Raw genomic sequence first — 72,089 nt, forward strand, 5'->3', positions numbered from 1 at the left:
TAAACCACAGCTGGTCTAGAGTAGTCTACTGATAAAACCACAGCTGGTCTAGAGTAGCCTGATAAACCACAGCTGGTCTAGAGTAGTCTACTGATAAACCACAGCTGGTCTAGAGTAGTCTACTGATAAACCACAGCTGGTCTAGAGTAGCCTGATAAACCACAGCTGGTCTAGAGTAGTCTACTGATAAACCACAGCTGGTCTAGAGTAGTCTACTGATAAACCACAGCTGGTCTAGAGTAGCCTGATAAACCACAGCTGGTCTAGAGTAGTCTACTGATAAACTACAGCTGGTCTAGAGTAGTCTACTGATAAACCACAGCTGGTCTAGAGTAGTCTACTGATAAACCACAGCTGGTCTAGAGTAGTCTACTGGTAAACCACAGCTGGTCTAGAGTAGTCTACTGATAAACCACAGCTGGTCTAGAGTAGTCTACTGATAAACCTCAGCTGGTCTAGAGTAGTCTACTGATAAACCACAGCTGGTCTAGAGTAGCCTGATAAACCACAGCTGGTCTAGAGTAGTCTACTGATAAACCACAGCTGGTCTAGAGTAGCCTGATAAACCACAGCTGGTCTAGAGTAGTCTACTGATAAACCACAGCTGGTCTAGAGTAGTCTACTGATAAACCACAGCTGGCCTAGAGTAGTCTACTGATAAACCACTGCTGGCCTAGAGTAGTCTACTGATAAACCACTGCTGGCCTAGAGTAGCCTACTGGTAAACCACAGCTGGTCTAGAGTAGTCTACTAATAAACCACAGCTGGTCTAGAGTAGTCTACTGATAAACCACAGCTGGTCTAGAGTAGTCTACTGATAAACCACAGCTGGTCTAGAGTAGTCTACTGATAAACCACAGCTGGTCTAGAGTAGTCTACTGATAAACCACAGCTGGCCTAGAGTAGTCTACTGATAAACCACAGCTGGTCTAGAGTAGTCTACTGATAAACCACAGCTGGCCTAGAGTAGTCTACTGATAAACCACAGCTGGTCTAGAGTAGTCTACTGATAAACCACAGCTGGTCTAGAGTAGTCTACTGATAAACCACAGCTGGTCTAGAGTAGCCTACTGATAAACCACAGCTGGTCTAGAGTAGTCTACTGATAATCCACTGCTGGCCTAGAGTAGTCTACTGATAAACCACAGCTGGTCTAGAGTAGTCTACTGATAAACCACAGCTGGTCTAGAGTAGTCTACTGATAAACCACAGCTGGTCTAGAGTAGCCTACTGATAAACCACAGCTGGTCTAGAGTAGTCTACTGCTAAACAACAGCTGGTCTAGAGTAGCCTACTGGTAAACCACAGCTGGTCTAGAGTAGTCTACTGATAAACCACAGCTGGTCTAGAGTAGTCTACTGATAAACCACAGCTGGTCTAGAGTAGCCTGATAAACCACAGCTGGTCTAGAGTAGTCTACTGATAAACTACAGCTGGTCTAGAGTAGTCTACTGATAAACCACAGCTGGTCTAGAGTAGTCTACTGATAAACCACAGCTGGTCTAGAGTAGTCTACTGGTAAACCACAGCTGGTCTAGAGTAGTCTACTGATAAACCACAGCTGGTCTAGAGTAGTCTACTGATAAACCTCAGCTGGTCTAGAGTAGTCTACTGATAAACCACAGCTGGTCTAGAGTAGTCTACTGATAAACCACAGCTGGTCTAGAGTAGTCTACTGATAAACCACAGCTGGTCTAGAGTAGCCTGATAAACCACAGCTGGTCTAGAGTAGTCTACTGATAAACCACAGCTGGTCTAGAGTAGTCTACTGATAAACCACAGCTGGTCTAGAGTAGTCTACTGGTAAACCACAGCTGGTCTAGAGTAGTCTACTGATAAACCACAGCTGGTCTAGAGTAGTCTACTGGTAAACCACAGCTGGTCTAGAGTAGCCTACTGGTAAACCACAGCTGGCCTAGAGTAGTCTACTGATAAACCACAGCTGCAGGTAGTCTACTGATAAACCACAGCTGGTCTAGAGTAGTCTACTGATAAACCACAGCTGGTCTAGAGTAGCCTGATAAACCACAGCTGGTCTAGAGTAGTCTACTGATAAACCACAGCTGGTCTAGAGTAGTCTACTGATAAACCACAGCTGGTCTAGAGTAGCCTGATAAACCACAGCTGGTCTAGAGTAGTCTACTGATAAACCACAGCTGGTCTAGAGTAGTCTACTGATAAACCACAGCTGGTCTAGAGTAGCCTGATAAACCACAGCTGGTCTAGAGTAGTCTACTGATAAACTACAGCTGGTCTAGAGTAGTCTACTGATAAACCACAGCTGGTCTAGAGTAGTCTACTGATAAACCACAGCTGGTCTAGAGTAGCCTGATAAACCACAGCTGGTCTAGAGTAGTCTACTGATAAACTACAGCTGGTCTAGAGTAGTCTACTGATAAACCACAGCTGGTCTAGAGTAGTCTACTGATAAACCACAGCTGGTCTAGAGTAGTCTACTGGTAAACCACAGCTGGTCTAGAGTAGTCTACTGATAAACCACAGCTGGTCTAGAGTAGTCTACTGATAAACCTCAGCTGGTCTAGAGTAGTCTACTGATAAACCACAGCTGGTCTAGAGTAGCCTGATAAACCACAGCTGGTCTAGAGTAGTCTACTGATAAACCACAGCTGGTCTAGAGTAGCCTGATAAAACCACAGCTGGTCTAGAGTAGTCTACTGATAAACCACAGCTGGTCTAGAGTAGTCTACTGATAAACCACAGCTGGTCTAGAGTAGTCTACTGATAAACCACTGCTGCAGGTAGTCTACTGATAAACCACTGCTGGTCTAGAGTAGTCTACTGATAAACCACAGCTGGCCTAGAGTAGTCTACTGATAAACCACAGCTGCAGGTAGTCTACTGATAAACCACAGCTGGTCTAGAGTAGTCTACTGATAAACCACAGCTGGTCTAGAGTAGTCTACTGATAAACCACAGCTGGCCTAGAGTAGTCTACTGATAAACCACAGCTGGTCTAGAGTAGCCTGATAAACCACAGCTGGCCTAGAGTAGTCTACTGATAAACCACAGCTGGCCTAGAGTAGTCTACTGATAAACCACAGCTGGTATAGAGTAGCCTACTGATAAACCACTGATGGTCTAGAGTAGTCTACTGATAAACCACTGCTGGTCTAGAGTAGTCTACTGATAAACCACAGCTGGCCTAGAGTAGTCTACTGATAAACCACTGCTGGCCTAGAGTAGTCTACTGATAAACCACTGCTGGCCTAGAGTAGCCTACTGGTAAACCACAGCTGGTCTAGAGTAGTCTACTGATAAACCACAGCTGGTCTAGAGTAGTCTACTGATAAACCACAGCTGGTCTAGAGTAGTCTACTGATAAACCACAGCTGGTCTAGAGTAGTCTACTGATAAACCACAGCTGGTCTAGAGTAGTCTACTGATAAACCACAGCTGGCCTAGAGTAGTCTACTGATAAACCACAGCTGGTCTAGAGTAGTCTACTGATAAACCACAGCTGGCCTAGAGTAGTCTACTGATAAACCACAGCTGGTCTAGAGTAGTCTACTGATAAACCACAGCTGGTCTAGAGTAGTCTACTGATAAACCACAGCTGGTCTAGAGTAGTCTACTGGTAAACCACAGCTGGTCTAGAGTAGTCTACTGATAAACCACAGCTGGTCTAGAGTAGTCTACTGGTAAACCACAGCTGGTCTAGAGTAGCCTACTGGTAAACCACAGCTGGCCTAGAGTAGTCTACTGATAAACCACAGCTGCAGGTAGTCTACTGATAAACCACAGCTGGTCTAGAGTAGTCTACTGATAAACCACAGCTGGTCTAGAGTAGCCTGATAAACCACAGCTGGTCTAGAGTAGTCTACTGATAAACCACAGCTGGTCTAGAGTAGTCTACTGATAAACCACAGCTGGTCTAGAGTAGCCTGATAAACCACAGCTGGTCTAGAGTAGTCTACTGATAAACCACAGCTGGTCTAGAGTAGTCTACTGATAAACCACAGCTGGTCTAGAGTAGCCTGATAAACCACAGCTGGTCTAGAGTAGTCTACTGATAAACTACAGCTGGTCTAGAGTAGTCTACTGATAAACCACAGCTGGTCTAGAGTAGTCTACTGATAAACCACAGCTGGTCTAGAGTAGCCTGATAAACCACAGCTGGTCTAGAGTAGTCTACTGATAAACTACAGCTGGTCTAGAGTAGTCTACTGATAAACCACAGCTGGTCTAGAGTAGTCTACTGATAAACCACAGCTGGTCTAGAGTAGTCTACTGGTAAAACCACAGCTGGTCTAGAGTAGTCTACTGATAAACCACAGCTGGTCTAGAGTAGTCTACTGATAAACCTCAGCTGGTCTAGAGTAGTCTACTGATAAACCACAGCTGGTCTAGAGTAGCCTGATAAACCACAGCTGGTCTAGAGTAGTCTACTGATAAACCACAGCTGGTCTAGAGTAGCCTGATAAACCACAGCTGGTCTAGAGTAGTCTACTGATAAACCACAGCTGGTCTAGAGTAGTCTACTGATAAACCACAGCTGGTCTAGAGTAGTCTACTGATAAACCACTGCTGCAGGTAGTCTACTGATAAACCACTGCTGGTCTAGAGTAGTCTACTGATAAACCACAGCTGGCCTAGAGTAGTCTACTGATAAACCACAGCTGCAGGTAGTCTACTGATAAACCACAGCTGGTCTAGAGTAGTCTACTGATAAACCACAGCTGGTCTAGAGTAGTCTACTGATAAACCACAGCTGGCCTAGAGTAGTCTACTGATAAACCACAGCTGGTCTAGAGTAGCCTGATAAACCACAGCTGGCCTAGAGTAGTCTACTGATAAACCACAGCTGGCCTAGAGTAGTCTACTGATAAACCACAGCTGGTATAGAGTAGCCTACTGATAAACCACTGATGGTCTAGAGTAGTCTACTGATAAACCACTGCTGGTCTAGAGTAGTCTACTGATAAACCACAGCTGGCCTAGAGTAGTCTACTGATAAACCACTGCTGGCCTAGAGTAGTCTACTGATAAACCACTGCTGGCCTAGAGTAGCCTACTGGTAAACCACAGCTGGTCTAGAGTAGTCTACTGATAAACCACAGCTGGTCTAGAGTAGTCTACTGATAAACCACAGCTGGTCTAGAGTAGTCTACTGATAAACCACAGCTGGTCTAGAGTAGTCTACTGATAAACCACAGCTGGTCTAGAGTAGTCTACTGATAAACCACAGCTGGCCTAGAGTAGTCTACTGATAAACCACAGCTGGTCTAGAGTAGTCTACTGATAAACCACAGCTGGCCTAGAGTAGTCTACTGATAAACCACAGCTGGTCTAGAGTAGTCTACTGATAAACCACAGCTGGTCTAGAGTAGTCTACTGATAAACCACAGCTGGTCTAGAGTAGCCTACTGATAAACCACAGCTGGTCTAGAGTAGTCTACTGATAAACCACTGCTGGCCTAGAGTAGTCTACTGATAAACCACAGCTGGTCTAGAGTAGTCTACTGATAAACCACAGCTGGTCTAGAGTAGTCTACTGATAAACCACAGCTGGTCTAGAGTAGCCACTGATAAACCACAGCTGGTCTAGAGTAGTCTACTGCTAAACAACAGCTGGTCTAGAGTAGCCTACTGGTAAACCACAGCTGGTCTAGAGTAGTCTACTGATAAACCACAGCTGGTCTAGAGTAGTCTACTGATAAACCACAGCTGCAGGTAGCCTACTGGTAAACCACAGCTGGCCTAGAGTAGTCTACTGATAAACCACAGCTGGTCTAGAGTAGTCTACTGGTAAACCACAGCTGGTCTAGTGTAGTCTACTGATAAACCACAGCTGGTCTAGAGTAGTCTACTGATAAACCACAGCTGGTCTAGAGTAGTCTACTGATAAACCACAGCTGGTCTAGAGTAGCCTGATAAACCACAGCTGGTCTAGAGTAGTCTACTGATAAACCACAGCTGGTCTAGAGTAGTCTACTGATAAACCACAGCTGGTCTAGAGTAGTCTACTGGTAAACCACAGCTGGTCTAGAGTAGTCTACTGATAAACCACAGCTGGTCTAGAGTAGTCTACTGGTAAACCACAGCTGGTCTAGAGTAGCCTACTGGTAAACCACAGCTGGCCTAGAGTAGTCTACTGATAAACCACAGCTGCAGGTAGTCTACTGATAAACCACAGCTGGTCTAGAGTAGTCTACTGATAAACCACAGCTGGTCTAGAGTAGCCTGATAAACCACAGCTGGTCTAGAGTAGTCTACTGATAAACCACAGCTGGTCTAGAGTAGTCTACTGATAAACCACAGCTGGTCTAGAGTAGCCTGATAAACCACAGCTGGTCTAGAGTAGTCTACTGATAAACCACAGCTGGTCTAGAGTAGTCTACTGATAAACCACAGCTGGTCTAGAGTAGCCTGATAAACCACAGCTGGTCTAGAGTAGTCTACTGATAAACCACAGCTGGTCTAGAGTAGTCTACTGATAAACCACAGCTGGTCTAGAGTAGTCTACTGGTAAACCACAGCTGGTCTAGAGTAGTCTACTGATAAACCAAAGCTGGTCTAGAGTAGTCTACTGATAAACCTCAGCTGGTCTAGAGTAGTCTACTGATAAACCACAGCTGGTCTAGAGTAGTCTACTGATAAACCACAGCTGGTCTAGAGTAGTCTACTGATAAACCACAGCTGGTCTAGAGTAGTCTACTGATAAACCACAGCTGGTCTAGAGTAGCCTACTGATAAACCACAGCTGGTCTAGAGTAGTCTACTGATAAACCACTGCTGGCCTAGAGTAGTCTACTGATAAACCACAGCTGGTCTAGAGTAGTCTACTGATAAACCACAGCTGGTCTAGAGTAGTCTACTGATAAACCACAGCTGGTCTAGAGTAGCCTACTGATAAACCACAGCTGGTCTAGAGTAGTCTACTGCTAAACAACAGCTGGTCTAGAGTAGCCTACTGGTAAACCACAGCTGGTCTAGAGTAGTCTACTGATAAACCACAGCTGGTCTAGAGTAGTCTACTGATAAACCACAGCTGCAGGTAGCCTACTGATAAACCACTGATGGTCTAGAGTAGTCTACTGATAAACCACTGCTGGTCTAGAGTAGTCTACTGATAAACCACAGCTGGCCTAGAGTAGTCTACTGATAAACCACTGCTGGCCTAGAGTAGTCTACTGATAAACCACTGCTGGCCTAGAGTAGCCTACTGGTAAACCACAGCTGGTCTAGAGTAGTCTACTGATAAACCACAGCTGGTCTAGAGTAGTCTACTGATAAACCACAGCTGGTCTAGAGTAGTCTACTGATAAACCACAGCTGGTCTAGAGTAGTCTACTGATAAACCACAGCTGGTCTAGAGTAGTCTACTGATAAACCACAGCTGGCCTAGAGTAGTCTACTGATAAACCACAGCTGGTCTAGAGTAGTCTACTGATAAACCACAGCTGGCCTAGAGTAGTCTACTGATAAACCACAGCTGGTCTAGAGTAGTCTACTGATAAACCACAGCTGGTCTAGAGTAGTCTACTGATAAACCACAGCTGGTCTAGAGTAGCCTACTGATAAACCACAGCTGGTCTAGAGTAGTCTACTGATAAACCACTGCTGGCCTAGAGTAGTCTACTGATAAACCACAGCTGGTCTAGAGTAGTCTACTGATAAACCACAGCTGGTCTAGAGTAGTCTACTGATAAACCACAGCTGGTCTAGAGTAGCCACTGATAAACCACAGCTGGTCTAGAGTAGTCTACTGCTAAACAACAGCTGGTCTAGAGTAGCCTACTGGTAAACCACAGCTGGTCTAGAGTAGTCTACTGATAAACCACAGCTGGTCTAGAGTAGTCTACTGATAAACCACAGCTGCAGGTAGCCTACTGGTAAACCACAGCTGGCCTAGAGTAGTCTACTGATAAACCACAGCTGGTCTAGAATAGTCTACTGGTAAACCACAGCTGGTCTAGTGTAGTCTACTGATAAACCACAGCTGGTCTAGAGTAGTCTACTGATAAACCACAGCTGGTCTAGAGTAGTCTACTGATAAACCACAGCTGGTCTAGAGTAGCCTGATAAACCACAGCTGGTCTAGAGTAGTCTACTGATAAACCACAGCTGGTCTAGAGTAGTCTACTGATAAACCACAGCTGGTCTAGAGTAGTCTACTGGTAAACCACAGCTGGTCTAGAGTAGTCTACTGATAAACCACAGCTGGTCTAGAGTAGTCTACTGGTAAACCACAGCTGGTCTAGAGTAGCCTACTGGTAAACCACAGCTGGCCTAGAGTAGTCTACTGATAAACCACAGCTGCAGGTAGTCTACTGATAAACCACAGCTGGTCTAGAGTAGTCTACTGATAAACCCAGCTGGTCTAGAGTAGCCTGATAAACCACAGCTGGTCTAGAGTAGTCTACTGATAAACCACAGCTGGTCTAGAGTAGTCTACTGATAAACCACAGCTGGTCTAGAGTAGCCTGATAAACCACAGCTGGTCTAGAGTAGTCTACTGATAAACCACAGCTGGTCTAGAGTAGTCTACTGATAAACCACAGCTGGTCTAGAGTAGCCTGATAAACCACAGCTGGTCTAGAGTAGTCTACTGATAAACCACAGCTGGTCTAGAGTAGTCTACTGATAAACCACAGCTGGTCTAGAGTAGTCTACTGATAAACAACAGCTGGTCTAGAGTAGCCTACTGGTAAACCACAGCTGGTCTAGAGTAGTCTACTGATAAACCACAGCTGGTCTAGAGTAGTCTACTGATAAACCACAGCTGCAGGTAGCCTACTGGTAAACCACAGCTGGCCTAGAGTAGTCTACTGATAAACCACAGCTGGTCTAGAGTAGTCTACTGGTAAACCACAGCTGGTCTAGAGTAGTCTACTGATAAACCACAGCTGGTCTAGAGTAGTCTACTGATAAACCACAGCTGGTCTAGAGTAGTCTACTGATAAACCACAGCTGGTCTAGAGTAGCCTGATAAACCACAGCTGGTCTAGAGTAGTCTACTGATAAACCACAGCTGGTCTAGAGTAGTCTACTGATAAACCACAGCTGGTCTAGAGTAGTCTACTGATAAACCACAGCTGGTCTAGAGTAGTCTACTGATAAACCACAGCTGGTCTAGAGTAGTCTACTGATAAACCACAGCTGGTCTAGAGTAGTCTACTGGTAAACCACAGCTGGTCTAGAGTAGTCTACTGATAAACCAAAGCTGGTCTAGAGTAGTCTACTGATAAACCTCAGCTGGTCTAGAGTAGTCTACTGATAAACCACAGCTGGTCTAGAGTAGTCTACTGATAAACCACAGCTGGTCTAGAGTAGTCTACTGATAAACCACAGCTGGTCTAGAGTAGTCTACTGATAAACCACAGCTGGTCTAGAGTAGCCTACTGATAAACCACAGCTGGTCTAGAGTAGTCTACTGATAAACCACTGCTGGCCTAGAGTAGTCTACTGATAAACCACAGCTGGTCTAGAGTAGTCTACTGATAAACCACAGCTGGTCTAGAGTAGTCTACTGATAAACCACAGCTGGTCTAGAGTAGCCTACTGATAAACCACAGCTGGTCTAGAGTAGTCTACTGCTAAACAACAGCTGGTCTAGAGTAGCCTACTGGTAAACCACAGCTGGTCTAGAGTAGTCTACTGATAAACCACAGCTGGTCTAGAGTAGTCTACTGATAAACCACAGCTGCAGGTAGCCTACTGATAAACCACTGATGGTCTAGAGTAGTCTACTGATAAACCACTGCTGGTCTAGAGTAGTCTACTGATAAACCACAGCTGGCCTAGAGTAGTCTACTGATAAACCACTGCTGGCCTAGAGTAGTCTACTGATAAACCACTGCTGGCCTAGAGTAGCCTACTGGTAAACCACAGCTGGTCTAGAGTAGTCTACTGATAAACCACAGCTGGTCTAGAGTAGTCTACTGATAAACCACAGCTGGTCTAGAGTAGTCTACTGATAAACCACAGCTGGTCTAGAGTAGTCTACTGATAAACCACAGCTGGTCTAGAGTAGTCTACTGATAAACCACAGCTGGCCTAGAGTAGTCTACTGATAAACCACAGCTGGTCTAGAGTAGTCTACTGATAAACCACAGCTGGCCTAGAGTAGTCTACTGATAAACCACAGCTGGTCTAGAGTAGTCTACTGATAAACCACAGCTGGTCTAGAGTAGTCTACTGATAAACCACAGCTGGTCTAGAGTAGCCTACTGATAAACCACAGCTGGTCTAGAGTAGCCTACTGATAAACCACAGCTGGTCTAGAGTAGTCTACTGATAAACCACTGCTGGCCTAGAGTAGTCTACTGATAAACCACAGCTGGTCTAGAGTAGTCTACTGATAAACCACAGCTGGTCTAGAGTAGTCTACTGATAAACCACAGCTGGTCTAGAGTAGCCACTGATAAACCACAGCTGGTCTAGAGTAGTCTACTGCTAAACAACAGCTGGTCTAGAGTAGCCTACTGGTAAACCACAGCTGGTCTAGAGTAGTCTACTGATAAACCACAGCTGGTCTAGAGTAGTCTACTGATAAACCACAGCTGCAGGTAGCCTACTGGTAAACCACAGCTGGCCTAGAGTAGTCTACTGATAAACCACAGCTGGTCTAGAGTAGTCTACTGGTAAACCACAGCTGGTCTAGTGTAGTCTACTGATAAACCACAGCTGGTCTAGAGTAGTCTACTGATAAACCACAGCTGGTCTAGAGTAGTCTACTGATAAACCACAGCTGGTCTAGAGTAGCCTGATAAACCACAGCAGGTCTAGAGTAGTCTACTGATAAACCACAGCTGGTCTAGAGTAGTCTACTGATAAACCACAGCTGGTCTAGAGTAGTCTACTGGTAAACCACAGCTGGTCTAGAGTAGTCTACTGATAAACCACAGCTGGTCTAGAGTAGTCTACTGGTAAACCACAGCTGGTCTAGAGTAGCCTACTGGTAAACCACAGCTGGCCTAGAGTAGTCTACTGATAAACCACAGCTGCAGGTAGTCTACTGATAAACCACAGCTGGTCTAGAGTAGTCTACTGATAAACCACAGCTGGTCTAGAGTAGTCTACTGATAAACCACAGCTGGTCTAGAGTAGTCTACTGATAAACCACAGCTGGTCTAGAGTAGTCTACTGATAAACCACAGCTGGTCTAGAGTAGTCCTGATAAACCACAGCTGGTCTAGAGTAGTCTACTGATAAACCACAGCTGGTCTAGAGTAGTCCTGATAAACCACAGCTGGTCTAGAGTAGTCTACTGATAAACCACAGCTGGTCTAGAGTAGTCTACTGATAAACCACAGCTGGTCTAGAGTAGTCTACTGATAAACCACAGCTGGTCTAGAGTAGTCTACTGATAAACCACAGCTGGTCTAGAGTAGTCTACTGGTAAACCACAGCTGGTCTAGAGTAGCCTACTGATAAACCACAGCTGGCCTAGAGTAGTCTACTGATAAACCACAGCTGCAGGTAGTCTACTGATAAACCACAGCTGGTCTAGAGTAGTCTACTGATAAACCACAGCTGGTCTAGAGTAGCTACTGATAAACCACAGCTGGTCTAGAGTAGTCTACTGATAAACCACAGCTGGTCTAGAGTAGTCTACTGATAAACCACAGCTGGTCTAGAGTAGCTACTGATAAACCACAGCTGGTCTAGAGTAGTCTACTGATAAACCACAGCTGGTCTAGAGTAGTCTACTGATAAACCACAGCTGGTCTAGAGTAGCCTGATAAACCACAGCTGGTCTAGAGTAGTCTACTGATAAACCACAGCTGGTCTAGAGTAGTCTACTGATAAACCACAGCTGGTCTAGAGTAGTCTACTGATAAACAACAGCTGGTCTAGAGTAGCCTACTGGATAAACCACAGCTGGTCTAGAGTAGTCTACTGATAAACCACAGCTGGTCTAGAGTAGTCTACTGATAAACCACAGCTGGCAGGTAGCCTACTGATAAACCACAGCTGGCCTAGAGTAGTCTACTGATAAACCACAGCTGGTCTAGAGTAGTCTACTGATAAACCACAGCTGGTCTAGAGTAGTCTACTGATAAACCACAGCTGGTCTAGAGTAGTCTACTGATAAACCACAGCTGGTCTAGAGTAGTCTACTGATAAACCACAGCTGGTCTAGAGTAGCCTGATAAACCACAGCTGGTCTAGAGTAGTCTACTGATAAACCACAGCTGGTCTAGAGTAGTCTACTGATAAACCACAGCTGGTCTAGAGTAGTCTACTGATAAACCACAGCTGGTCTAGAGTAGTCTACTGATAAACCACAGCTGGTCTAGAGTAGTCTACTGATAAACCACAGCTGGTCTAGAGTAGTCTACTGATAAACCACAGCTGGTCTAGAGTAGTCTACTGATAAACCAAAGCTGGTCTAGAGTAGTCTACTGATAAACCACAGCTGGTCTAGAGTAGTCTACTGATAAACCACAGCTGGTCTAGAGTAGTCTACTGATAAACCACAGCTGGTCTAGAGTAGTCTACTGATAAACCACAGCTGGTCTAGAGTAGTCTACTGATAAACCACAGCTGGTCTAGAGTAGTCTACTGATAAACCACAGCTGGTCTAGAGTAGTCTACTGATAAACCACTGCTGGCCTAGAGTAGTCTACTGATAAACCACAGCTGGTCTAGAGTAGTCTACTGATAAACCACAGCTGGTCTAGAGTAGTCTACTGATAAACCACAGCTGGTCTAGAGTAGTCTACTGATAAACCACAGCTGGTCTAGAGTAGTCTACTGATAACAACAGCTGGTCTAGAGTAGTCTACTGATAAACCACAGCTGGTCTAGAGTAGTCTACTGATAAACCACAGCTGGTCTAGAGTAGTCTACTGATAAACCACAGCTGGCAGGTAGCCTACTGATAAACCACAGCTGGCCTAGAGTAGTCTACTGATAAACCACAGCTGGTCTAGAGTAGTCTACTGATAAACCACAGCTGGTCTAGAGTAGTCTACTGATAAACCACAGCTGGTCTAGAGTAGTCTACTGATAAACCACAGCTGGTCTAGAGTAGTCTACTGATAAACCACAGCTGGTCTAGAGTAGACTGATAAACCACAGCTGGTCTAGAGTAGTCTACTGATAAACCACAGCTGGTCTAGAGTAGTCTACTGATAAACCACAGCTGGTCTAGAGTAGTCTACTGATAAACCACAGCTGGTCTAGAGTAGCCTGATAAACCACAGCTGGTCTAGAGTAGTCTACTGATAAACCACAGCTGGTCTAGAGTAGTCTACTGATAAACCACAGCTGGTCTAGAGTAGTCTACTGATAAACCACAGCTGGTCTAGAGTAGTCTACTGATAAACCACAGCTGGTCTAGAGTAGTCTACTGATAAACCACAGCTGGTCTAGAGTAGCCTACTGTAAACCACAGCTGGCCTAGAGTAGTCTACTGATAAACCACAGCTGCAGGTAGTCTACTGATAAACCACAGCTGGTCTAGAGTAGTCTACTGATAAACCACAGCTGGTCTAGAGTAGTCTACTGATAAACCACAGCTGGTCTAGAGTAGTCTACTGATAAACCACAGCTGGTCTAGAGTAGTCTACTGATAAACCACAGCTGGTCTAGAGTAGTCTACTGATAAACCACAGCTGGTCTAGAGTAGTCTACTGATAAACCACAGCTGCAGGTAGTCTACTGATAAACCACAGCTGGTCTAGAGTAGTCTACTGATAAACCACAGCTGGTCTAGAGTAGTCTACTGATAAACCACAGCTGGTCTAGAGTAGTCTACTGATAAACCACAGCTGGTCTAGAGTAGTCTACTGATAAACCACAGCTGGTCTAGAGTAGTCTACTGATAAACCACAGCTGGTCTAGAGTAGTCTACTGATAAACCACAGCTGGTCTAGAGTAGTCTACTGATAAACCACAGCTGGTCTAGAGTAGTCCTGATAAACCACAGCTGGTCTAGAGTAGTCTACTGATAAACCACAGCTGGTCTAGAGTAGTCTACTGATAAACCACAGCTGGTCTAGAGTAGTCTACTGATAAACCACAGCTGGTCTAGAGTAGTCTACTGATAAACCACAGCTGGTCTAGAGTAGTCTACTGATAAACCACAGCTGGTCTAGAGTAGTCTACTGATAAACCACAGCTGGTCTAGAGTAGTCTACTGATAAACCACAGCTGGTCTAGAGTAGTCTACTGATAAACCACAGCTGGTCTAGAGTAGTCCTGATAAACCACAGCTGGTCTAGAGTAGTCTACTGATAAACCACAGCTGGTGCTAGAGTAGTCTACTGATAAACCACAGCTGGTCTAGAGTAGTCTACTGATAAACCACAGCTGGTCTAGAGTAGTCTACTGATAAACCACAGCTGGTCTAGAGTAGTCTACTGATAAACCACAGCTGGTCTAGAGTAGTCTACTGATAAACCACAGCTGGTCTAGAGTAGTCTACTGATAAACCACAGCTGGTCTAGAGTAGTCTACTGATAAACCACAGCTGGTCTAGAGTAGCCTGATAAACCACAGCTGGTCTAGAGTAGTCTACTGATAAACCACAGCTGGTCTAGAGTAGTCTACTGATAAACCACAGCTGGTCTAGAGTAGTCTACTGATAAACCACAGCTGGTCTAGAGTAGTCTACTGATAAACCACAGCTGGTCTAGAGTAGTCTACTGATAAACCACAGCTGGTCTAGAGTAGTCTACTGATAAACCACAGCTGCAGGTAGTCTACTGATAAACCACAGCTGCAGGTAGTCTACTGATAAACCACAGCTAGGGTCTGGAGTTTTACCTGGTTTATTACTATGTCATATCATACTACTAGGGTCTGGAGTTTTACCTGGTTTATTACTGTCATATCATACTACTAGGGCCTGGAGTTTTACATGGTTTGTTACTATGTCATTTCATACTAGGGCCTGGAGTTTTACCTGGTTTATTACTGTCATATCATACTACTAGGGCCTGGAGTTTTACCTGGTATATTACCATGTCATATCATACTAGGGTCTGGAGTTTTACCATGTCATATCATACTAGGGTCTGGAGTTTTACCTGGTTTATTACTATGTCATATCATACTACTAGGGCCTGGAGTTTTACCTGTTTCTGTATCAGAACAGACAGTAAAATGTGCATGTTAGGACCTAGTCCAACCCTCTAACCACTAAGCTACCCTGCCCTGTGAGGACCATACTTCTGTCTCACTTCTCGTCTGTCTGGACATGTTCCTGTACTGATGAATGCAGAGAATACCAGGGGAGTCTTTTCTTCACCTCAGGCCCATTTATAGTCATCAATCACCACAGGCACACCGTGTTCTTATTCCGGACAAATGGCACCCTATTCCCTTCCTAGTGCACTACTTCAGACCAGGTCAGACCCTTCTTCTAAGTATGACGTGTTTAAAGCAGGTCTGGTACATATTTCAGTGTTCGACCGACCCCAGACGGTACCGGCCGACCACCAGGCGGTACCGGCCGACCACCAGGCGGTACCGGCCGACCACCAGACGGTACCGGCAGACCACCAGGCGGTACCGACCACCACCAGTGACAAGAAAAACAAGTGCTACCCGTTGAATTGTTGATGAATTTATTCCCCATTTTAAATCAATGACTACAAAATGTTTCAGACAGGCGACGGCTGCATTGCCTCACCTCAGCGACAGACAAAAAGGACACTTGGAAACAACCAAACCTAGAGATGAAGGAAAGAGCATCCTTTCACACCAACTGATGATGCCTTGTGGAAAACAGACTGTGTGACCTTACAGGCCCCTCTCTCCCTGCATCCAAAATGGTGTGCTTCTTTTGAGCAGCTCTAGAAATATATATCTATAATGCCTCTGAGAGGCTGTGAAGGGAGACATATTCTCAAAGAAAGACAATTACTGAAGCAGACATTCCCTTTCGAGACAGTTGTGGGTGAACCGGCGGCCATTTTGAGTGAGTGTAATTCCACGAGGGAGAGAAGGGAGTTGGAGTCCATTTACTCAGACAGGTACACAGTTATGGGTGAACCGGCGGCCATTTTGAGTGAGTGTAATTCAACGAGGGGGAGAAGGGAGTTGGAGTCCATTTACTCAGACAGGTACACAGTTATGGGTGAACCGGCGGCCATTTTGAGTGAGTGTAATTCAACGAGGGGGAGAAGGAGTCCATTTACTCAGACAGGTAAAATAATGAATCTCACTTCAGCACAACATATTTCCATTTATCTTTTACAATAAATACAGTCTTACAAAGAAAAAAAAAGATGTGAACAAACATTCAGTAGAAACCCACAGACAGACAACACTCGGTTTAGGCAGTGAAAGGTGAGAACTAACTAGATGCTGTTGGGGAGGGGAGGGTTTATCTAGTTCTCAGATTATCTGCTAAAACTGACCCAGTCTTGCATTAACATAAAGGGCCTGCAGCTAAAATGGCTCCCTATTCCCTACATAGTGCACTACTTTTGACCAGGGCCCTATGGGGAGGAACCCTATTCCCTACATAGTGCACTACTTTTGACCAGGGCCCTATGGGGGGGGGAACCCTATTCCCTACATAGTGCACTACTTTTGACCAGGGCCCCTATGGGGGGGGAACCCTATTCCCTACATAGTGCACTAGATAGGGAATAGGGAGCCATTTGAAATGAACCCCCATCAACACACCCCTCTCAACACAGGGTTTAACTCCTCAAGTTATCCTCGGAGAGCTGGACAGAGAGCAGGTAGGGAAAAAAAACACTCCCTCGTCATACTAGTCTCCCACACTTTAATTAAAGGTCTCCTCTTGTCCCCAACCAGAAGAACCACAGTATCGACAACCGTTTAAAATATCAGCCTGCTTCCCTGTCCTCTTTCAAACTATAGCAGCAGTATTCAATCTAGACGGAATGTTACTGAACCCCCAACAACAAGATGAATGAATATGGGTCATTCAACAAGTCTCATGTCTGCTAGGAGCAAGACAGTGGAGCCCATTGGACTTTCACAGTAATAATCACAACCATATTTTACAACTAAAAATGTGTGTTGCTACACCAACGCATGCAAATAAAACAATTCAACGGTCACATGTATGTCTCTGTGTTACAGGGTGTCTAGTCCAGGTGTGTCTAGTCCAGGTGTGTCTAGTCCAGGTGTGTCTCTGTGTTACAGTGTGTCTAGTCCAGGTGTGTCTAGTCCAGGTGTGCTCTGTGTTACAGTGTGTCTAGTCCAGGTGTGTCTAGTCCAGGTGTGTCTAGTCCAGTCCAGTGTGTCTAGTCCAGGTGTGTCTAGTCCAGGTGTGTATAGTCCAGGTGTGTCTCTGTGTTACAGTGTGTCAAGTCCAGGTGTGTCTAGTCCATGTGTGTCTAGTCCAGGTGTATAGTCCAGGTGTGTTCAGTGTGTTAGTCCAGGTGTGTCTAGTCCAGGTGTGTCTAGTCCAGGTGTGTCTCTGTGTTACAGTGTGTCTAGTCCAGGTGGGTCTAGTCCAGGTGGGTCTCTGTGTCCAGGTGTGTGTCTGTGTTCTCTGTGTTAGTGTGTCTAGTCCAGGTGTGTCTAGTCCAGGTGTGTGTCTAGTCCAGGTGTGTCTAGTCCAGGTGTGTCTCTGTGTTACAGTGTGTCTAGTCCAGGTGTGTCTAGTCCAGGTGTGTCTGTCCAGTGTGTCTAGTCCAGGTGTGTCTCTGTGTTACAGTGTGTCTAGTCCAGGTGTGTCTAGTCCAGGTGTGTCTAGTCCAGGTGTGTCTAGTCCAGGTGTGTCTAGTCCAGGTGTGTATAGTCCAGGTGTGTCTCTGTGTTACAGTGTGTCTAGTCCAGTCTAGTCCAGGTGTGTCTAGTCCAGGTGTGTCTAGTCCAGGTGTGTCTAGTCCAGGTGTGTCTCTGTGTTACAGTGGGTCTAGTCCAGGTGGGTCTAGTCCAGGTGTGTCTAGTCCAGGTGTGTCTCTGTGTTACAGTGTGTCTAGTCCAGGTGGGTCTAGTCCAGGTGTGTCTAGTCCAGGTGTGTCTAGTCCAGGTGTGTCTCTGTGTTAGTCCAGTGTGTCTAGTCCAGGTGTGTCTAGTCCAGGTGTGTCTAGTCCAGGTGTGTCTCTGTGTTACAGTGTGTCTAGTCCAGGTGTGTCTCTGTGTTAGAGTGTGTCTAGTCCAGGTGTGTCTCATCAAGGTGTGTCTCTGTGTTACAGTGTGTCTAGTCCAGGTGTGTGTCTAGTCCAGGTGTGTGTCTAGTCCAGGTGTGTGTCTAGTCCAGGTGTGTCTAGTCCAGGTGTGTCTAGTCCAGGTGTGTCTCTGTGTTACAGTGTGTCTAGTCCAGGTGTGTCCAGTCCAGGTGTGTGAAGATAAAACTTGTTGTAGACGACCCCTCTGGCATCACATGACAAAATGGCCTCCTATCCCCTTTCTAGTTCACTAGTTCCAGATGACATAGTTGGTCTAGTAGTGCACTAGATAGGGAATAGGGGCCATTCCAGATTGGAGAGTTGTCAGTGAGACAGGCAAGGATAAAGAGGGTTAAAATAAGCATGACCTGGGGTGGAGGGGTACAGGACTGGCCCTGGGGTGGAGGGGTACAGGACTGGCCCTGGGGTGGAGGGGTACAGGACTGGACCTGGGGTGGAGGGGTACAGGACTGGCCCTGGGGTGGAGGGGTACAGGACTGGCCCTGGGGTGGAGGGGTACAGGACTGGCCCTGGGGTGGAGGGGCTAGGGGTACAGGACTGGCCCTGGGGTGGAGGGGTACAGGACTGGCCCTGGGGTGGAGGGGTACAGGACTGGCCCTGGGGTGGAGGGGTACAGGACTGGCCCTGGGGTGGAGGGGCTAGGGGTACAGGACTGGCCCTGGGGTGGAGGGGCTACACAGGACTGGCCCTGGGGTGGAGGGGCTAGGGGTACAGGACTGGCCCTGGGGTGGAGGGGCTAGGGTACAGGACTGGCCCTGGGGTGGAGGTGCTAGGGGTACAGGACTGGCCCTGTGGTGGGGTACAGGACTGGACCTGGGGTGGAGGGGTACAGGACTGGACCTGGGGTGGAGGGGCTAGGGTACAGGACTGGCCCTGGGGTGGAGGGGTGGACTGGCCCTGGGGTGGAGGGGTACAGGACTGGCCCTGGGTGGAGGGGTACAGGACTGGCCCTGGGGTGGAGGGGTACAGGACTGGCCCTGGGGTGGAGGGGCTAGGGATACAGGACTGGCCCTGGGGTGGAGGTGCTAGGGGTACAGGACTGGCCCTGGGGTGGAGGGGTACAGGACTGGCCCTGGGGTGGAGGGGTACAGGACTGGCCCTGGGATGGAGGGGTACAGGACTGGCCCTGGGGTGGAGGGGTACAGGACTGGCCCTGGGGTGGAGGGGTACAGGACTGGCCCTGGGGTTAGTTGATAGGCAGAAGGGTGGAGTGGGGGCAGCCTGTACCACCCTCCAGGGGGCTCGTCCTCTAAGCTTTCTTCTCCTCCAGTATGTTGTGCAGTTCATCAGCGTCCTCTGCTGTTTTGACCCTGATGAGCATGGCGACAGGGTTGGTAGGGTTGTTGTGGTCCACGACAGGGTTAGGAACACACATCACCATCACGTTGTTCTTTCCCATCCTGGAACAGAGTATGGAGGGCTGGACCAGGATGTTCAACAGGATGTTACCTGGAGGAGAGGGGGGTGTTATTGATGAGGGCTGGACCAGGATGTTCAACAGGATGTTGAATAAACCTGGTAAGGTTTAGTAAGGATTAATGCAGCAAGGTTTAATAAGGCTTAATGCAGCACGGTTTATTAAGGCTTAATGCAGATTAAGGTTTAATAAGGTTTAATAAGGTTTAATAAGGTTTAATAAGGTTTAATAAGGTTTAATGCAGTAAGGTTTAATAAGGTTTAATAAGGCTTAATGCATTAAGGTTTAATAAGGCTTAATGCGGTAAGGTTTAATAAGGTTTAATAAGGCTTAATAAGGCTTAATGCGGTAAGGTTTAATAAGGCTTAATGCAGTAAGGTTTAATAAGGATTAATGCAGTAAGGTTTATTAAGGCTTAATGCAGCACGGTTTAATAAGGATTAATGCAGTAAGGTTTAATAAGGCTTAATAAGGCTTAATGCAGTAAGGTTTATTAAGGCTTAATGCAGTAAGGTTTATTAAGGATTAATGCAGTAAGGTTTAATAAGGTTTAATAAGGTTTAATGCAGTAAGGTTTAATAAGGTTTAATAAGGATTAATGCAGTAAGGTTTAATAAGGTTTAATAAGGTTTAATAAGGCTTAATGCAGTAAGGTTTAATAAGGTTTAATAAGGTTTAATGCAGCACGGTTTAATAAGGTTTAATAACATACCCAGGTTGGTGTCAGCGGTCTCTAGATAAGGTTTAATCAGGTTTAATAACATACCCAGGTTGGTGTCAGCGGTCTCTAGATAAGGTTTAATAACATACCCAGGTTGGTGTCAGCGGTCTCTAGATAAGGTTTAAATCAGGTTTAATAACATACCCAGGTTGGTGTCAGCGGTCTCTAGATAAGGTTTAATAACATACCCAGGTTGGTGTCAGCGGTCTCTAGATAAGGTTTAATAACATACCCAGGTTGGTGTCAGTGGTCTCTAGATAAGGTTTAAATCAGGTTTAATAACATACCCAGGTTGGTGTCAGCGGTCTCTAGATAAGGTTTAATCAGGTTGAATAACATACCCAGGTTGGTGTCAGCGGTCTCTAGATAAGGTTTAATAACATACCCAGGTTGGTGTCAGCGGTCTCTAGATAAGGTTTAATAACATACCCAGGTTGGTGTCAGCGGTCTCTCTAAGGATCAGGTTTAATAACATACCCAGGTTGGTGTCAGCGGTCTCTAGATAAGGTTTAATAACATACCCAGGTTGGTGTCAGCGGTCTCTAGATAAGGTTTAATAACATACCCAGGTTGGTGTCAGTGGTCTCTAGATAAGGTTTAATAACATACCCAGGTTGGTGTCAGTGGTCTCTGGATAAGGTTTAATCAGGTTTAATAACATACCCAGGTTGGTGTCAGCGGTCTCTAGATAAGGTTTAATAAGGATTAATAACATACCCAGGTTGGTGTCAGTGGTCTCTAGATAAGGTTTAATAACATACCGTGGTTGGTGTCAGTGGTCTCTAGATAAGGTTTAATAACATACCGTGGTTGGTGTCAGCGGTCTCTAGATAAGGTTTAATAACATACCCAGGTTGGTGTCAGTGGTCTCTAGATAAGGTTTAATAAGGTTGAATAACATACCCAGGTTGGTGTCAGTGGTCTCTAGATAAGGTTTAATAAGGTTGAATAACATACCCAGGTTGGTGTCAGCGGTCTCTGGATAAGGTTAAATAACATACCCAGGTTGGTGTCAGCGGTCTCTGGATAAGGTTAAATAACATACCCAGGTTGGTGTCAGCGGTCTCTGGATAAGGTTAAATAACATACCCAGGTTGGTGTCAGCGGTCTCTGGATAAGGTTAAATAACATACCCAGGTTGGTGTCAGCGGTCTCTGGATAAGGTTAAATAACATACCCAGGTTGGTGTCAGCGGTCTCTGGATAAGGTTAAATAACATACCCAGGTTGGTGTCAGTGGTCTCTGGATAAGGTTAAATAACATACCCAGGTTGGTGTCAGCGGTCTCTGGATAAGGTTAAATAACATACCCAGGTTGGTGTCAGCGGTCTCTGGATAAGGTTAAATAACATACCCAGGTTGGTGTCAGCGGTCTCTGGATAAGGTTTAATAACATACCCAGGTTGGTGTCAGCGGTCTCTGGATAAGGTTAAATAACATACCCAGGTTGGTGTCAGCGGTCTCTAGATAAGGTTAAATAACATACCCAGGTTGGTGTCAGCGGTCTCTGGATAAGGTTTAATAACATACCCAGGTTGGTGTCAGCGGTCTCTAGATAAGGTTAAATAACATACCCAGGTTGGTGTCAGCGGTCTCTAGATAAGGTTAAATAACATACCCAGGTTGGTGTCAGCGGTCTCTGGATAAGGTTAAATAACATACCCAGGTTGGTGTCAGCGCGGACTAGCAGCTGTGTCTTTCCGTCTGAGGTGGTTTTCAGATGCAGCGTTCCAACTCCCTTCTCCTTGAACTCAGTCTCTTTCTTATAGAACAGTTTACACCTGGAACACACGACTAACGTCAAGTTCATCGTTTGGAAGAAACCCATTTCTGAAAAATACTGGACGTGTGTAACAAATACAAAAGCATTGAATTAATTTACAGTTTTATTTACTTTATTTTCATAAAGCATAAGAATAATTGTACAATTCTAATATAGTCAGTCTTTTCCAGCGAGTTGAAAAAGGTCTTGAAGCAACACACAGGTGAAATATAACACTGCAAGAGCGTCTGTCAACCGTGAGCCATAATGCATCCCATAATGCATCCCATAATGCATCCCATAATGCATCCCATAATGCATCCCATAATGCATCCCATAATGCATCCCATAATAGATCCCATAATACATCCCATAATGCATCCCATAATGCATCCCATAATGCATCCCATAATGCATCCCATAATGCATCCCATAATGCATCCCATAATGCATCCCATAATGCATCCCATAATGCATCCCATAATAGATCCCATAATGCATCCCATAATGCATCCCATAATAGATCCCATAATGCATCCCATAATAGCATCCCATAATGCATCCCATAATGCATCCCATAATAGATCCCATAATGCATCCCATAATGCAATGCATCCCATAATGCATCCCATAATGCATCCCATAATGCATCCCATAATAATAGCATCCCCATCCCATAATGCATCCCCATAATGCATCCCATAATGCATCCCATAATGCATCCCATAATGCATCCCATAATGCATCCCATAATGCATCCCATAATGCATCCCATAATGCATCCCATAATGCATCCCATAATGCATCCCATAATGCATCCCATAATGCATCCCATAATACATCCCATAATACATCCCATAATGCATCCCATAATGCATCCCATAATGCATCCCATAATACATCCCATAATACATCCCATAATACATCCCATAATACATCCCATAGGATAATTCGAAGACAGATCCTACAGATGTATAGAGCCATATACTTTTCTGTAAAAGGAGACCTACTTTTTGGAGTAGAACGCGTCAGTCTCCTTAATCTCCTGGACTTCCACTTTGGGAGGTTCATCCGACTCCTCCCCGTTTCCATCTACGGGAGGACAAGGAAGAGACGGACGTTATGAAGAGCAACACTGTGTTTTAGTCTCTGATAACCAACTGGACAGATGAAACAAAAACATACGGCCTAAATCCACTTTACACTAAGAATATTTACAAAATACACTATTTATGACCTTACATGTGAGAGATTTAAATCACTGGGATTAAAAACCTGAATTTGAGATTTTATAGAGGTTTAATCTGGGATTAAAAATGTTGAATGTGATATCTAAGAGGTTTCATCTCAGGGATTAAAAACCTGAATGTGAGATCTAATAGAGGTTTAATCTGGGATTAAAAACCCAAATGTGAGTATGTTGTCTATCCCTAACAGCACCATATCACCAGGTAACATTCTGAGTATGTTGTCTAGCAGCACCATATCACCAGGTAACATTCTGAGTATGTTGTCTAACAGCACCATATCACCAGGTAACATTCTGAGTATGTTGTCTAACAGCACCATATCACCAGGTAACATTCTGAGTATGTTGTCTAACAGCACCATATCACCAGGTAACATTCTGAGTATGTTGTCTAGCAGCACCATATCACCAGGTAACATTCTGAGTATGTTGTCTATCAGCACCATATCACCAGGTAACATTCTGAGTATGTTGTCTAACAGCACCATATCACCAGGTAACATTCTGAGTATGTTGTCTAGCAGCACCATATCACCAGGTAACATTCTGAGTATGTTGTCTAACAGCACCATATCACCAGGTAACATTCTGAGTATGTTGTCTCTCACTAACAGCACCATATCACCAGGTAACATTCTGAGTATGTTGTCTAGTAGCACCATATCACCAGGTAACATTCTGAGTATGTTGTCTAACAGCACCATATCACCAGGTAACATTCTGAGTATGTTGTCTCTCACTAACAGCACCATATCACCAGGTAACATTCTGAGTATGTTGTCTCTCACTAACAGCACCATATCACCAGGTAACATTCTGAGTATGTTGTCTAACAGCACCATATCACCAGGTAACATTCTGAGTATGTTGTCTCATAACAGCACCATATCACCAGGTAACATTCAGGAGTATGTTGTCTCTCACTAACAGCACCATATCACCAGGTAACATTCTGAGTATGTTGTCTAACAGCACCATATCACCAGGTAACATTCTGAGTATGTTGTCTAGCAGCACCATATCACCAGGTAACATTCTGAGTATGTTGTCTAACAGCACCTAGCAGCACCATATCACCAGGTAACATTCTGAGTATGTTGTCTAACAGCACCATATCACCAGGTAACATTCTGAGTATGTTGTCTCACTAACAGCACCATATCACCAGGTAACATTCTGAGTATGTTGTCTAACAGCACCATATCACCAGGTAACATTCTGAGTATGTTGTCTCTCACTAACAGCACCATATCACCAGGTAACATTCTGAGTATGTTGTCTAACAGCACCATATCACCAGGTAACATTCTGAGTATGTTGTCTCTCACTAACAGCACCATATCACCAGGTAACATTCTGAGTATGTTGTCTCTCACTAACAGCACCATATCACCAGGTAACATTCTGAGTATGTTGTCTAGCACTAACAGCACCATATCACCAGGTAACATTCTGAGTATGTTGTCTCTCACTAACAGCACCATATCACCAGGTAACATTCTGAGTATGTTGTCTATCACTAGCAGCACCATATCACCAGGTAACATTCTGAGTATGTTGTCTAGCAGCACCATATCACCAGGTAACATTCTGAGTATGTTGTCTAGCAGCACCATATCACCAGGTAACATTCTGAGTATGTTGTCTAGCAGCACCATATCACCAGGTAACATTCTGAGTATGTTGTCTAACAGCACCATATCACCAGGTAACATTCTGAGTATGTTGTCTCTCACTAACAGCACCATATCACCAGGTAACATTCTGAGTATGTTGTCTAGCAGCACCATATCACCAGGTACCCTACATACATAACACCTTCCATATCGTACCTGTTGTCTAACAGCACCATATCACCAGGTACCCTACATACATAACACCTTCCATACCGTACCTGTTGTCTAACAGCACCATATCACCAGGTACCCTACATACATACATAACACCTTCGATATCGTACCTGTGGTCTGGGTGGGGGCAGCCTCCGCTTTGGCCCCACTGAAGGAGAAGGCAGGAGGAGCAGCGCCTCCAAACAGGGAGGAGGAGGAGACACTAGGAGCTCCTCCGGTGCTCAGAGACCCCAATACTGAGCTGTTCCCCTTCTGGCCCAAGCTAAAGCTGATGCCAGCGGGGATCGGAGCGGCTGAGCTGTCCCCCGGGGCCGTAGCGCTGCCGTCCTTGTCCTTACTGAAGGAGAACACCGGCACCGTGGCGGTCGAGCCGGCGGCGCTAGAGGAGGGTGGTGGTGGTGTACTGACTGCCCGCTTCTCCTCTGGTTCCTCTGCTCTGCTACTGCTCTCTGAGCCTCCGTCCGCCACCACAGCAACTCCAGTCACAGCTCCAGTCCCTCCACTCCCTCCGTACTTCTTATCGATGCTGGCCAGGTGCTTTTCATAGTCCCTGAAGATGGGGTTTAGGTCACAGAGAGGGTTTCCGTTGACGTGCTTGGTGATCCAGTCCCTGACAGAGCAGTTGAGAGCTGTGAGCTGCCTACTGTATTCCTGGTTGTTACCGCTGTTAGAGGAGAGAGAGGAGCTGAGAGACCGACTGGAAACCGCGGGGGAGGACCCATTAGACTGCTGCCCTGTGATGACAGCACTGGAGGAGGGGCCGCTGAATGTTAATGAACCTAGGAGAGGAGGAGGAGGGGGGAGGAAGAGAGGGGATAGAGGAGAGGAGGAGAGGGGAGGAGGAGAGGGATAGAGGGGAGGAGGATAGGGGATAGAAGAGAGGAGGAGAGGAGGAGGAGGGGAGGAGGAGAGGGGATAGAAGAGAGGAGGAGAAGGGATAGAGGAGAGGAGGGATAGAGGAGAGGAGGAGAGGGGATAGAGGAGAGGAGGAGAGGGGAGAGAAGAGAGGAGGAGAAGGGATAGAGGAGAGGAGGGATAGAGGAGAGGAGGAGAGGGGATAGAGGAGGAGAGGGGATAGAGGGGAGGAGGAGAGGGGATAGAAGAGAGGAGGAGAAGGGATAGAAGAGAGGAGGAGAAGGGATAGAGGAGAGGAGGGATAGAGGAGAGAGGAGAGGGGATAGAGGAGAGGAGGAGAGGGGATAGAGGAGAGGAGGAGAGGGGATAGAGGAGAGGAGGAGAGGGGATAGAGGGGGAGGAGGAGAGGGAATAGAGGAGAGGAGGAGAGGGGATAGAGGAGAGGAGGAGAGGGGATAGAGGAGAGGAGGAGAGGGGATAGAGGAGAGGAGGAGAGGGGATAGAGGGGAGGAGGAGGGGGATAGAGGGAGGAGGAGGGGGATAGAGGGGAGAGGAGGAGAGGGATAGAGGAGAGGAGGGAGGGGATAGAGGGGGGGAGGAGGGGGATAGAGGGGAGGAGGAGGGGGATAGAGGGGAGGAAGAGAGGAGGAGGGGGATAGAGGGGAGGAGGAGGGGGATAGGAGGGGGATAGAGGGGAGGAGGAAGTGGGGTAGAGGGGAGGAGGAGGGGGGATAGAGGGGAGGAGGAGGTGAAGAGAGAACGAGAATGTAAACGTTCCAGCAGAGAGAGAAGCTGTGACACCTCACAGTAGCCTTAAGGCTTCAGCGTGAGTCTCCTGGCGCCTAGCAACACAACGACTGTGTTGCCATACCTTCCTCCTTCGCTTGAATAACAAGAAGGGGGAAAAGGGCAATAGTACCGTTTGTCCATCTTGAGATGCCGTAGCTGGTAAACACTTCCTCAAAATAACTCAAGAAATATATATTTCTCCATCTGACTAGGATGTTTGGTGCAAGTATTTCTCAAGTGAAAAGATTTGCATGAAAAGTAGCCTATCATTGAATGACAAAACAGATCTATGAAGAATCATGCCGAAGACCAAAACATCACAAAATGGCGTCATCATAAATGGACAAACTGTTTCAGATGGGAAGCCTGCGGACGCCCGCAGTATGCCCTGTGCTTCAGATGGGAAGCCTGCAGACGCCCGCAGTATGCCCTATGTTTCAGATGGGAAGCACGCGGACGCCCGCAGTATGCCCTGTGTTTCAGATGGGAAGCACGCGGACGCCCGCAGTATGCCCTGTGCTTCAGATGGGAAGCCTGCGGACGCCCGCAGTATGCCCTGTGCTTCAGATGGGAAGCCTGCAGACGCCCGCAGTATGCCCTGTGTTTCAGATGGGAAGCCTGCAGACGCCCGCAGTATGCCCTGTGTTTCAAATGGGAAGCCTGCGGACGCCCGCAGTATGCCCTGTCTTTCAGATGGGAAGCCTGCAGACGCCCGCAGTATGCCCTGTGTTTCAAATGGGAAGCCTGCGGACGCCCGCAGTATGCCCTGTGTTTCAGATGGGAAGCCTGCGGACGCCCACAGTATGCCCTGTGCTTCAGATGGGAAGCACGCGGACGCCCGCAGTATGCCCTGTGCTTCAGATGGGAAGCACGCGGACGCCCGCAGTATGCCCTGTGTTTCAGATGGGAAGCACGCGGACGCCCGCAGTATACCCTGTGTTTCAGATGGGAAGCCTGCGGACGCCCGCAGTATGCCCTGTGTTTCAGATGGGAAGCCTGCGGATGCCCGCAGTATGCCCTGTGTTTCAGATGGGAAGCCTGCGGATGCCCGCAGTATGCCCTGTGTTTGACGGTAGAGAAGAAGAGCTGTGTGGCTGTGACAGCACCACACAGAGCGAGAGACGGAGAACGAGCACGTCCTAGACTGACTACTGGAGCATTTCTGTTCTGTCATTCTGCCCTCAGGCACCACACTGGGAGAGGAGCTGACACACACAGCGAACCCCACTGACTCAGCTCCATTATCCTGTAATATCAGATCCACAGAGGGAACCCCACTGACTCAGCTCCATTAACCTGTAATATCAGATCCACAGAGGGAACCCCACTGCGGATTCAGCTCCATTATCCTCATACCAGATCCACAGAGGGAACCCCACAGATTCAGCTCCATTATCCTGTAATTCAGATGGGAACCCCCCCACTGGATCAGCCCCATTATGCCCTCATACCAGATCCACAGATGCGGGAACCCCACTGATTCAGCTCCATTATCCTGTAATACCAGATCCCAGAGGGAACCCCACTATTGCCCTCCTGTAATTCAGATCCACAGAGGGAACCCCACTGATCAGCTCCACCTGTAATATGAACCCCCTGTAATTTCAGATCCACAGAGGGAACCCCACTGATTCAGCTCCATTATGCCCTGTAATACCAGATCCACAGAGGGAACCCCACTGATTGCCCATTATGCCCTGTGTCCACAGAGGGAACCCCACTGATTCAGCTCCATTATGCCCTGTGTTTACCAGATCCACAGAAGAACCCCAGCTGTTCAGCTCCATTACAGCACCACCAGATCCACAGAGGGAACACGTTCAGACTCCACTACTGGAGCATTTCTGTTCTGTCATTCTGCCCTCAGCTCCATTATCCTGGGAATACCAGATCCACAGAGGGAACCCCACTGATTCAGCTCCATTATCCTGTAATACCAGATCCACAGAGGGAACCCCACTGATTCAGCTCCATTATCCTGTAATACCAGATCCACAGAGGGAACCCCACTGATTCAGCTCCATTATCCTAATACCAGATCCACAGAGGGAACCCCACAGATTCAGCTCCATTATCCTGTAATACCAGATCCACAGAGGGAACCCCACTGATTCAGCTCCATTATCCTCATACCAGATCCACAGAGGGAAACCCACTGATTCAGCTTCATTACCCTGTAATACCAGATCCACAGAGGGAACCCCACTGATTCAGCTCCATTAACCTGTAATACCAGATCCACAGAGGGAACCCCACTGATTCAGCTCCATTAACCTGTAATACCAGATCCACAGAGGGAACCCCACTGATTCAGCTCCATTATCCCACAGAGGGAACCCCACTGATTCAGCTCCATTATCCTGTAATACCAGATCCACAGAGGGAAACCCACTGATTCAGCTCCATTATCCTCATACCAGATCCACAGAGGAAACCCCACTGATTCAGCTCCATTAACCTGTAATAGCAGATCCACAGAGGAAACCCCACTGATTCAGCTCCATTAACCTGTAATACCAGATCCACAGAGGAAACCCCACTGATTCAGCTCCATTAACCTGTAATAGCAGATCCCGCTCAACAATGGAGGATTTTCAACTCGCTTTCACAAGTTATCCTATCGGACTTGCACATTAATTGATCGGACTTGCACATTAACTGTACAACGGGTTCCCACCCCCCCAAACAATCCGTCTCTTACCTGGTGTGGTGGTCTTGGTGGCAGTAGGCGAGGTGAACCCGGTGAGGGCTGGAGTGACAGGTTTGCCACTGTTCCCATTGGACAGCCCAGACAGGGGTTTAAACCCTACCCCATTCCCGAACCCGGAGAAGGCTGTGATCCCCTCAGCGGCTGGCCCGGTTCCCGATGTAGGGGCCAGGGAGAACCCTTTAAACACTTTGACTGCTCCTCCACTCTGCCCCTGTAGGCAGAAAACACAAGAAGGAAACGGGATTCACTAGGGAACTGGATGCTTCCATCTCCCTCCATTAGGCTAAAACATCACTGGAGGGGTCTCTTTAAAAAGAGTCCTGGCATCCAAGTAAGCAAGTACTGCTTGCCTTGGGTTAATGTAAAGCAGGAAGGAAGGAAGGAAGGAAGGAAGGAAGGAAGGAAGCACTGCTTGCCTTGGGTTAATGTAAAGCTGGAAGGAAGGAAGGAAGGAAGGAAGGAAGGAAGTACTGCTTGCCTTGGGTTAATGTAAAGCTGGAAGGAAGGAAGGAAGGAAAGAAGGAAGGAAGGAAGGAAGGAAGGAAGGAAGGAAGGAAGGAAGGAAGGAAGGAAGGAAGGAAGGAAGGAAGGAAGGAAGACAACAGCTAGTCACACACACACAGACAGCATGCATGCTAGTGCCCTTGGGCGTTGGTTAGTCAGTCAGGTAGCCTACGTCACCTAGGTCAACAGCTAGTCACACAGAGACAGACAGCATGCATGCTAGTGCCCTTGGGCGTTGGTTAGTCAGTCAGGTAGCCTACGTCACCTAGGTCAACAGCTAGTCACACACACACAGACAGCATGCATGCTAGTGCCCTTGGGCGTTGGTTAGTCAGTCAGGCAGCCTACCTCTGAACCAGCAGCACGACGCTTGGCCTTCTTGATGGGCCTGCTCTTCATCACATCATCACTAGCGATGGAAAATGTCCCTGCCTGATGAACACCATCAGAACACTATTAGAAATAGGATCAAATATGTACAGCACATCCTTACTCTGCTATATAGTCCAGGTAATATGTACAGCACATCCTTACTCTGCTATATAGTCCAGGTAATATGTACAGCACATCCTTACTCTGCTATATAGTCCAGGTAATATGTACCACACATCCTTACCCTGCTATATAGTCCAGGTAATATGTACAGCACATCCTTACTCTGCTATATAGTCCAGGTAATATGTACAGCACATCCTTACTCTGCTATATAGTCCAGGTAATATGTACAGCACATCCTTACTCTGCTATATAGTCCAGGTAATATGTACCACACATCCTTACTCTGCTATATAGTCCAGGTAATATGTACAGCACATCCTTACTCTGCTATATAGTCCAGGTAATATGTACAGCACATCCTTACTCTGCTATATAGTCCAGGTAATATGTACCACACATCATTTATTTATTTTATTTTTATTTCACTTTTATTTAACCAGGTAGGTCAGTTGAGAACAAGTTCTCATTTACAACTGCGACCTGGCCAAGATAAAGCAAAGCAGTGCGACACAAACAACAACACAGAGTTACATGTGGAATAAACAAGCGTACAGTCAATAACACAATAGAAAAAAAATAAAGTCTATATACAGTGTGTGCAAATGGCGTGAGGTGATAAGGCCATAAATAGGCCATAGTGGCGAAATAATTACAGTTTAGCAAATTAACACTGGAGTGATAGATGATGTGCAAGTAGAGATACAGTGGTGCAAAAGAGCAGACAACTAAATAAAAACAAAATGGGGATGAGGTAGGTAGATTGGGTGGGCTATTTACAGATGGGCTATGTACAGCTGTTAGCTGCTCTGATAGCTGATGTTTAAAGTTAGAGAGGGAGATATAAGTCTCCAGCTTCAGCGATTTTTGCAATTCGTTCCAGTCACAGGCAGCAGAGAACTGGAAGAACTGGCTTTGGGGATGACCAGTGAGATATACCTGCTGGAGAGCGTGCTACGGGTGGGTGTTGTTATCGTGACCAGTGAACTGAGATAAGGCAGAGCTTTACCTAGCATGGACTTGTAGATGACCTGGAGCCAGTGGGTTTGGCGACGAATATGTAGCGAGGGCCAGCCAACTAGAGCATACAGGTCGCAGTGGTGGGTGGTATAAGGGGCTTTGGTGACAAAACGGATGGCACTGTGATATACTGCATCCAGTTTGCTGACTAGAGTATTGGAAGCTATTTTGTAGATGATGTCGCCGAAGTCGTGGGTCGGTAGGATAGTCAGTTTTAAAAGGGTAAGTTTGGCGGCGTGAGTGAAGGAGGCTTTGTTTGCGAAATAGAAAGCCGATTCTAGATTTGATTTTGGATTGGAGATGTTTAATGTGAGTCTGGAAGGAGAGTTTACAGTCTAACCAGACACCTAGGTACTTATAGTTGTTCACATATTCTAGGTCAGAACGTCCAGAGTAGTGATGCTGGGTGGGTGCGGACAGCGAACGGTTGAAAAACATGCATTTGGTTTTACTAGCGTTTAAGAGCAGTTGGAGGCCACGGAAGGGGAGTTGTATGGCATTGAAGCTCGTCTGGAGGTTAGTTAACGCGGTGTCCAAAGAAGGGCTAGATGTATACAGAATGGTGTTGTCTGCGTAGAGGTGGATCAGGGTATCACCCGCAGCAAGAGCGACATCGTTGATATATACAGAGAAAAGAGTCAGCCCGAGAATTGAACCCTGTGGTACCCCCATAAAGACTTCCAGAGGTCCGGACAACAGGCCCTCCGATTTGACACACTGAACTCTGTCTGAGAAGGAGTTGGTGAACCAGGCGAGGCAGTCATTTGCGAACCAAGGCTACTGAGTCTGCCGATAAGAATATGGTGATTGACAAGAGTCGAAAGACTTGGCCAGGTCGATGAAGATGGCTGCACAGTATTGTCTTTTATCGATGGCGGTTATGATATCGTTTAGGACCTTGAGCGTGGCTGAGGTGCACCCATGACCGGCTCGGGAACCAGATTGCATAGCAGAGAAGGTACGGTGGGATTCGAAATGGTCGGTGATCTGTTTGTTAAGTTGGCTTTCGAAGACTTTAGAAAGGCAGGGCAGGATGGATATAGGTCTGTAACAGTTTGGGTCTAGAGGCAGGGCAGGATGGATATAGGTCTGTAGTAACAGTTTGGGTCTAGAGGCAGGGCAGGATGGATATAGGTCTGTAACAGTTTGGGTCTAGAGGCAGGGCAGGATGGATATAGGTCTGTAACAGTTTGGGTCTAGAGGCAGGGCAGGATGGATATAGGTCTGTAGGTCAGTTTGGGTCTAGAGGCAGGGCAGGATGGATATAGGTCTGTAACAGATTTGGGTCTAGAGGCAGGGCAGGATGGATATAGGTCTGTAACAGTTTGGGTCTAGAGGCAGGGCAGGATGGATATAGGTCTATAACAGGTCTGTAACAGTTTGGGTCTAGAGGCAGGGCAGGATGGATATAGGTCTGTAACAGTTTGGGTCTAGAGGCAGGGCAGGATGGATATAGGTCTGTAACAGTTTGGGTCTAGAGGCAGGGCAGGATGGATATAGGTCTGTAACAGTTTGGGTCTAGAGGCAGGGCAGGATGGATATAGGTCTGTAACAGGATGGATATAGGTCTATAGCAGTTTGGGTCTAGAGGCAGGGCAGGATGGATATAGGTCTGTAACAGTTTGGGTCTAGAGGCAGGGCAGGATGGATATAGGTCTGTAACAGTTTGGGTCTAGAGGCAGGGCAGGATGGATATAGGTCTGTAACAGTCTAGAGGTAGGGCAGGATGGATATAGGTCTATAGCAGTTTGTGTCTAGAGGCAGGGCAGGATGGATATAGGTCTATAGCAGTTTGTGTCTAGAGGCAGGGCAGGATGGATATAGGTCTATAGCAGTTTGGGTCTAGAGGCAGGGCAGGATGGATATAGGTCTATAGCAGTTTGGGTCTAGAGGCAGGGCAGGATGGATATAGGTCTATAGCAGTTTGGGTCTAGAGGCAGGGCAGGATGGATATAGGTCTGTAACAGTTTGGGTCTAGAGGCAGGGCAGGATGGATATAGGTCTGTAACAGTTTGGGTCTAGAGGCAGGGCAGGATGGATATAGGTAACAGTTTGGGCAGGGGCAGGATGGATATAGGTCTGTAACAGTTTGGGTCTAGAGGCAGGGCAGGATGGATATAGGTCTGTAACAGTTTGGGTCTAGAGGCAGGGCAGGATGGATATAGGTCTGTAACAGTTTGGGTCTAGAGGCAGGGCAGGATGGATATAGGTCTGTAACAGTTTGGGTCTAGAGTGTCATCCCCTTTGAAGATATAGGTCTGTAACAGTTTGGGTGAGAGGCAGGGCAAGGATTTGACATAGGTTTTGTAACAGTAGTAGAGTGTTAACAGTTTGGTCTAGGGCAGGGGGCTAAGGCAGGGCAGGATGGATATAGGTCTGTAACAGTTTGGGTCTAACCAGGATGGATATAGGTAGTAAGCAGTTTGGGGCTAAGGCAGGGCAGGATGGATAAGGTCTGTAACCGGGGCAGTTTGGGTCTAACCGCAGTAAGGTCTGTAACAGTTCGGGGCTAACCTCGTAACCGCAGTAACAGTTTGGGTCTAGAGGGGCAGGGCAGTTTGGAAGGTCTGTAACAGTTTGGGGGCTCGGGTCTAACCGCAGTAACTCGGGGCTAACCGCGTAACCGCAGTAAGGTCGGGGCTTAACCGCAGTAACTCAGTTTGGGTCTAGAGGCAAGGGGGCAGTAACTAGAGGCAGGGCAGGAATATAAGGTCGCGTAACAGTTAACCGCATTAACTCGGGGCTAACCGCAGTAACTCTAGAGGCAACCGGATAACCGCAGTAACTCTAGGGGCAACCGCAGTAACTGGGGCTAACCGCAGTAACTCGGGCCAACATTGAATCGCAAGGGCTCTTTGGCAACCGCAGTAACTCGGGGCTAACCGCAGTAACTCGGGGCTAACCGCAGTAACTCGGGGGGCTGACCTCGTAACCGTAGTAACTCGGGGCTAAAGTCGTAACAGTAGTAACTCGGGGCTAACCGCGTAACCGTAGTAACTCGGGGCTAACCTCGTAATCGTAGTCACTTGGGGCTCACCCCGTAACTGTAGTAACTTGGGGCTAACCGCGTAACCATAGTAACCCGGGGCTAACCGTGTAACTGACGGTTATAGATGAAGACCTTCATGAAAATAATCAGTAAAAAATCTATTAAAAAACGGCTGACTGAAGACGGGGCCGATCATTCGTGCGGATGAGTCCGTTTCTATAGTAACATGGCCTTAAACATGATGAAACTGTTGCTCCTTGCTGAAACTAGCAACAAATAATTATTCGGTTCCCACAATGCAGCAGCAGCACACATGTAGTTATGAAATAGAATGAATAGAACAGGCTTGGAACCTCTAACCCTGGTAATATGACTGGTAAATAGAATGAATAGAACAGGCTTGGAACCTCTAACCCTGGTAAATAGAATGAATAGAACAGGCTTGGAACCTCTAACCCTGGTAAATAGAATGAATAGAACCTCTAACCCTGGTAATATGACTGGTAAATAGAATGAATAGAACCTCTAACCCTGGTAAATATGACTGAACCTCTAAATAGAATGAATAGAACCTCTAACCCTGGTAAATGACTGGTAAATAGAATGAATAGAACCTCTAACCCTGGTAAATGACTGGTAAATAGAATGAATAGAACCTGTAAGTAATATGACTTGAATGAACCTCTAACCCTGGTAATATGACTGGTAAATAGAATGAATAGAACCTCTAACCCTGGTAAATAGAATGAATAGAACAGGCTTGGAACCTCTAACCCTGGTAATATGACTGGTAAATAGAACGAATAGAACAGGCTTGGAACCTCTAACCCTGGTAATATGACTGGTAAACTCATGGCTGCCTGGTATTGTGATGCAATCATTTCCATGGTAATGTAGAATGTTTATTCAAATGATGTTCACTGATGTGGCTCAAACAATGAAATGTATTATTTGTAACGTCTGTAGAGTTGAATCAACAAATAACAGCACAGGGTACACTTCCTGCTTTTACTTCCTGCTTTTACTTCCTGCTTTGCTCCAAGGTAAAAAAAAAACAAGGTTACAACAACGTAATAACTCCCATCAGGAAGCATTTGAAAATAAAACAAATTCATGGGACCAGCTCAGTTGGGAAAACTACTAGCGCCGTTGCTAATTAGCAACGCCGGTCCCATGAATCGCCAAATTATGGGATATTAGAACACCTCTGTCTTATTAACCTTGTAATCTTCAGCCTAGACGTTAGCTAGCTGGCTAGATGGTTGTCTCTTTTTTCACATTAGCTTCAATGCTATTTTATTTCCTTACCAACCTCATGATCTGTTTCAGACAGCTTGCCTTCTGCCGAGGCAGCGTGGCACCAATACCTGAGCTGATCACATGGTTGATTCAGAGAGGTAGAACCTCAAACATTATTGTGAAGCCGGTGTCTTTAACCTTCAAATATTATAACCTAGCTTTACTCCTATGGGGACACTCAACATGGCCGCCAGTCCTCCCATTATGCCAACGCCCGTTCTAGTCATTCTATTTCTATGGCAGCAGATGCAGCAGAGGAGGGGAGAAAATGTGTGTTTAATTTTTTTTTTTAACTCATAAAATAAAACTAACTCATACGTAGACTGCTGTCATTTTGCTGGCTACCGTCACTGAAGGCCTATCCAACCAGCTCTCTAGCTCCTGAGTAACCCTCTATACCAATCACTGAAGGCCTATCCAACCCCTCTATACCAATCACTGAAGGCCTATCCAACCCCCTCTATACCAATCACTAAAGGCCTATCCAACCCCCTCTATACCAATCACTGAAGGCCTATCCAACCCCTCTATACCAATCACTGAAGGCCTATCCAACCCCCTCTATACCAATCACTGAAGGCCTATCCAACCCCTCTATACCAATCACTGAAGGCCTATCCAACCCCTCTATACCAATCACTGAAGGCCTATCCAACCCCCTCTATACCAATCACTGAAGGCCTATCCAACCCCCTCTATACCAATCACTGAAGGCCTATCCAACCCCCTCTATACCAATCACTGAAGGCCTACCCAACCCCCTCTATACCAATCACTGAAGGCCTATCCAACCCCCTCTATACCAATCACTGAAGGCCTATCCAACCCCCTCTATACCAATCACTGAAGGCCCTATCCAACCCCTCTATACCAATCACTGAAGGCCAACCCAACCCCTCTATACCAATCACTGAAGGCCTATCCAACCCCTCCATACCAATCACTGAAGGCCTATCCAACCCCCTCCATACCAATCACTGAAGGCCTACCCAACCCCCTCCATACCAATCACTGAAGGCCTATCCAACCCCCTCTATACCAATCACTGAAGGCCTATCCAACCCCCTACCTATACCAATCACTGAAGGCCTATCCAACCCCTCTATACCAATCACTGAAGGCCTATCCAACCCCCTCTATACCAATCACTGAAGGCCTATCCAACCCCTCCATACCAATCACTGAAGGCCTATCCAACCCCTCTATACCAATCACTGAAGGCCTATCCAACCCCCTCTATACCAATCACTGAAGGCCTATCCAACCCCCTCTATACCAATCACTGAAGGCCTATCCAACCCCCTCTATACCAATCACTGAAGGCCTATCCAACCCCTCTATACCAATCACTGAAGGCCTATCCAACCCCCTCTATACCAATCACTGAAGGCCTATCCAACCCCTCTATACCAATCACTGAAGGCCTATCCAACCCCCTCTATACCAATCACTGAAGGCCAACCCCCTCTATACCAATCACTGAAGGCCAACCCAACCCCTCTATACCAATCACTGAAGGCCTACCCAACCCCCTCTATACCAATCACTGAAGGCCTATCCAACCCCCTCTATACCAATCACTGAAGGCCTACCCAACCCCCTCTATACCAATCACTGAAGGCCTATCCAACCCCTCTATACCAATCACTGAAGGCCTATCCAACCCCCTCTATACCAATCACTGAAGGCCTATCCAACCCCCTCTATACCAATCACTGAAGGCCTATCCAACCCCTCTATACCAATCACTGAAGGCCTATCCAACCCCTCTATACCAATCACTGAAGGCCTATCCAACCCCTCTATACCAATCACTGAAGGCCTATCCAACCCCCTATACCAATCACTGAAGGCCAACCCAACCCCTCTATACCAATCACTGAAGGCCTACCCAACCCCCTCTATACCAATCACTGAAGGCCTATCCAACCCCTCCATACCAATCACTGAAGGCCTATCCAACCCCCTCTATACCAATCACTGAAGGCCTATCCAACCCCTCTATACCAATCACTGAAGGCCTACCCAACCCCTCTATACCAATCACTGAAGGCCTATCCAACCCCCTCTATACCAATCACTGAAGGCCTACCCAACCCCCTCTATACCAATCACTGAAGGCCTACCCAACCCCCTCTATACCAATCACTGAAGGCCTACCCAACCCCCTCTATACCAATCACTGAAGGCCTACCCAACCCCTCTATACCAATCACTGAAGGCCTACCCAACCCCCTCTATACCAATCACTGAAGGCCTATCCAACCCCCTCCATACCAATCACTGAAGGCCTATCCAACCCCTCTATAGCAATCACTGAAGGCCTATCCAACCCCCTCTATACCAATCACTGAAGGCCTATCCAACCCCCTCTATACCAATCACTGAAGGCCTATCCAACCCCTCTATACCAATCACTGAAGGCCTATCCAACCCCTCTATACCAATCACTGAAGGCCTATCCAACCCCCTCTATACCAATCACTGAAGGCCAACCCAACCCCCTCTATACCAATCACTGAAGGCCTACCCAACCCCCTCTATACCAATCACTGAAGGCCTATCCAACCCCCTCTATACCAATCACTGAAGGCCTATCTATACCAATCACTGAAGGCCTATCCAACCAATCACTGAAGGCCAACCCAACCCCCTCTATACCAATCACTGAAGGCCTGTAAACTGTGTATTATTAGACAGACTATAGTAGTATCAGTGAGGCAGTAGAACCACAGTGCAGCAGCCAACCTCCTCTCCCTCATCCTCCTGATCCCAGTTCCGGTCAGTCAGCTCTTTGTCGGCAATCCTCTTCGCCATGGCAACGCTGCTCTCTGGTAGACAACACAAGAGATGAGTCAACACACACAAATGATTCAACGGTGGTCATTAATAACATACTTCAAAATGTCTCGTTATTTTTGTGAGTTTCAGTGGTTACATGATACAAGTATACTATAAACAAATACAATAAAACACTAGAGAATCTCAATAACAATATTTCAACATCTGGGACATTGGACGAACATAATTAACTACAGTAACTAGTTGATTAAGGTGAGTGCTTTTCCCCCTATGTCCTGTTGATGTAGTTAGTTATTATATTATATATATATATTATGTAGTTAGTTATGTAACACGTTGATACTGATTTAAAGTCACAAACTGTTGTACAAAGAGACAGAAAAGTGTAGGACAAAAGAAGAGGCCGTATTATGTGTTGTTGTTTAGTGAATAGTTATATCAACAGAGGTAACTGTAGCTTGCACCATTAGGATGTCGAAATGCCTGGTAGTAACTAGATGTACTACTAGTTAACTAAGTAACGTGACATATAATCCAGTACGTATTTTCTTTTCCGGCTCAGGATACTTTCGGCCAACCATCTGTGGGTGGATGTCCCTTCTCTTAATGTTAGGAAAACTAAATGTGTGTCAATATCAAAGACAATAGTAGTAACAACACGGGTTACTTATTTATCTAACAAGTTAGCTTGTTCGCTAACCAATTTAGCAGCTTGCTATTTTTTCGGCATGATATATGTGTTACCTTTTAGTCACACGTGGTGCAGAGTAACAGTAGAGTGTGTTTTGCGTGTTTAGCCTGGCCCTATAATGTGATTTATTCCAGGCTAGCTACAGTAGCACCACCATCAACAATATGAACATCTCCTGCTAGCTGTGTCGATCAACTAACTACTGCTCCGATGTTATTGAATATATAAAAGAAACATACCTTTTTTTTTCCCCCTTTTAATTAATTAAAATGTTCGATAACAACTGCCCTTTGATAGTAAATCAATTCCTAATGCTCCTAAACTTGGAATAATCGCTGGTTGTCCGATCAGCGGAGAAGAAGAGGCAAAGCGAGAGGTTTTACTCCGCCCATCGGAATTGTGATTTATGTTGTTGTGTGTGTGTGGGGTCAATGAGAGTGTAGAATTTGGTCGAGTTTAAAAATGTAATTTGCTACATGAGGTTTATTTGGTCGAATAAAAGTTTCAGTAATGTTTAGGCTGTTACGAATGCACTGATAAAAGTGGACGCACTTAACTATTTCGTGAACTTGATTCATAAAAAATGTATAAAACAACGAATTTTATGTTATTCGTATGTGTATCTGCCCTCTCATTGGCTAGAATGGTCCACGTGATCTCTCCCGGTCTATATACCGCAGACGACGTTTACACGCACACAATAATGCGATTATTATAGATAGGTTAATATAATAGTTCTATTAAAAATATTGACATGGTATGAAAGAAGAACGATTCTGTAATAATCCTGTTTACATAGTCACATCTGAAAAGGATATCTGATAGCGCTTATAAATGCAATCAAAATAAACGTTCTACCACACAGCCAACAATTTATTTTTGGGAAGCATATTTGATTCTGAGTTTGTATGTGAAAAAACGACTTCTAAGAAGCATAGATTCTGTTTTCAAACTCACTCCTGCTAAAGAGGGCTGTTCACTTGGCTGGCGCGAGCACATGCAGAGGTCAAATACACTTCTGGAATGACGATTGTGTTTCCACGACCTAATAATTCGAAAGATTGCTCAGAAAACCAGATGTTTTAATCGGAGTATGATTTTGACCGTACACTGATTAAGATAAAGATTAAAATAAACAGAGGAAGGTGTTTACATGACTATTTCATAATCCATTTAATAGCAAAGTATTAGTGTGCGTGGAAACATACTGAGTGCGTTTTCATGTACAATAATAATTTGATGTTAAACTGACCAAATTCAGCACTTGGTAAAGAAAGCCTTCCTCTTGTGAACGAATTGATTGAGTTTGGAAAAACTGAACGTTTGTATCTTATAGTTTTACTGTACATACTGTATATGTCCGAACTCAGAATCAAATAGTCTTGGCAAAGATAAGAATGTTCTTTTGGATCAGCAGTTTTGTTGCATTTATCAAGAGTTCCATCAGTAGCTTGATTTCAGATGTGTCCATGGAAACAGGATTATCAGGGAAATCGTTCTTCTAGCATGTCAACGTTTAAAATGAACTATTATATTAACATATCTACAACAATCGCATTATTGTGTGCATGTAACCGTGCTCAGTAATGTCTCTACCTCCCGCCTGCATTCCATCTTTGACAACATGTATTTCCATCGTTAGAGCGGTCACTTGATTATCTTGTCAATATAATAGAAAGTCTTTGGTTTAGTTTAGTAAATGTGTCCGGGCCTTTTCACGCCGCCATTTCACAAAACGGAATCTCCGCGCGCCTCGTCTCCGTTGGCCCAATGCGCAAGTGCGAAATATACGACCATTCATGGGAGTTGTAGTCCTGTAGCAGAGTTTGAGAGTCCTTTTAAGAGCTCAGTGTCTGTTTGTCTGGCTGTTTTAAAATATTTCTACTGAAATTCCCCCAAAAATTCCCCAAAACTCACTTCCTCAAGAGAATGGTGATGAGGAGATTATACACACACACACATACACACTTAGAGTTGTGCCACACTATATATCCTGTCAGTGAGGCATATGGGGCGTGTACAATATTCATACTGTATGATTCAAAATAGGCACAGAATACTTAATACTTGTGATACTTATGGCATGAGATGGTGTCTTCCTCATCATGGCTGTGGCTTCAAATCATTATGGCTCTACCCCATGCTACATTATGGAGACGTCATTTATAGATCGACAGGTAAGGGTGCTCTCGAGCGGCTAGATGTTCTTTACTATTCGGCCATCAGATTTGCCACCAATGCTCCTTATAGGACACATCACTGCACTCTGTACTCCTCTGTAAACTGGTCATCTCTGTATTCCCGTCGCAAGACCCACTGGTTGATGCTTATTAATAAAACCCTCTTAGTCCTCACTCCCCCCTATCTGAGAGATCTACTGCAGACCTCATCCTCCACATACAACACATACAACACCCGTTCTGCCAGTCACATTCTATTAAAGGTCCCCAAAGCACACATCCCTGGGTCGCTCCTCTTTTCAGTTCGCTGTGACTGGAACGAGCTGCAACAAACACTCAAACTGGACAGTTTTATCTCCATCTCTTCATTCAAAGACTCAATCATGCACTCTTACTGACAGTTGTGTCTGCTATGTGTGATGTATTGTTGTCTCTACCTTCTTGCCCTTTGTGCTGTTGTCTGTGTCCAATAATGTTTGTACCATGTTTGTGCTACTACCATGTTGTGTTGCTACCATGTTGTGTTGCTACCATGTTGTGTTGCTACCATGTTGTGTTGCTACCATGTTGTGTTGCTACCATGTTGTGTTGCTGCCATGTTGTGTTGCTACCATGTTGTGTTGCTACCATGTTGTGGTGCTACCATGTTGTGTTGCTACCATGTTGTGTTGCTGCCATGTTGTGTTGCTACCATGTTGTGTTGCTACCATGTTGTGTTGCTACCATGTTGTTGTTATGTTGTGTACCATGTTGAATTGCTACCATGTTGTGTTGCTACCATGTTGTGTTGCTACCATGTTGTGTTGCTACCATGTTGTTGTTATGTTGTGTTGCTACCATGTTGTGTTGCTACCATGTTTGTTGCTTATGTTGTGTTGCTACCATGTTGTGTTGCTACCATGTTGTGTTGTACCATGTTGTGTTGCTACCATGTTGTGTTGTTGTTGTGTTGCTACCATGTTGTTGTTATGTTGTGTTGCTACCATGTTGTGTGCTACCATGTTGTGTTGCTACCGTGTGGTTGTTTGCTACCATGTTGTTGTTATGTTGTGTTGCTGCCATGTTGTGTTGCTACCATGTTGTGTTGCTACCATGTTGTGTTGCTGCCATGTTGTTGCTACCATGTTGTTGTTGCTACCATGTTGTGTTGCTGCCATGTTGTGTTGCTACCATGTTGTGTTGCTACCATGTTGTGTTGCTACCATGTTGTGTTGCTGCCATGTTGTGTTGCTACCATGTTGTGGTGCTACCATGTTGTGGTGCTACCATGTTGTGGTGCTACCATGTTGTGTTGCTACCATGTTGTGTTGCTGCTACCATGTTGTTGTGCTACCATGTTGTGTTGCTACCATGTTGTGTTGCTACCATGTTGTTGTTATGTTGTGTTGCTACCATGTTGAATTGCTACCATGTTGTTGTTATGTTGTGTTGCTGCCATGTTGTGTTGCTACCATGTTGTGAATGCTACCATGTTGTTATGTTGTGTTGCTGCCATGTTGTTGCTGCCATGTTGTGTTGCTACCATGCTGTGTTGCTGCCATGTTGCTCCTTATGTTGTGTTGCTGCCATGTTGTTGGGTATGTTGTGTTGCTGCCATGTTGTGTTGCTACCATGTTGCTACCATGTTGTGTTGCTGCCATGTTGTGTTGCTACCATGTTGTGGTGCTACCATGTTGTGCTGCTACCATGTTGTGTTGCTACCATGTTGCTATGTTGTTGTCTTAGGTCTCTCTTTATGTAGTGTTGTGTTGTCATGTGCTGCTACCATGTTGAATTGCTACCATGTTGTTGTTATGTTGTGATGCTACCATGTTGTTGTTATGTTGTGTTGCTACCATGCTGTGTTGTCATGTGTTGCTGCCTTGCTATGTTGTTGTCTTTAGGTCTCTCTTTATGTTGTGTTGTCTCTCTTGGCGTGATGTGTGTTTGGTCCTATATTTATATTGTATTTATTTGTTATTTTTTATCCCATCCCCTGTCCACGCAGGAGGCCTTTTAGTAGGCAGTCATTGTAAATAAGAATTTGTTCTTTACTGACTTGCCTAGTTAAATTAAGGTCAAATAAAAAATCATACAAAATGAAAATAGCTAGGCTCCAGGGACTGAGGGTAGAATGGCTCCAGGGACTGAGGGTAGAATGGCTCCAGGGACTGAGGGTGGAATGGCTCCAGGGACTGAGGGTAGAATGGCTCCAGGGACTGAGGGTAGAATGGCTCCAGGGACTGAGGGTAGAATGGCTCCAGGGACTGAGGGTAGAATGGCTCCAGGGACTGAGGGTAGAATGGCTCCAGGGACTGAGGGTAGAATGGCTCCAGGGACTGAGGGTAGAATGGCTCCAGGGACTGAGGGTAGAATGGCTCCAGGGACTGAGGGTAGAATGGCTCCAGGGACTGAGGGTAGAATGGCTCCAGGGACTGAGGGTAGAATGGCTCCAGGGACTGAGGGTAGAATGGCTCCAGGGACTGAGGGTAGAATGGCTCCAGGGACTGAGGGTAGAATGGCTCCAGAGCAGCAGTAGACCAGGCTGCAGTAGACAAGACTGCAGTAGGCCAGGCTGCAGTAGGCCAGGCTGCAGTAGACCAGGCTGCAGTAGACAAGGCTGCAGTAGACCATGGCTGCAGTAGGCCAGGCTGCAGTAGACCAGGCTGCAGTAAACCAGGCTGCAGTAAACCAGGCAGCAGTAGGCCATGGCCGCAGTAGACCAGGCTGCAGTAGACCAAGCTGCAGTAGGCCATGGCTGCAGTAGGCAATTGCTGCAGTAGACCAGGCAGCAGTAGAACAGGCTGCATTAGGTCATGGCTGCAGTAGACCAGGCTGCAGTAGGCCAGGCTGCAGTAGGCCTGGCTGCAGACTAGAGAGGCTCCAGGGACTAGGGAGTAGAACCATGAATGGTGCAGAGTTGTAAAGCAGAGCAGATGGCTGGTCTCCAAGCTCCCAGGATTCTCCAGTCCAGTGCCAGGGCCTTGCCAAGGCAGGAACAGGTGCTGGAGAAAAGGAGGAAGTGAGCTGGGGGCTCTAGAGGCCCTTGACCAGGGGAAACTTCAGCCCGGAGCAGCTGGTCTGGCCAGGAGAAAATACAGTAGGCCGGGGAGCCTTGGGTTGGTTGGGCTGCTAGAAAGAGAAAGCTGTTCCAACGGGGAGAGAACAGGGACAAAAAGGTCATTGAGGAGAATTCAAGGTAAATATAAAATGTAAGGTGCATGAAGCAGAGAGGACCTATAAAATAATTTTACAGTGGAGTGAAATGCATGCTGGGAAGCCATCTACCATGGGTCAGTGGAGTGAAATGCATGCTGGGGGAAGCCATCTACCATGGGTCCGTGGAGTGAAATGCATGCTGGGAAGCCATCTACCATGGGTCAGTGGAGTGAAATGCATGCTGGGTCAGTGGGGGAAGCCATCTACCATGGGTCCGTGGAGTGAAATGCATGCTGGGGAAGCCAACTACCATGGGTCAGTGGAGTGAAATGCATGCTGGGGGAAGCCATCTACCATGGGTCAGTGGAGTGAAATGCATGGTGAGAAGCCATCTACCATGGGTCAGTGGAGTGAAATGCATGGTGAGAAGCCATCTACCATTGGTCAGTGGAGTGAAATGCATGCTGGGGTAAGCCAACTACCATGGGTCAGTGGAGTGAAATGCATGCTGGGGGAAGCCAACTACCATGGGTCAGTGGAGTGAAATGCATGCTGGGGGAGCCAACTACCATGAGTCAGTGGAGTGAAATGCATGCTGGGAAGCCATCTACCATGGGTCAGTGGAGTGAAATGCATGCTGGGGGAAGCCATCTACCATGGGTCAGTGGAGTGAAATGCATGCTGGGGGAAGCCATCTACCATGGGTCAGTGGAGTGAAATGCATGCTGGGGGAAGCCATCTACCATGGGTCAGTGGAGTGAAATGCATGGGAAGCCATCTACCATGGGTCTGTGGAGTGAAATGCATGCTGGGGGAAGCCATCTACCATGGGTCAGTGGAGTGAAATGCATGCTGGGAAGCCATCTACCATGGGTCAGTGGAGTGAAATGCATGCTGGGGGAAGCCATCTACCATGGGTCAGTGGAGTGAAATGCATGCTGGGGAAGCCATCTACCATGGGTCAGTGGAGTGAAATGCATGCTGGGGAAGCCATCTACCATGGGTCAGTGGAGTGAAATGCATGCTGGGAAGCCATCTACCATGGGTCTGTGGAGTGAAATGCATGCTGGGGGAAGCCATCTACCATTGGTCAGTGGAGTGAAGTGCATGCTGGGGGAAGCCATCTACCATGGGTCAGTGGAGTGAAATGCATGGTGAGAAGCCATCTACCATTGGTCAGTGGAGTGAAATGCATGGTGAGAAGCCATCTACCATGGGTCAGTGGAGGAAATCATGTGGGGGAAGCCAACTACCATGGGTCAGTGGAGTGAAATGCATGCTCAGTGGGGAAGCCATCTACCATGGGTCAGTGGAGTGAAATGCATGCTGGGAAGCCATCTACCATGGGTCAGTGGAGTGAAATGCATGCTGGGAAGCCATCTACCATGTGTCCGTGGAGTGAAATGCATGCTGGGAAGCCATCTACCATGGGTCCGTGGGTGAAATGCATGCTGGGGAAGCCATCTACCATGGGTCAGTGGAGTGAAATGCATGCTGGGAAGCCATCTACCATGGGTCAGTGGAGTGAAATGCATGCTGGGGGAAGCCATCTACCATGGGTCAGTGGAGTGAAAAATGCATGCTGGGAAGCCATCTACCATGGGTCAGTGGAGTGAAATGCATGCTGGGAAGCCATCTACCATGGGTCAGTGGAGTGAAATGCATGCTGGGAAGCCATCTACCATGGGTCCGTGGAGTGAAATGCATGCTGGGAAGCCATCTACCATGGGTCCGTGGAGTGAAATGCATGCTGGGAAGCCATCTACCATGGGTCCGTGGAGTGAAATGCATGCTGGGAAGCCATCTACCATGGGTCCGTGGAGTGAAATGCATGCTGGGAAGCCATCTACCATGGGTCCGTGGAGTGAAATGCATGCTGGGAAGCCATCTACCATGGGTCCGTGGAGTGAAATGCATGCTGGGAAGCCATCTACCATGGGTCCTAGCTTGCTGCATTATGTTTTAATTTGCCGGTTTACTTTTCAACTTGATAATGATTTTCATTTGTCGTACCGGTATTCAGAGCACCAGTGAAGTGCATTAGGTTCAGTCATCCATAGGGGGCCTTGGTAGGCTATTCTCCAGCCCAGGGAGGAGGGGCGTAGATGGGGTAACAAAAGGAGGCCCTCTGCCTGCCTGCTGGGTGGAGGAGATCACCAGCCAGGCTGACAAAATGGAGGGGCCCTACTGGGCACTGTGGGGGAACCACTTCTATAGGCAGGTTAAGAGTTATACACACACACACACACACACACACACAGGTTCAGCCAATAGGCATGGTAGGGTAGCTGACAGGATCAATAGATGTCAGATGGAGACTTCAGAGCTGTTAGAATCACAGGCTTGTTATTCCCTGGATAGACAGAGACTGGTTAGAATCACAGGCTTGTTATTCCCTGGACAGACAGAGACTGGTTAGAATCACAGGCTTGTTATTCCCTGGACAGACAGAGACTGGTTAGAATCACAGGCTTGTTATTCCCTGGACAGACAGAGACTGGTTAGAATCACAGGCTTGTTGTTTCCCTGGACAGACAGAGACTGGTTAGAATCACAGGCTTGTTGTTTCCCTGGACAGACAGAGACTGGTTAGAATCACAGGCTTGTTGTTTCTCTGGACAGACAGAGTTTTGATCACTACGAGAGGATGTCAGACCCCGGTGATTATTGCCGATGAGCTTCTGATTCCAACACGGTGTCACGAATCCCGCCGAAGATGGTTCCTCTTCCTGTTCGGGTGGCGCTCGGCGTTCGTCGTCGCCGGCCTACTAGCTGCCACCGATCCCCTTTTCTGTCTCAGTTAGTTTTGTCTGATTAGTTTCACCTGTTTGTTGTTTGGGTTTTGTTTTGGGGCTATTTAAACCCTGCTTTTGTGCGGGCTTGTTTTTCTGTTCCATGGTGTGTGGATTTATGTGGATTCCTTTTTCCGGAAGGTTCCGTCCTGCTTGTTGTTTGTTATTTATGCGCCCTTGTGTTTGGCGTGACTCTGTTCCTGGAATAAAGACCCACGTTTGAACTCTGCTCTCTGCGCCCGACTCCTCCACCCACAACTCCTAGAAGCCGTGACACACGGCCTCAGTACGTCAGGACAAGGACAAGACGCGTTCAACCACATGTCTGTTATGTCACAGCTTTCTTCAAGAAGAATTGAAATGGGAGATAATTTACAGCTAAATCTGGTACAATATTTAGGATATACAGCTTTTTTAAAAATGTTAAACCATATAATTCCATGTAAAATATTAGAATGAATAATAGTGAACTAAAGCATCTCTATGCTTTATTACACACTCGCTGTTTGGCTCATAGAAAACATCCTCATACACAGCCCTTTAGTTGTGTTCTTGATTATATCCACAGGTCTTAATTATAATTCCTGTAGCAGCCATCTCTAATAGCTGGTCTGCTCTCATCGTGACATAGCTGCTACATCCAAAATGGCCACCCTATTCACTATACAGCGCACTACTTTGGATCCAGGGCGCATAGGGCTCTGGTTAACATCAGGTGCACTATGTAGCGAATAGCAGGGTTCGGTTTGGGACGCGTGTCATATTTAAATGTCAATCAGGCGCTATGCAGATCACTGAAGCAGTAATTACACCCAATTAGTTAGCAGCGTTATACAGTAATTACTAGAGTGACAAATTAATTTCATGACTCAACACAAATCACCATTATCAAAAGAAATGAGAACTACAATGCTAACTGTGGAATTAGATATATATTTCTCTACTAGGAAAATAAATGCTAACTGATGAATTAGGGAGCTAACTAGTGACCGGGAAGGGGTACTAACTAGTGACAGGGAAGGGCACTAACTAGTGAGAGGGAAGGAAGCTAACTAGTGAGAGGGAAGGGTGCTAACTAGTGACCGGGAAGGGGTACTAACTAGTGACAGGGAAGGGCACTAACTAGTGAGAGGGAAGGGGTACTAACTAGTGACAGGGAAGGGCACTAACTAGTGAGAGGGAAGGAAGCTAACTAGTGAGAGGGAAGGGTACTGACTAGTGACAGGGAAGGGTACTAACTAGTGGCAGGGAAGGGTACTAACTAGTGAGAGGGAAGGGTACTAACTAGTGACAGGGAAGGGTACTGACTAGTGACAGGGAAGGGTACTAACTAGTGGCAGGGAAGGGTGCTAACTAGTGACAGGGAGGGTACTAACTAGTGACAGGGAAGGGTACTAATTAGTGTCAAGGAAGAGTACTAACTAGTGACAGGGAAACTAGTGACAGGGAAGGGTACTGACTAGTGACAGGGAAGGGTACTGACTAGTGACAGGGAAGGGTACTAACTAGTGACAGGGAAGGGTACTAACTAGTGACAGGGAAGGGTACTGACTAGTGACAGGGAAGGGTGCTAACTAGTGACAGGGAAGGGTACTAACTAGTGGCAGGGAAGAGTACTAACTAGTGACAGAGAAGGGTACTAACTAGTGAGAGGGAAGGGTACTGACTAGTGACAGGGAAGGGTACTAACTAGTGGCAGGGAAGGGTGCTAACTAGTGACAGGGAAGGGTACTAACTAGTGACAGGGAAGGGTACTAATTAGTGTCAAGGAAGAGTACTAACTAGTGACAGGGAAGGGTACTGACTAGTGACAGGGAAGGGTACTGACTAGTGACAGGGAAGGGTACTAACTAGTGACAGGGAAGGGTACTGACTAGTGACAGGGAAGGGTGCTAACTAGTGACAGGGAAGGGTACTAACTAGTGGCAGGGAAGAGTACTAACTAGTGACAGAGAAGGGTACTAACTAGTGAGAGGGAAGGGTACTAACTAGTGAGAGGGAAGGGTACTAACTAGTGACAGGGAAGGGTGCTAACTAGTGACAGGGAAGGGTACTGACTAGTGACAGGGAAGGGTGCTAACTAGTGAGAGGGAAAGGTACTAACTAGTGACAGGGAAGGGTACTGACTAGTGACAGGGAAGGGTACTAACTAGTGACAGGGAAGGGTACTGACTAGTGACAGGGAAGGGTGCTAACTAGTGACAGGGAAGGGTACTAACTAGTGGCAGGGAAGAGTACTAACTAGTGGTACTAACTAGTGAGAGGGAAGGGTACTAACTAGTGAGAGGGAAGGGTACTAACTAGTGACAGGGAAGGGTGCTAACTAGTGACAGGGAAGGGTACTGACTAGTGACAGGGAAGGGTGCTAACTAGTGAGAGGGAAAGGTACTAACTAGTGACAGGGAAGGGTACTGACTAGTGACAGGGAAGGGTGCTAACTAGTGACAGGGAAGGGTACTAACTAGTGGCAGGGAAGAGTACTAACTAGTGACAGGGAAGGGTACTAACTAGTGAGAGGGAAGGGTACTAACTAGTGACAGAGAAGGGTACTAACTAGTGTCAGGGAAGGGTACTAACTAGTGACAGGGAAGGGTACTAACTAGTGGCAGGGAAGGGTACTAACTAGTGAGAGGGAAGGGTGCTAACTAGTGACAGGGCAGAGTACTAACTAGTGACAGGGAAGAGTACTAACTAGTGAGAGGGAAGGGTACTAACTAGTGGCAGGGAAGGGTACCAAACCTGATATCACTGTGTACCAAACCTGATATCACTGTGTACCAAGCCTGATATCACTGTGTACCAAATCTGATATCACTGTGTACCAAACCTGATATCACTGTGTACCAAACCTGATATCACTGTGTACCAAACCTGATATCACTGTGTACCAAACCTGATATCACTGTGTACCAAACCTGATATCACTGTGTACCAAACCTGATATCACTGTGTACCAAACCTGATATCACTGTGTACCAAACCTGATATCACTGTGTACCAAACCTGATATCACTGTGTACCAAGCCTGATATCACTGTGTACCAAACCATGTGAGTTGGAAATGAGTAAAAGGAAATTAAATGAAAAATAGAAGCAGAAATCAAGCCAGGGATCTCTGTTTCCTCTCATGAAAGAGACAATCAACACGTCTCTCTCTCTCTTAACTCCCCCACAACCTCTCAGGTACTGCAGTATTAAAGGCCCAGTGCAGTCAAAAATGTGATTTTATTATGTTTTATATATATTTCCACACGATGAGGTAGGAATAATACAGTGAAATTGTGAAAATGATGATAAAGCTGTTTTAGTATAAGAGCTGTTTGGAAAAGACTGCCTGAAATGTTGGCCTGTTTTGGTTAGTTAGTTAATAGACCAATAAGAAAGAGAGTTCCAAAGCTCTCTAGCCAATAACAGCCAGTTTTTAGTTTCCCCCTCCCCACTCAGACCTCTCCCAGACAGTCCTAGGAAAATACTTGCTTGGGAAAGAAGCTATTTGTGTTTCTCTTGAACCATTTTCATTTTAAAATAATCACAATAAGGCTCACTGTTGATTCTTCTCATGGTTTTCTGCCTGCATCCCAACTGGCTCCCTATTCCCTACGTAGTGCACTACTTTAGACCAGGGTCAGTAGGACTCTGGCTCCCTATTCCCTACGTAGTGCACTACTTTAGACCAGGGTTAGTAGGACTCTGGCACCCTATTCCCTACATAGTGCACTCCTTTTGATCAAAGCCCTAGGGGCCCTAGTCAGAATAAGTGCACTATATAGGGAATAGAGTGCCATTTGGGACACTCACTTTGACTTCAACGTACGGTTTGTCTGTCCCTCAACTGTTTATACACACAGCCTTAAGATATCATTATTATCTGGCAAACATGAATGAGTACAACAGTGCATATATAGTGCACTACTTTAGACCAGAGCCCTATTCCCTATATATAGTGCACTACTTTAGACCCCGGGCCTTATGGGTCCTATAGCCCCAGGGGTCTTGGTCTAAAGTAGTGCACTATATATAGGGAATAAGGTTTCATTTGGGACGCAGAACCAAGATCTCCACGTGGGATTTTTCTCACCAGGACTGAACAATACAAGATTTTACAATGAGAGTGCTGAGATTCAATGAATCACAAGTGTTTATTTTTAGAGACGAATGTCATTTTGTGGACAAAGCCAAACCATTTCCATAGTGACACAATTACACTCTGGATGCTAGCCAAATGGCACCGATTCCCACAGTGCACTTCTTCTGACCAATACCAGTAAGGCTCTACAGTCATTCAAACAAGCACAGCACTTACACAAATGACTGATGATTGGCTGAGAGAAATTGATGATAATTTTTTTTTTGTGGGGGCTGTTTTTGTTAGACTTCCGTGGGGCTTTTTGACATTTATCGATCATAGTTTGCTGCTGGATAAACGTATGTGTTATGGCTTTACACCCCCTGCTATAATGTGGATGAAGAGTTTCCTGTCTAACAGAACACAGAGGGTGTTCTAGAATGGAAGCCTCTCCAACATAATCCAGGTAACAGAACACAGAGGGTGTTCTAGAATGGAAGCCTCTCCAACATAATCCAGGTAACAGAACACAGAGGGTGTTCTAGAATGGAAGCCTCTCCAACATAATCCAGGTAACAGAACACAGAGGGTGTTCTAGAATGGAAGCCTCTCCAACATAATCCAGGTAACAGAACACAGAGGGTGTTCTAGAATGGAAGCCTCTCCAACATAATCCAGGTAACAGAACACAGAGGGTGTTCTAGAATGGAAGCCTCTCCAACATAATCCAGGTAACAGAACACAGAGGGTGTTCTAGAATGGAAGCCTCTCCAACATAATCCAGGTAACAGAACACAGAGGGTGTTCTAGAATGGAAGCCTCTCCAACATAATCCAGGTAGAATCAGGCATTGAAAAAAGGGAAGCTGTTTAGGCTCATTAATTTGTTCAATCTTGACTAATGAATTGCCATTGGCTTTGAGTAAAGCCAGAGTGTCTATGTATGAGGATGACTCAACAATATACAAATTAACTACTACAGAGACTGAAATGACTGCAACACTCAACAAAGAGCTGCAGTTAGTTTCAGAGTGGGTGGCAAGGAATAAATTAGCCCTAAATATTTCTAAAACTAAAAGCATTTTATTTGGGACAAATCATTCACTTAAGCACAAACCTCAACTAAATATTCTAATAAATAATGTGGAAATTGAGCAAGTTGATGTGACTAAACTGCTTGGAGTAACCCTGGATTGTAAACTGTTATGGTCAAAACATGTAGCTAAGATGGGGAGAAGTCTGTCCATAATAAATCGATGCTCTACCTTCTTAACAACACTGTCAACAAGGCAGGTCCTACAGGCCCTAGTTTCGACCTTCTTAACAACACTATCAACAAGGCAGGTCCTACAGGCCCTAGTTTCTACCTTCTTAACAACACTATCAACAAGGCAGGTCCTACAGGCCCTAGTTTCTACCTTCTTAACAACACTATCAACAAGGCAGGTCCTAGTTTCTACCTTCTTAACAACACTATCAACAAGGCAGGTCCTACAGGCCCTAGTTTTGTCACACCTGGACTACTGTAAAGTCCTGTGGTCAGGTGCCACAAAAAATGACTTTTTTGTTTGCAATTGTCTCAGAACAGGACAACACGGCTGGCCCTTGGATGTACACAGAGAGCTAACATTAATAATATGCATGTCAATCTCTCCTGGCTCAAAGTGGAGGAGAGTTGGACTTCATCACTACTTGTATTTATGAGAGGTATTGACATGTTGAATTCACCAAGCTGTCTGTTTAAACTACTGGCACACAGCTCAGACATCCATGACCACCCCACAACACATGACACCAGAGGTCTCTTCACAGTCCCCAAGTCCAGAACAGACTATGGGAGGTGCACAGTACTACATAGAGCCATGACTACATGGAACTCTATTCCACAGTACTACATAGAGCCATGACTACATGGAACTCTATTCCACAGTACTACATAGAGCCATGACTACATGGAACTCTATTCCACAGTACTACATAGAGCCATGACTACATGGAACTCTATTCCACAGTACTACATAGAGCCATGACTACATGGAACTCTATTCCACAGTACCACATAGAGCCATGACTACATGGAACTCTATTCCACAGTACTACATAGAGACATGACTACATGGAACTCTATTCCACAGTACTACATAGAGCCATGACTACATGGACTCTATTCCACAGTACACATAGAGCCATGACTACATGGAACTCTATTCCACAGTACTACATAGAGCCATGACTACATGGAACTCTATTCCACAGTACTACAGCCATGACTACATGGAACTCTATTCCACAGTACTACATAGAGCCATGTAACTCTATTCCACAGTACTACATAGAGCCATGACTACATGGAACTCTATTCCACAGTACTACATAGAGCCATGACTACATGGAACTCTATTCCACAGTACTACATAGAGCCATGACTACATGGAACTCTATTCCACAGCTACATAGAGCCATGACTACATGGAACTCTATTCCACATCAGGTAACTGATGCAGCAGTAAATTTAGATTTACAAAACCAGATAAAAACACCTTATGGAACAGAGGGGGACTTTGAAGCAACACAAACATTGGCACAGACACATGCAAACACACACATGCTAGCCACTATACACACACACACATGCTAGCCATGCACTATACACACACACAACTCATATTCACTAGTACACACACAGACATGCTACATGGAACTCTATTCCACAGTAGCACATAGAGCCATGACTACATGGAAGCTCTATTCACACAGTACACATGCTAGAGCACTATACACACATGTACACATGGATTTAGTACTGTAGATATGTGGTAGTGGTGGAGTAGGGGCCTGAGGGAACACAGTGTGTTGTAGATTCCACAGTACGGTGGACATAGAGCCAAATCAAATCAAATCAAATTTATTTATTCCACAGATATACATACAGAAACCCAGCCTAAAACCCCAAACAGCAATGGAACTCTATTCCACAGGCCAAAACCTAGGAAGAAAGAGAGAGGAATGAGGCTGTGGGGTGGAACTCGGGTGGAGATTATAACAGAACATGGCCAAGAGCAAATGACTAAATGACCAGCATTCCACAGTACTAAGGCAGAACAGTTGAACTGGAGCCAGCACAGTCAGGTGGAAGTTGAAACTGGAGCAGCAGCATGGCCAGGTGGACTGGGGACAGCAAGGAGTCATCATGTCAGGTAGTCCTGGGGCATGGTCCTAGGGCTCCAGGTCAGTTGAAACTGGAACAGCAGCAGCCAGGTGGACTACAAGGAGTCATCATGTCATTCCCAGTACTACTAGGGCCATGACGAGATGAGAGACTCTAGAGAAGGAGACAGAACGCACACAGATTCACATGACCGAATAGGACATGAGAAGTACTCCAGATTCCAAACACCCCAGCCCCCCGACACATAAACTGCAGCATAAATACTGGAGGCTGAGACAGGAGGGGTCAGGAGACACTGTGGCCCCATCCGAGGTGGACAGGGCCAAACAGGAAGGATATAATTCCACAGTGCCTACATAGAGCCATGACACCACTAGATTCCACAGTACCACCAACTTACCATCCTGAGACAAGGCATATAGCCCACAAAGATCTCCGCCACGGCATGGAAGGGGGGGCGCCAACCCAGACAGGATCCACAGTGAATCAACCCACTACAGGTGACGCACCCCCTCCAGGGACGGCACACACAGTGTGGGCACACAGTGTGTTGTAGATATGTTGGAGTAGGGGCCTGAGGGCACACAGTTGTAGATATGTGGTACATAGCCTGAGGGCCATGATTGTAGATATACAGTGGTGGAAGGGGCCTGAGGGCACACAGTGTGTTGTAGATATGTGGTAGTGGTTCCACAGGGCACACAGTGTGTTGTAGATATGTGGTAGTGGTGGAGTAGGGGCCTGAGGGCACACAGTGTGTTGTAGATATGTGGTGGAGTAAGGGCCTGATTCACACAGTGTGTTGTAGATATGTGGTAGTGGTGGAGTAGTGGCCTGAGGGCACACAGTGTGTTCCACAGATATGTGGTAGCCAGGGCCTGAGGGAACACAGTGTGTTGTAGATATGTGGTAGTGGTGGAGTAGGGGCCTGAGGGCACACAGTGTGTTGTAGATATGTGGTAGTGGTGGAGTAGGGGCCTGAGGGCACACAGTGTGTTGTAGATATGTGGTAGTCGTGGAGTAGGGGCCTGAGGGCACACAGTGTGTTGTAGATATGTGGTACATAGGGCCTGAGGGCACACAGTGTGTTGTAGATTACAGGTACTACATAGAGCCACACTACAGAACTCTATGGTAGCAGTAGGGGCCTGAGGGCACACAGTGTGTTGTAGATATGTGGTAGTGGTGGAGTAGGGGCCTGAGGGCACACAGTGTGTTGTAGATATGTGGTGGATAGGGGCCTGAGGGCACACAGTGTGTTATAGATATGTGGTAGTGGTGGATAGGGGCCTGAGGGACACTCTATTCCACAGATATGTGGTATAGTAGGGGCCTGAGGGCACACAGTGTGTTGTAGATATGACTAGTGGTGGAGTAGGGGCCTGAGGGCACACAGTGTGTTGTAGATATGTGGTAGTGGTGGAGTAGGGGCCTGAGGGCACACAGTGTGTTGTAGATATGTGGTGGAGTAAGGGGCCTGAGGGCACCCAGTGTGTTGTAGATATGTGGTGGAGTAAGGGCCTGAGGGCACATTGAGTGTTGTAGATAAACCAGAGGGGCCTGAGGGCACACAGTGTGTTGTAGATATGTGGTAGTGGTGGAGTAGGGGCCTGAGGGCACACAGTGTGTTGTAGATATGTGGTAGCAACACAAACATTGAGGGCACAGAGTACAGTTGCTGAGGGCACACACACACATGTAGATATGTGGTAGCGGTGGAGTAGGGGCCTGAAGGCACACAGTGGGTTGTAGATATGTGGTAGTGGTGGAGTAGGGGCCTGATACACACAGTGTGTTGTAGATATGTGGTAGTGGTGGAGTAGGGGCCTGAGGGAACACAGTGTGTTGTAGATATGTGGTAGTGGTGGAGTAGGGCCTGAGGGAACACAGTGTGTTGTAGATATGTGGTAGTGGTGGAGTAGGGGCCTGAGGGCACACATGTAGATATGTGGTGGAGTAGGGGCCTGAGGGCACACAGTGTGTTGTAGATACACACACTGAGGGCACACAGTGTGCTAGATATGTGGTGGAGTAGGGGCCTGAGGGCACACAGTGTGTTGTAGATATGGTAGTTTAAGGGCCTGAGGGAACACAGTGTGTTGTAGATATGTGGTAGTGGTGGAGTAGGGGCCTGAGGGCACACACACAGTGAGGGCACACAGTGTGTTGTAGATATGTGGTAGTGGTGGAGTAGGGGCCTGAGGGCACACAGTGTGTTGTAGATATGTGGTGGAGTAGGGGCCTGAGGGCACACAGTGTGTTGTAGATATGTGGTAGTGGTGGAGTAGGGGCCTGAGGGCACACAGTGTGTTGTAGATATGTGGTAGTGGTGGAATAGGGGCCTGAGGGCACACAGTGTGTTGTAGATATGTGGTAGTGGTGGAGTAAGGGCCTGAGGGCACACAGTGTGTTGTAGATATGTGGTAGTGGTGGAGTAGGGGCCTGAGGGCACACAGTGTGTTGTAGATATGTGGTAGTGGTGGAGTAGGGGCCTGAGGGCACACAGTGTGTTGTAGATATGTGGTAGTGGTGGAGTAGGGGCCTGAGGGCACACAGTGTGTTGTAGATATGTGGTAGTGGTGGAGTAGGGGCCTGAGGGCACACAGTGTGTTGTAGATATGTGGTAGTGGTGGAGTAGGGGCCTGAGGGCACACAGTGTGTTGTAGATATGTGGTAGTGGTGGAGTAGGGGCCTGAGGGCACACAGTGTGTTGTAGATATGTGGTAGTGGTGGAGAGGGGCCTGAGGGCACACAGTGTGTTGTAGATATGTGGTAGTGGTGGAGTAGGGGCCTGAGGGCACACAGTGTGTTGTAGATATGTGGTAGTGGTGGAGTAGGGGCCTGAGGGCACACAGTGTGTTGTAGATATGTGGTAGTGGTGGAGTAGGGGCCTGAGGGCACACAGTGTGTTGTAGATATGTGGTGGAGTAGGGGCCTGAGGGCACACAGTGTGTTGTAGATATGTGGTAGTGGTGGAGTAGGGGCCTGAGGGCACACAGTGTGTTGTAGATATGTGGTAGTAGGGGCCTGAGGGCACACAGTGTGTTGTAGATATGTGGTAGTGGTGGAGTAGGGGCCTGAGGGCACACAGTGTGTTGTAGATATGTGGTAGTGGTGGAGTAGGGGCCTGAGGGCACACAGTGTGTTGTAGATATGTGGTAGTGGTGGAGTAGGGGCCTGAGGGCACACAGTGGTGTTGTAGATATGTGGTAGTGGTGGAGTAGGGGCCTGAGGGCACACAGTGTGTTGTAGATATGTGGTAGTGGTGGAGTAGGGGCCTGAGGGCACACAGTGTGTTGTAGATATGTGGTAGTGGTGGAGTAGGGGCCTGAGGGCACACAGTGTGTTGTAGATATGTGGTAGTGGTGGAGTAGGGGCCTGAGGGCACACAGTGTGTTGTAGATATGTGGTAGTGGTGGAGGGGCCTGAGGGCACACAGTGTGTTGTAGATATGTGGTGGAGAGGGGCCTGAGGGCACACAGTGTGTTGTAGATATGTGGTAGTGGTGGAGTAGGGGCCTGAGGGCACACAGTGTGTTGTAGATATGTGGTGGAGTAGGGGCCTGAGGGCACACAGTGTGTTGTAGATATGTGGTAGTGGTGGAGTAGTGGCCTGAGGGCACACAGTGTGTTGTAGATATGTGGTAGTGGTGGAGTAAGGGCCTGAGGGAACACAGTGTGTTGTAGATATGTGGTAGTGGTGGAGTAGGGGCCTGAGGGCACACAGTGTGTTGTAGATATGTGGTAGTGGTGGAGTAGGGGCCTGAGGGCACACAGTGTGTTGTAGATATGTGGTAGTGGTGGAGTAGGGGCCTGAGGGCACACAGTGTGTTGTAGATATGTGGTAGTGGTGGAGTAGGGGCCTGAGGGCACACAGTGTGTTGTAGATATGTGGTAGTGGTGGAGTAGGGGCCTGAGGGCACACAGTGTGTTGTAGATATGTGGTAGTGGTGGAGTAGGGGCCTGAGGGCACACAGTGGGTGAATGTATTGTAATGTTTTAAAATGGTATAAACTGCCTTTAATTTTGCTGGACCCCAGGAAGAGTAGCTGCTGCCTTGGCAGGAATTAATGGGGATCCATAATAAACCCCAGGAAGAGTAGCTGCTCTAGTCCAGAGGTTTCCTAATGACCAGGGATAGGGTGATGTAGTATCTCTGCTCTAGTCCAGAGTTTTCCTAATGACCAGGGACAGAGTGATGTAGTATCTCTGCTCTAGTCCAGAGGTTTCCTAATGACCAGGGATAGAGTGATGTAGTATCTCTGCTCTAGTCCAGAGGTTTCCTAATGACCAGGGACTGAGTGATGTAGTATCTCTGCTCTAGTCCAGAGGTTTCCTAATGACCAGGGATAGAGTGATGTAGTATCTCTGCTCTAGTCCAGAGGTTTCCTAATGACCAGGGATAGAGTGATGTAGTATCTCTGCTCTAGTCCAGAGGTTTCCTAATGACCAGGAATAGAGTGATGTAGTATCTCTGCTCTAGTCCAGAGGTTTCCTAATGACCAGGGATAGAGTGATGTAGTATCTCTGCTCTAGTCCAGAGGTTTCCTAATGACCAGGGATAGAGTGATGTAGTATCTCTGCTCTAGTCCAGAGGTTTCCTAATGACCAGGGATAGAGTGATGTAGTATCTCTGCTCTAGTCCAGAGGTTTCCTAATGACCAGGGATAGAGTGATGTAGTATCTCTGCTCTAGTCCAGAGGTTTCCTAATGACCAGGGATAGAGTGATGTAGTATCTCTGCTCTAGTCCAGAGGTTTCCTAATGACCAGGGATAGAGTGATGTAGTATCTCTGCTCTAGTCCAGAGGTTTCCTAATGACCAGGGATAGAGTGATGTAGTATCTCTGCTCTAGTCCAGAGGTTTCCTAATGACCAGGGACAGAGTGATGTAGTATCTCTGCTCTAGTCCAGAGGTTTCCTAATGACCAGGAATAGAGTGATGTAGTATCTCTGCTCTAGTCCAGAGGTTTCCTAATGACCAGGGATAGAGTGATGTAGTATCTCTCCTCTAGTCCAGAGGTTTCCTAATGACCAGGGATAGAGTGATGTAGTATCTCTGCTCTAGTCCAGAGGTTTCCTAATGACCAGGGATAGAGTGATGTAGTATCTCTGCTCTAGTCCAGAGGTTTCCTAATGACCAGGGACAGAGTGATGTAGTATCTCTGCTCTAGTCCAGAGGTTTCCTAATGACCAGGGATAGAGTGATGTAGTATCTCTTCTCTAGTCCAGAGGTTTCCTAATGACCAGGGATAGAGTGATGTAGTATCTCTGCTCTAGTCCAGAGGTTTCCTAATGACCAGGGATAGAGTGATGTAGTATCTCTTCTCTAGTCCAGAGGTTTCCTAATGACCAGGGAAGGGATAGAGTGATGTAGTATCTCTGCTCTAGTCCAGAGGTTTCCTAAAGGACCAGGGATAGGGTGATGCTTAATCAAATCAAATGTTATTTGTCACAGCAGGTTTGTTTTTTGTTTTTAAAATTGTTAATTTTACCCCCTTTTCATGGTGTCCAATTGGTAGTTACAGCCTTGTCTTATTGCTGCAACTCCCGTACGTACTTGGGAGAGGCGAAGGTTGAGAGCCATGCGTCCTCCGAAACACGACCCAACCAAGCCGCACAGCTTCTTGACATGATGCCTGCTTAACCCAGAAGCCAGCCACTCCATTGTGTCGGAGGAAAGGCCGTACTGTGTCAGTGTGCTAGCACTCGGCCCGCCACAGGAGTCGCTAGAGCACGATGGGACAAGGACATCCCTGCCGGCCAAACCCTCCTCTAACCTAGACGCCGCTGGGCCAATTGGGTGCCGCCCTATGGGTCTCCTGGTCGCGGCCATCTGCGACAGAGCCCGGACTCGAACCAGGATCTCTAGTGGCACAGCTAGCAACTGTGATGCAGCGCCTTAGACCACCGCACCACTCGGGAGGTCAACAACAACCTTACAGTGAAATGCTTACTTAGAAGCCCTTAACCAACAATGTAGTTTTAAGAGAAATAAGTGTTAATTAAGTAAAAAATAGATAAGTAAAACATGTAAGTAAGAAATAATTAAAGAGCAGCCTGTAAAATAACAATAGCGAGGCTACATACAGGGGGTACCGGTCAATGTGCAGGGGCACCGGTTAGTCGAGGTTATTGAGGTAATATGTACATGTAGGTAGAGTTAAAGTGACTATGCATAGATAATGACAGAGTAGCAGCAGCGTAGAGGGGGGGGGGCAAAGCAAATAGTCTGGGTAGCCATTTGATTAGCTGTTCAGGAGTCTTATGGTTTGGTGTTTGAAGCTGTTAAGAAGCCTTTTGGACCTAGACCAGCGCGCCGGTAAACGCTTGCCGTGCGGTAGCAGAGAAAACAGTCTATGACTAGGGCCTTCCTCTGACACCACCTGGTATAGAGGTCCTGGATGGCAGGAAGCTTGGCCCCAGTGGTGTACTGGACCGTACGCACTACCCTCTGTAGTGCCTTGCGGTCGGAGCCCGAGCAGTTGCCGTACCAGGCAGTGATGCAACCGGTCAGGATGCTCTCGAGGGTGCAGCTGTAGAACTTTTTGAGGATCTGAGAACACATGACAAATCTTTTCAGTCTCCTGAGAGGGTATAGGTTTCTGGGATAATGGTGTTGATGTGAGCCGTGACCTGCCTTACAAAGCACAACATGGCTACAGACGTGAGTGCTACGGGTCGGTAGTCATTTAGGCAGGTTACCTTGTGTTCTTGGGCACAGGGACTATGGTGGTCTGCGTGAAACATGTATTACAGACTAAGACAGGGACAGGTTGAAACTTGGCAGTTGGTCAACGCATGCTTGGAGTACACGTCCTGGTAATCCGTCTGGCCCTGCAGCCTTGTAGGTGTTTACCTGTTTAAAGGTCTTGCACACATCGGCTGCGGAGAGAGTGATCACACAGTCGTCCGGAACAGCTGATGCTCTCATGCTTGATGCAGTGTTACTTGCCTGGAAGCGAGCATAGAAGTGATTTAGCTCATCTGGTAGGCTCGTGTCACTGGGCAGCTCTCGGCTGTGCTTCCCTTTGTAGTCTGTAATGGTTTACAAGCCCTGCCACATCTGACGAGCATCAGAGCCGGTGTAGTACGATTCAATCTTAGTCCTGTATTGATGCTTTGCCTGTTTGATGGTTCGTCGGAGGGCATAGGGGGATTTCTTATAAGCTTCCGGGTTACAGTTCGGCACCTTGAAAGCGGCAGCTCTACCCTTTAGCACAGTGCGAATATTGCCTGTAATCCATGGCTTCTGGTTGGGGTATGTACGTACAGTCACTGGGTGGACGACGTCATCGCTGCACCCATTGATGAAGCCAGTGACTAATGTGGAGTAATCCTCTATGCCATTGGAAGAATGGCACAGATTCCAGTGTGTGCTAGCAAACCAGTCTTGTTGTAACGCGATTCGTCCTCCTCTGACGAGGAGTATGAGAGATCGGACCAATGTGCAGCGTCGTAAGTGTTCATCATTTTTAATGAAAAGTCACTGAACACGAAAAATACAAAATAACCAAGTGAAAGACAGAAACTAAAAAAACAAAACCGTTCTGTCTGGTGAAGACACAGAGACAGAAAACAATCACCCACAACTAAAATGGGGAAAACAGGCTACCTAAGTATGATTCTCAATCAGAGACAACGAACCACACCTGCCTCTGATTGAGAACCATACCAGGCCAAACACACTCACGCCCTGACCAAACTAAAACAAAGACATAATAAAGGAACTAAGGTCAGAACGTGACACCTGTAGTTTAGCATCTGCTTCACTTCCTTATTGACCGAGTCACTGGAGCTTCCTGCTTTAGTTTTTGCTTGTAAGCAGGAATCAGGAGGATAGAATTATGGTCAGATTTATCAAATGGAGGGCGAGGGAGAGCTTCGTACGCGCCTCTGTGTCTGGAGTAAAGGTGGTAGACTTTTTTTCCCCTTTGGTTGCACATTTAACATGCTGTGGTGTAGTCCTGACCCCTCCTGTCTCAGCCTCCAGTATTTATGCTGCAGTAGTTTATGTGTCGGGGGCCTAGGGTCAGTTTGTTATATCTGGAGTACCTCTCCTGTCCTATTCGGTGTCCTGTGTGAATCTAAGTGTGCGTTCTCTAATTCTCTCTTTCTCTCGGAGGACCTGAGCCCTAGGACCATGCCCCAGGACTACCTGACATGATGACTCCTTGCTGTCCGCAGTCCACCTGGCCGTGCTGCTGCTCCAGTTTCAACTGTTCTGCCTAATTATTATACGACCATGCTGGTCATTTATGAACATTTGAACATCTTGGCCATGTTCTGTTATAATCTCCACCCGGCACAGCCAGAAGAGGACTGGCCACCCCACATAGCCTGGTTCCTCTCTAGGTTTCTTCCTAGGTTTTGGCCTTTCTAGGGAGTTTTTCCTAGCCACCGTGCTTCTACACCTGCATTGATTGCTGTTTGGGGTTTTAGGCTGGGTTTCTGTACAGCACTTTGAGATATCAGCTGATGTATGAAGGGCTATATAAATACATTTGATTTGATTTGATTTGGTAGAAATTAGGTAAAAAGTGTTTAAGTCCCTGGTGTGGTGCAGTACTGTACTGTATACTGTGTGGTGCAGTACTGTACTGTATACTGTGTGGTGCAGTACTGTACTGTATACTGTGTGGTGTAGTACTGTACTGTATACTGTGTAGTGCAGTACTGTACTGTATACTGTGTAGTGCAGTACTGTACTGTATACTGTGTGGTGTAGTACTGTACTGTATACTGTGTAGTGCAGTACTGTACTGTATACTGTGTAGTGCAGTACTGTACTGTGTAGTGCAGTACTGTACTGTATACTGTGTGGTGCAGTACTGTACTGTATACTGTGTGGTGTAGTACTGTACTGTATACTGTGTGGTGCAGTACTGTACTGTATACTGTGTGGTGCTGTACTGTATACTGATTAGTACTGTATACTGTGTGGTGTAGTACTGTACTGTATACTGTGTAGTACTGTATACTGTGTGGTACTGTACTGTATACTGTGTGGTGTAGTACTGTACTGTATACTGTGTAGTGTAGTACTGTACTGTATACTGTGTAGTACTGTATACTGTGTAGTACTGTACTGTACTGTATACTGTGTAGTGTAGTACTGTACTGTATACTGTGTGGTGTAGTACTGTACTGTATACTGTGTAGTGTAGTACTGTACTGTATACTGTGTAGTACTGTACTGTATACTGTGTAGTACTGTACTGTATACTGTGTAGTGTAGTACTGTACTGTATACTGTAGTACTGTACTGTATACTGTGTGGTGTAGTACTGTACTGTATACTGTGTGGTGTAGTACTGTACTGTATACTGTGTAGTGTAGTACTGTACTGTATACTGTGTAGTGTAGTACTGTACTGTATACTGTGTAGTGTAGTACTGTACTGTATACTGTGTAGTGCTGTATACTGTGTGGTGTAGTACTGTACTGTATACTGTGTAGTGTAGTACTGTACTGTATACTGTGTGGTGTAGTACTGTACTGTATACTGTGTGGTGTAGTACTGTACTGTATACTGTGTGGTGTAGTACTGTACTGTATACTGTGTGGTAGTACTGTACTGTATACTGTGTGGTGTAGTACTGTACTGTATACTGTGTGGTGTAGTACTGTACTGTATACTGTGTGGTGTAGTACTGTACTGTATACTGTGTGGTGTAGTACTGTACTGTATACTGTGTAGTGCAGTACTGTACTGTATACTGTAGTGTACTGTACTGTACTGTGTAGTACAGTACTGTACTGTATACTGTGTACTGTGTAGTACTGTACTGTATACTGTATGGTATAGTACTGTACTGTATACTGTACTGTACTGTACTGTACTATATACTGTGTGGTAGTACTGTACTGTACTGTATACTATATACTGTGTAGTACAGTACTGTACTGTATACTGTGTACTGTGCAGTACTGTACTATATACTGTGTAGTACTGTACTGTATACTGTGTATACTGTGTAGTACTGTACTGTACTGTATACTATATACTGTATAGTACTGTACTTTACTGTATACTATATACTGTGTAGTACTGTACTATATACTGTGTAGTACTGTACTATATACTGTGTAGTACTGTACTGTACTGTATACTATATACTGTGTAGTACTGTACTGTACTGTATACTATATACTGTGTAGTACTGTACTGTACTGTATACTATATACTGTGTAGTACTGTACTGTACTGTATACTATATACTGTGTAGTAAGTACTGTACTATATACTGTGTAGTACTGTATACTATATACTGTGTAGTACTGTATACTATATACTGTGTAGTACTGTACAATATACTGTGTAGTACTGTATACTATATACTGTGTAGTACTGTACTATATACTGTGTAGTACTGTATACTGTGTAGTACTGTATACTGTGGTAGTACTGTATACTGTGTACTGTGCTGTACTGTATACTGTATACTGTGTAGTACTGTACTATATACTGTGTAGTACTGTATACTATATACTGTGTAGTACTGTATACTATATACTGTGTAGTACTGTACTATATACTGTGTAGTACTGTATACTATATACTGTGTAGTACTGTACTGTACTATATACTGTGTAGTACTGTACTGTACTGTATACTATATACTGTGTAGTACTGTACTGTACTGTATACTATATACTGTGTAGTACTGTACTGTACTGTATACTATATACTGTGTAGTACTGTACTGTACTGTGTGGTGTATACTGTACTGTATACTGTGTAGTACTGTACTGTATACTGTATACTGTGTAGTACTGTACTGTACTGTATACTGTATACTGTGTAGTACTGTACTGTACTATATACTGTGTAGTAGTACTGTATACTGTATACTGTGTAGTACTGTACTATATACTGTGTAGTAGTACTGTGTGTGTGTACTGTTTACTGTGTAGTGCAGTACTGTACTGTATACTGTGTAGTACTGTACTGTATACTGTATAGTACTGTACTGTATACTGTATACTGTGTGGTGCAGTACTTTACTGTATACTATGTAGTACTGTATACTGTGTACTACTGTATACTGTGTAGTACTGTACTGTATACTGTGTAGTGCAGTACTGTACTGTATACTGTGTAGTACTGTACTGTATACTGTGTAGTAATGTACTGTATACTGTGTAGTACTGTACTGTACTGTATACTATATACTGTGTAGTACTGTACTGTACTGTATACTATATACTGTGTAGTACTGTACTGTTTGCCAAGTCTGCTTTTGGAGGACTGAGTAAAATTGGCAGTGATTACGTGTTGCACTCTATTCCTTTTGACCAGAGCACCCTATTCCCTACATAGTGCACTACTTTAGACCAGGGTCAGTAGGACTGTAGCACCCTATTCCCTATATAGTGCACTACTTTAGACCAGGGTCAGTAGGACTTTAGCACCCTATTCCCTATATAGTGCACTACTTTAGACCAGGGTCAGTAGGACTGTAGCACCCTATTCCCTATATATAGTGCACTACTTTAGACCAGGGTCAGTAGGACTTTAGCACCCTATTCCCTACATAGTGCACTACTTTAGACCAGGACCCTGGGGTAGTGCACGATTTAGGGAACAGGGTATCATTTGGTACAGACTTGAAGTGTCTCCCTCCCATCATGAGGAAGCGTTTTACTATCCATCCAACACGGACCCTTCAAGACTTGTTGAAATGCCATGTGTCCCATCCCCTGGTAGACTTGTTTATGTCCCATGTGTCCCATCCCCTGGTAGACTTGTTTATGTCCCATGTGTCCCATCCCCTGGTAGACTTGTTGAAATGCCATGTGTTCCATCCCCTGGTAGACTTGTTTATGTCCCATGTGTCCCATCCCCTGGTAGACTTGTTGAAGACCATGTGTCCCATCCCCTGGTAGACTTGTTTATGTCCCATGTGTCCCATCCCCTGGTAGACTTGTTTATGTCCCATGTGTCCCATCCCCTGGTAGACTTGTTGAAATGCCATGTGTTCCATCCCCTGGTAGACTTGTTTATGTCCCATGTGTCCCATCCCCTGGTAGACTTGTTTTTATGTCCCATCCCCTGGTAGACTTGTTTATGTCCCATGTGTCCCATCCCCTGGTAGACTTGTTTATGTCCCATGTGTTCCATCCCCTGGTAGACTTGTTTATGTCCCATGTGTCCCATCCCTGGTAGACTTGTTTATGTCCCATGTGTTCCATCCCCTGGTAGACTTGTTTATGTCCCATGTGTCCCATCCCCTGGTAGACTTGTTTATGTCCCATGTGTTCCATCCCCTGGTAGACTTGTTTATGTCCCATGTGTCCCATCCCCTGGTAGACTTGTTTATGTCCCATGTGTCCCATCCCCTGGTAGACTTGTTTATGTCCCATGTGTCCCATCCCCTGGTAGACTTGTTTATGTCCCATGTGTCCCATCCCCTGGTAGACTTGTTTATGTCCCATGTGTCCCATCCCCTGGTAGACTTGTTTATGTCCCATGTGTCCCATCCCCTGGTAGACTTGTTTATGTCCCATGTGTTCCCATCCCCTGGTAGACTTGTTTATGTCCCATGTGTTCCATCCCCTGGTAGACTTGTTTAAATGCCATGTGTCCCATCCTCTGGTAGACTTGTTTATGTCCCATGTGTCCCATCCCCTGGTAGACTTGTTTATGTCCCATCCCCTGGTAGACTTGTTTATGTCCCATGTGTCCCATCCCCTGGTAGACTTGTTTATGTCCCATGTGTCCCATCCCGTAGACTTGTTTATGTCCCATGTGTTCCATCCCCTGGTAGACTTGTTTATGTCCCATGTGTCCCATCCCCTGGTAGACTTGTTTATGTCCCATGTGTTCCATCCCCTGGTAGATTGTTTATGTCCCATGTGTCCCATCCCCTGGTAGACTTGTTTATGTCCCATGTGTTCCATCCCCTGGTAGACTTGTTTATGTCCCATGTGTCCCATCCCCTGGTAGACTTGTTTATGTCCCATGTGTCCCATCCCCTGGTAGACTTGTTTATGTCCCATGTGTCCCATCCCCTGGTAGACTTGTTTATGTCCCATGTGTCCCATCCCCTGGTAGACTTGTTTATGTCCCATGTGTTCCATCCCCTGGTAGACTTGTTTATGTCCCATGTGTTCCATCCCCTTGTAGACTTGTTGAAATGCCATGTGTCCCATCCTCTGGTAGATTGTTTATGTCCCATGTGTCCCATCCCCTGGTAGACTTGTTTATGTCCCATGTGTTCCATCCCCTGGTAGACTTGTTTATGTCCCATGTGTTCCATCCCCTGGTAGACTTGTTTATGTCCCATGTGTCCCATCCCCTGGTAGACTTGTTTATGTCCCATGTGTCCCATCCCCTGGTAGACTTGTTTATGTCCCATGTCCCATCCCCTTAGACTTGTTTATGTCCCATGTGTCCCATCCCCTGGTAGACTTGTTTATGTCCCATGTGTCCCATCCCCTGGTAGACTTGTTTATGTCCCATGTGTTCCATCCCCTGGTAGACTTGTTTATGTCCCATGTGTCCCATCCCCTGGTAGACTTGTTTATGTCCCATGTGTTCCATCCCCTGGAAGACTTGTTTATGTCCCATCCCCTGGTAGACTTGTTTTGTCCCATGTGTTCCATCCCCTGGGAAGACTTGTTTATGTCCCATCCTCTGGTAGACTTGTTTATGTCCCATGTGTTCCATCCCCTGGAAGACTTGTTTATGTCCCATCCCCTGGTAGACTTGTTTATGTCCCAGTGTCCCATCCCCTGGTAGACTTGTTTATGTCCCATCCCCTGGTAGACTTGTTTATGTCCCATGTGTCCCATCCCCTGGTAGGACACCCTCTGTTTTATCTGGCATGTGGTCCCCTGCAGTATGTTTATAACCTGAGATCAGTAGGTAAACACTATCTGGTATGTGGTCCCCTGCAGTATGTTTATAACCTGAGATCCAGTTTTATCCCTCACTGGCATGTGGTCCCCTGCTGTACTGCAGTATGTTTATAACCTGAGATCCAGTAGGATCCCTCTATCTGGCGTGTGGTCCCCTGCAGTATGTTTATAACCTGAGATCCAGTAGGATCCCTCTCTCTGGTGTGTGGTCCCCTGCAGTATGTTTATAACCTGAGATCCAGTAGGATCCCTCTATCTGGTGTGTGGTCCCCTGCTGTATGTTTATAACCTGAGATCCAGTAGGATCCCTTTATCTGGCGTGTGGTCCCCTGCTGAATGTTTTTCATCCTAGTGTGTGTTATGCCATACTGCCCCGTGGCCACATCGGGAGTTGGATGGTGAGGGTACTGCCCCGTGGCCACTTCGGGAGTTGGATGGTGAGGGTACTGCCCCGTGGCCACATCGTGAGTTGGATGGTGAGGGTACTGCCCCGTGGCCACATCGTGAGTTGGATGGTGAGGGTACTGCCCCGTGGCCACATCGTGAGTTGGATGGTGAGGGTACTGCCCCGTGGCCACATCGTGAGGTGGATGGTGAGGGTACTGCCCCGTGGCCACATCGTGAGTTGGATGGTGAGGGTACTGCCCCGTGGCCACATCGGGAGTCAGCAGCATGATAACAAACTGGCTGATCTGAACACAGAGAGAAGGGGGAGGAGGTGGGCACCCTATTCCCTATATAGTACACTACTATAGACCAGAGCCCTATTCCCTATATAGTACACTACTATAGACCAGAGCCCTATTCCCTATATAGTACACTACTATAGACCAGAGCCCTATTCCCTATATAGTACACTACTTTAGACCAGAGCCCTATTCCCTATATAGTACACTACTATAGACCAGAACCTATTCCTATATAGTACACTACTATAGACCAGAACCCTATTCCCTATATAGTACTACTTTAGACCAGAGCCCTACCCTACTATAGACCAGACCACCCTATTCCCTATATAGTACACTACTATAGACCAGAGCCCTATTCCTATATAGTACACTACTATAGACCAGAACCCTATTCCCTATATAGTGCACTACTTTAGACCAGAGCCCTATTCCCTATATAGTGCACTACTTTAGACCAGAGCACTATTCCCTATATAGTGCACTACTTTAGACCAGAGCCCTATTCCCTATATAGTGCACTACTTTAGACCAGGGCCCTATTCCCTATATAGTGCACTACTTTAGACCAGAGCCCTATTCCCTATATAGTGCACTACTTTAGACCAGAGCCCTATTCCCTATATAGTGCACTACTTTAGACCAGAGCCCTATTACCTATATAGTGCAGTACTGTTGACCAGGGCCCATGTTCAAGTCCAATACAACCAACCTTCTTCTACTCTGGTCATCATAACATCTCTGACCTCAGATACTGCATAATGAAACATCATCATAACAGCTCTGACCTCCGACCCCTAGGTGATGATGTCATCAGATGAATGTTCTCTGTGAAGGTCACAGAGCTTGAGACGGAGTGGCCTAGCGAGACGAGGGGTTGATGGTTACTCATGTGTTAGATTATTATGTTAATGGGTTCATTATTTACTACTCCTCTCAGACAAAATGAGGATTAGATTTATATGCATCCAAAATGGCACCCTATTCCCTACATAGTACACTCCTTTAGACCAGGGTCAGTAGGACTCTGGCACCCTATTCCCTACATAGTACACTCCTTTAGACCAGGGTCAGTAGGACTCTGGCACCCTATTCCCTACGTAGTACACTACTGTTGAGCAGGGCCCATGCACCCTATAGACACTGTATATTCGATAGGCAATGACTTGAAAAACTACAAACCTCAGATTTCCCACTTCCTGGTTGGATTTTGTCTCAGGGTTTTGCCTGCCAAATGGGTTCTGTTATACTCACAGACATCATTCAAACAGTTTAAGAAACTTTAGAGTGTTTTCTACCCAAATATGAGTAGCAGGCCGTTGACTCTGGGCACCTTATTATCCAAGCTACTCAATACTGCCCCCCAGTCCCAATGAAGTTAAAGGAGGATCCTGATAGGTTTATAGGAGCTGACTATTAAAGGAGGATCCTGATAGGTTGATGGGAGCTGACTATTAAAGAAGGATCCTGATAGGTTGATAGGAGCTGACTATTAAAGGAGGATCCTGATAGGTTGATAGGAGCTGACTATTAAAGGAGGATCCTGATAGGTTGATAGGAGCTCACTATTAAAGGAGGATCCTGATAGGTTGATAGGAGCTGACTATTAAAGGAGGATCCTGATAGGTTTGTCGTGGTTGACCATTAAAGGAGTTCCTTGGAATGAAGAACAACACTACAGCAGACAGCTCAAGGCAGAGTTCAGAGTTCAGTGACTTAAACCTGACTGCTTGTTGCTAAGCTAATCACCCCTGTCTGACTGTTCGTTGCTAAGCTAATCACCCCTGTCTGACTGCTCGTTGCTAAGCTAATCACTCCTGTCTGACTGCTCGTTGCTAAGCTAATCACCCCTGTCTGACTGCTCGTTGCTAAGCTAATCACCCCTGTCTGACTGCTCGTTGCTAAGCCAATTGGGGCGGCAGGGTAGCCTAGTGGTTAGAGCGTTGGGCTAGTAACCGAAAGGTTGCAAGTTTGAATCCCCGAGCTGACAAGGTAGAAATCTGTCGTTCTGCCCCTGAACAAGGCAGTTAACCCCACTGTTCTTAGGCCGTCATTGAAAATAAGAATTTGTTCTTAACTGACTTGCCTAGTTAAATAAAGGTAAAATAATCACCCCTGTCTGACTGCTTGCTAAGCTAATCACCCCTGTCTGACTGCTTGTTGCTAAGCTAATCACCCCTGTCTGACTGCACGTTGCTAAGCAAATCACCCCTGTCTGACTGCTCGTTGCTAAGCTAATCACCCTGTCTGACTGCTCGTTGCTAAGCAAATCAACCCTGTCTGACTGCTTGTTGCTAAGCAAATCACCCTTGTCTGACTGCTCATTGCTAAGATAATCACCCCTGTCTGAATGCTCGTTGCTGGTATCAAGCATCAACAGTCACTGATTTTCTTAGTTGATTCACAGTGGACTCTTGGCATTGAGTTAGTTACAAGGACACAAAAAGCAAAACTTCATTCATTAATTTATGAGATAAAAAGTAGTTTTGATTTAATGTCATTAACCCATTATAATGACCCAGAAAGACGTCGACCAGGGATTGCCTCGTTTCACTCACCTGAAATGTTTAGATAGAACATCTACGACAATAACACTGGGGAGACAATAGGGCCTGGGCTTGGTCTCAACACCTATTACCCTACTACAATATCACTGGGGAGACAATAGGGCCTGGGCTTGGTCTCAACACCTACTACAATAACACTGGGGAGACAATAGGACCTGGGCTTGGTCTCAACACCTACTACAATAACACTGGGGAGACAATAGGACCTGGGCTTGGTCTCAACACCTACTACAATAACACTGGGGAGACAATAGGACCTGGGCTTGGTCTCAACACCTACTACAATAACACTGGGGAGACAATAGGACCTGGGCTTGGCCTCATCACCTACTACAATAACACTGGGGAGACAATAGGACCTGGGCTTGGTATCACACACCTACTACAA

At 46.3% G+C, this 72,089-nt stretch overlaps 1 protein-coding gene and 3 long non-coding RNA genes across 9 annotated transcripts; 1 reads left to right on the forward strand and 3 right to left on the reverse strand.

Annotated features, from left to right (window-relative positions):
• The first annotated feature begins 16,504 nt into the window (after window positions 1-16,504).
• LOC121845142 lies at window positions 16,505-17,572 on the forward strand. 2 transcript variants are annotated; one of them, XR_006082391.1, is made up of 4 exons: window positions 16,505-17,108; window positions 17,205-17,234; window positions 17,334-17,411; window positions 17,502-17,572. It is a non-coding gene; the product is annotated as an uncharacterized LOC121845142 (long non-coding RNA). The 2 variants fall into 2 exon arrangements; XR_006082392.1 differs by lacking the exon at window positions 17,205-17,234.
• Window positions 17,573-18,037: 465 nt separating this feature from the next.
• LOC121845141 lies at window positions 18,038-18,936 on the reverse strand. The gene is made up of 2 exons (XR_006082390.1): window positions 18,903-18,936; window positions 18,038-18,713 (listed from the first exon to the last, which is right to left on the reverse strand). It is a non-coding gene; the product is annotated as an uncharacterized LOC121845141 (long non-coding RNA).
• Window positions 18,937-19,001: 65 nt separating this feature from the next.
• Window positions 19,002-39,641, reverse strand: nup50 (nucleoporin 50). 5 transcript variants are annotated; one of them, XM_042315886.1, is made up of 8 exons: window positions 39,481-39,640; window positions 38,497-38,579; window positions 30,294-30,377; window positions 29,433-29,652; window positions 25,198-25,866; window positions 22,999-23,080; window positions 21,887-22,007; window positions 19,002-19,596 (listed from the first exon to the last, which is right to left on the reverse strand). In XM_042315886.1, exons 2-8 carry the CDS (start codon window positions 38,563-38,565, stop codon window positions 19,339-19,341), a joined length of 1,503 nt encoding a protein of 500 aa, XP_042171820.1. In that variant the 5' UTR covers window positions 38,566-38,579; window positions 39,481-39,640; the 3' UTR covers window positions 19,002-19,338. The 5 variants fall into 5 exon arrangements, with proteins under 5 accessions (XP_042171820.1, XP_042171819.1, XP_042171821.1 ...); XM_042315885.1 differs by having other exon boundaries at window positions 30,294-30,398; XM_042315887.1 differs by having other exon boundaries at window positions 19,002-19,538; window positions 21,889-22,007; window positions 30,294-30,398; window positions 39,481-39,639.
• Window positions 38,059-38,500, reverse strand: LOC121845143. Its single transcript, XR_006082393.1, has 2 exons — window positions 38,394-38,500; window positions 38,059-38,346 (listed from the first exon to the last, which is right to left on the reverse strand). It is a non-coding gene; the product is annotated as an uncharacterized LOC121845143 (long non-coding RNA).
• Window positions 39,642-72,089: the final 32,448 nt, after the last annotated feature.

The sequence above is a fragment of the Oncorhynchus tshawytscha genome, unplaced genomic scaffold (genome assembly GCF_018296145.1).
Source record: "Oncorhynchus tshawytscha isolate Ot180627B unplaced genomic scaffold, Otsh_v2.0 Un_contig_7101_pilon_pilon, whole genome shotgun sequence".
In the NCBI taxonomy this organism is placed as follows: Eukaryota; Metazoa; Chordata; class Actinopteri; order Salmoniformes; family Salmonidae; genus Oncorhynchus; species Oncorhynchus tshawytscha.

Bases quoted from the DNA above. Each gene is read 5' to 3' on its own strand.
- nup50 (XM_042315885.1), bottom strand. From the start codon at position 38,565: ATGGCGAAGAGGATTGCCGACAAAGAGCTGACTGACCGGAACTGGGAT. The intron at 30,399-38,496 runs GTTGGCTGCTGC...TATTTCTAATAG, and splicing joins AGGAGGATGAGGGAGAGGAG to TGTTCTGATGGTGTTCATCA. The intron at 22,008-22,998 runs GTAGGTCTCCTT...CGTGTGTTCCAG, and splicing joins GACGCGTTCTACTCCAAAAA to GTGTAAACTGTTCTATAAGA.